This window comes from Capsicum annuum, chromosome 4 (assembly GCF_002878395.1).
Source record: "Capsicum annuum cultivar UCD-10X-F1 chromosome 4, UCD10Xv1.1, whole genome shotgun sequence".
NCBI classification, from domain to species: Eukaryota; Viridiplantae; Streptophyta; class Magnoliopsida; order Solanales; family Solanaceae; genus Capsicum; species Capsicum annuum.
Genome location: NC_061114.1, coordinates 15,188,798 through 15,250,268, shown reverse-complemented (window position 1 = coordinate 15,250,268; position 61,471 = coordinate 15,188,798). Strand labels below are relative to the sequence as shown.

Genomic DNA, 61,471 nt, shown 5'->3' with positions numbered 1-61,471 from the left:
TGATTTTTGCATGTTATAGTAGTTATATGATTAGGATCGTAGGGATTCAATGAAATTGAATGGAATTCCTAATATTTTAAATTTGACTGTTATTTAAGTTATTTACTAATGCTCGAGCACTCTGAACCTCTCAAATGGATCGTTCTAGGCACGCACTTATCGGTGTGAATCAAGGATATTTAGATGAGATGCGAAAGTTGAGAATTTATATGATAAGCTAGTGGTAATTATTTTTGTGTTTCTCACATGTCGTGGTATTTACATGACTAGGATCGTAGGAATTAAATGAAATGAAATAAAATTTCGAATATTTTAAATTCGAACGTTATTTGAGTTATCTACAGTTCGAGCACTCTCAACCTCTCAAAATCGTTCTAGACACTTACTTATCCGATGTGAATGAGACAAGTTCAAAAGTTAATTCTCAAATGATCAAACAAGTTTTTAAACCGATTGATGTTGACGAACTCAATGATTTGAGTGTAGTCCTTTTCATGGTTCCCATATATCTGATTAAATAGTCTTTACTTTTGATATATTTTCAGAAAAAAAACATAAATATGTATTTTAACTTATTATATTTACACAAAGTCTCACCCTTACAAAGTAATTAAAAAAATTTCAACTAATTATGATCTTCTTTGGATGTATCATAATTATATATCTTGACAAACCAAAAATAAAAAAAAAATGTATTGTTGTTATACGTATCATGTACATCAACAGATCCAGAATCGAAAAAAATATATCGAAAGCTAATTATGTATTTTTATAAAGAAAAAATCTATCTTCGTTAAAGATATCGGGAGCTATATGTATCTCGATAAATCATAAATTCAAACTCCAAAATATCAAAATTTAGTTTGTTTGCCCTATATTTTCACCAATACCATAACATGGGCTAATGTTATTGACAACCCAACAAATTACCCTACATCCATAACCATAAATAGGTCAACGTGTGCATAGAGAGTGACAAATCCCAACAAAGAACAACACTACACATTTAATGATAGCTATAATTAAGTTTGTTTCATTTGTTCATTCAATACAATTCATAATTCTGATTCAGAAGCAGAGTTAAAATTTGAGGTTATAGATTTTAGATCTTAAAATAGATTTCTGATAAAAAATTTATGTAATATTAAATAATTTTTTTAATAAAATATTAAATTTAATCAAAATTACTGAATTCTATCATATTCATGATCGCTGGCTAACTCTGCTCTAATCGAATTGTCAATTGAATGTAGTTATATATTTTGGGAGGGAGCTCTTTCCCTTTAATAACTTTCATGAGATACAAACTCAGTTAATCAAAATTTTTATTTTGTAATTAGGAAATCATAGTTAGGCAAATATAAAATTTTCATTAACGATTTCGAGAATAATATAATTTGACACTAATAATTATTTTCGATACATCCTCAACATAATAAATATTTTTATCTCAAGGAATTTAGAATTGTTTGCTTTGGTCAATCCAGAACACTCCACTACTACAACTTGCTCGAGCATATGATTAGATAGATAATATCAAATGATTAATTAATATTTTCACTAATCATCCATCTTGTGAGAGCTTCATTGTCCGATTAATTTAAATTTTTAAAGGATAAATTAACTAATAAAGGGATAAAAATAATTCTTGATGGAAAAAGTTATTTTCAGAACTCATTCGAATAATTCTATTAAAGGTAAAATATTGCGTTTTTATTTTTATTTTTTTATTATTGTCATGCCCGGACTAGCTTGCATGATTCTAGATTAATTTCCTGAAATACCTGTCATTTCCAATCATCAGATAAGTTTGTCCACTACGACTAAAATAGACGGAAAAAAAATCACGTAAGGGTCGTTTAATTGGAACACAAGTTTATCACGAGATTAGTTATCCCACTCTTAAAGTGGAAATAAAATAATACTATAATCCCGAGATAATTAATCTCGAAATGATTTATCCATGCATTTTATCTCATGACCAAGCATGGGATAAATTTATCCCAAAATTAATCCTGAAATTAGTTATATCTTATCCCTCCCGTCAAACGTCCATAATATTTTGGGTGAAAATCATTTTCCCCCCTTAACTTTACTTTAAAAATCAAACTCCCCCCTCAACTTTAAACAATAAGCATTCTCCCCCCTTTTTCCTATTTGGCTTTTTTAAATACCTATTTTACCCTTACATTATTAATCTTTATTTTTCTTTACCTCTTTAAAATTATTATTTTTTATTTTTAATGTATATAGTAAATTTTTGTAAATAAAAAGAAATTTTTCTAGACGAAAAAAATGAGAAACATATATTAAATATATAAGTTAGTGACGTTCTAAATGAAATAAATGGCCATGATATGAAAATTTATTTATTAATAATAACTAAAACTGTATATTATACACACCTTTTTTAGGAACCAAATGTCAATAAATGTCAATTCTATCAATTTGCCACCAAGATATGTTTTCTTTTCCATTCTTAGCAGCTAATTTGTCTAAAGTATTTATTGTTACTACACAAAATTATGGATAAAATAAGCTCATAATTGGCTGTAATTGACCAATTGGCCCCACCAAAACTCTTTGAGACCCCACATAAATTCTTTTCATGAAGAAATAGTTATATTTGAAACTTATTTGACCACAAAAATTATTCACTTTTTTTAAAAAATAAACTTTTTAAAACTTTATTTCAATATCAAATTACACAATCAGAAATATAAAAATGACAAAAAGTTATTTATGATAATTTGATTGTGTCCTCCACTGGACTTTAATAATGAGCAATGGCTAACAAATATAATATTATTCCAATCGAATAAATAAATGATCACATGAAATGGAAGTTTTTTGTTAAATACTTTTTTAGGGTTTTTTATTCAGCAGTCAAAATATATTATCCTCGATTAATTTAAAGTTACTTTGTATAATGTTCATTTAAAGGGGAAGCGCTCCCAATTAATTCGGACTTACACTGCATAAAGTTCATTTAAGGGGGAAATATTTTCTGACTAATTCAAATTTACACCTCATAAAATTCATTTAAAAAAAAATTAGCGCTCCTAACAAAAAAAATTTCGTATTTAAGATTCAAATTTAAAATCTCCAATTAATGATAAAAATATTTGTAAATACCTACTGTCTCTTTAAAGCAATGGTTGCCAAGATTCTCTTTAATTCAGTTGACACTTTCATGTGAAGAAATAATTATTGCATGCAATCGTGAAATGTCACAAGTTCAACTAGTTTGAATTAAAGTCAGAATAGAATAATATTCATTTTAATTTGTGTAGTTACATTGTTTTTTGATTTGTTAGAAAAAGACTTTAACTTCTGGTTTTATATTTAATGAGAAATTTCTGTATCACATAACATAAATATTGCTATATATTTATTATCCTAATTTTAAGTCTTATTTATTCTTAAACAATATATGTTTTTATCCCCCCAAAAAGATAAATTTAAATTTGTTAATGCGATCTTAAGAACAAGAGAGAGTGATTTGATCAGACATAGCAAGAATAACCTATAATATTATAAAATAAAATAAAAATGATGCAAGCCGTAAATAATACTACGATTGATGGAGCCAAAGTGGTCAGGGTATAGCTCCAATAACTGATTACTATGCATTAAAATCCTAATTAATGTCTAATTAAATATCATAAAAAGACAAATAAGTAACATTCAACGTCTAGAGTGAGTTAGCTAACTTTCCTCAGGCTAAGTTCTTGTCGTGGTGTATGAAACCTGGGGCGGCTTTATCTTATAAAAAAAAATTGGCGGTTAGTTTAGGCCCAAAATTTGAGGGACCTTATTTTTTATAATAATATAAATAATTTTTTCTAAAAGAATTAAATATTATTTATAAAAAAATAATTTTTTATATAAAAAAGAAAGAATTATTAGAAGAAGTTCGTATATCTAGAATATTACTATGTCTCAAGAAAGATTAAATATATTAATTATAATATTATATTATTACTTATAAGAAAATAACTAGAAAAAATTGATTATATAATTTTAAAAATAAAACTTATTAAAAAAAAATTATTTTTTCTTAAAATTTTAAGATCTTCATTTAATTTTTATCTTAAATTACGAATATGCTTGAGCAGACCTGTAAAAGTTATGATTTGCCATTTAATATTGTCTAGCTGACGATATGTGTCATGATTATTATTTGTCCACGTATTAAAGCTATTTTTTATCCTATACATATATGTTGAAATGATTTTTGAAAAAAAAAAAGATTTGGAAGATAAGTTTCAAGCTTAAAAAGGTGATTTTGACTGATTTTTCGTATTTCACATTCATTACAAATGCAAACACCACTTTAAATTTCAAATATCCTGTTTCTTCTTTTTTTTTTTTTTAAATAAAGAAAAGAGATAATGATCAAAACATATTTGAACTATTAATTTCTTATGAATTCACACTTCAATTTTTATTTGTTACTTTTTCGTATCTGAATTATTGATAATTATTTTTTATGCATGAACTATAACCATTTATATTTTCTTTTCTTTTTTTTAGTTTAAACTATTCGGTGTCCGATATCTGCTTTTTAGGAGTTCGACTATATTCTAATTCGCTCCGCATCGAGCTCCATTTGGGGGGAGAGCTCCCAACAGAGTGTTTGTCTATATCCAGGATCGAACCCTCGACCTTTGAGTAAGTTGGACCAGCCCCTTTTCACTGCGCCATCACTGTTGTTGGTCCATTTATATTTTCTAACACACCTCGTGGTTATCTAGACTTATTATTTGTTCTTTTTTCTCAAATGAGCTATCATCACCTATATTTTGAAACGCACCTCAAAGATGTCTAAATCAACTATTTGTGTTTCTTTTTTCCCTTGTGAATTAGTATCAATTATGTATGAAAACACACCTCGAAAATCTCTAAGCCAATTTTTTTTTTTTTTTTGGTCAATTGTATCACTAGCCTCCTAAACTGGCACCTGAACTATTATCATCTATGTATAAAAATATATTTTGAAGTTATCTAGGTCAACTATATGTTGTTTAGTTTCACACCTTAACTATCATCATTTATGTATGAAAATGCATTTTAAAGTTGTCTAGATCAGCTTATCCGTGATTTCCTTTTTCTATTGAACTATCACCATTTACTCAACTATATATATTTTAATGCCTAAATAAAGACAATTAAGATGTGAAACTACTTGAAAAATGATTGTTGAGATAAATTATTATCACCTATGCACAAGAATACACCTCGAACATGTCTAGGTCAAATTATCCTTTTTTTTTTCTTTTTTTTTTCTCCATCTGAACTATTATCATCTATATGTATGAAGACTCACCTCGAAGCTGGCTTAGCCAGCTATTCGTTATTTCTTTTCCCATCTAAACTATTGCCATCTTTATATGAAAAGGCACCTTGAATCTGTGTAGGCCAATTATATATATTATTCTTTTTTCCTACTAAATTATCATCATCTACTTAACTATGCATGTATTAATACATAGTCGCTAATAGTTCAGGCTAAGAAAAGAAACCAACTAACAATTGACATGTGAAACTCGCAAAAAAATAATCGAATGTATTTTAAACCGTTATCTCATACGAAAATGATATTTCTACCCTCCACAAAAATAAACATAAACACAATCATGTACATTGATAATCCAGGTAAAGAAAACAAAACAACTAGCAACTGACATGTAAAACTCACAAAAAAATAATCATTCAGGTGTATTTTAAATCGTTATTCAAAATGAAATAGCTATCCTCATCAAACACAATCATGTACACTGATAGTTCAGATAAAGAAACTAACAATTAATATGTAAAATTTACAATAAAATAAAATAAAATAACCGTTCATATGTATTTTAAACCATTATCTCATATAAAAATGATATTTCTACCCTGCACAAACACAAACACAATCATATACGTTGATAGTTTAGGTAAAGAAAAAAACAACTAACAACTAACAACTGACATATAAAACTCGTAAAAAATAACCCCCACAAACACGAACATAAACATATTCAGATAAAGAAAAGAAAACAACTAACAATTGACACGTGGAACTCGAAAAAATATAACCGTTCAAATATATCAAAATGACATTCCTACCCTCCACAAACACAAGCACTATCATGTATTGCGAGAAAAGTGTTGTGGTCTCACAAGCAAATACAAAAACACTTCTCTTCTTCATCCCTTTGTCTCACACACAAACATACATAGTTTTTTTTTTTCAGGCAACAACCTATTCAACAGCAGTATTTTCAGGCAACAAAAAAGGTAGACCGTTTATAGTTTTTCCCTTTCTCTCTCTTTACCTCTAATTTTTTCCACCATTTTCTCTCTCTAGATCTAAATTTACACATACCCATTTTCCCTTTTTCCCTAAAAATCCCATTCTTGATTTCACATTTTTTTTTTTTCAATATAGTAATAAAGTTACAAACTTTTTGGATTTTCTTGATTTTTTTTGCAGATGGGGTATTGAAAGGAAGCATTACATTGTTTGTTTTATTGATCAGGTCTTCTAAAGAAGATCTGATAAGAAGTGGGTCATTGTTAGTTTACCGTTTTATCCCCCTACAACAACAAGAAGAAGAGGAGAATTATGAGTGCTTCCAGGTTTATTAAGTGTGTTACAGTGGGTGATGGTGCTGTTGGCAAGACTTGTTTATTGATTTCTTACACAAGCAATACTTTCCCTACGGTTTGTTTCATTAACCCCTACCCCTTTTGTTTGTTTGTTTCATGTTTTTTGGTTTGGTTATTATTTGTTTAAGGGTGTGTTTGGTATGATAGAAAATAAAAATGTTGAAGAAAAACATGTCATTATTTGTTGATAGAGTGTCATTATTTGTTGGTAGAGTGTTGTGCATTATTGTGAATCAAGACTCTATTTTTGTATCTTGTAATACGTGGCGGAAGTAGGATTTTCATGAAGGGGGTTCGACATCTACGGTATATACGTAAAAATAAAAAGTTGACAATTTTCGGGCAAAAGGGGGTTCGGGTGAACACTTTCCCTATGGTTTGCTCATTAACCCCTTTTGATTGTTTGTTTCATGTTGTTTCAATTTATTTGAGGGTGTGTTTGGTAATGAGGGAAAATAAAATGTTGAGGAAAAGAAGTGATTTTGTCGATAAGATGTTGTGCATTATTGTCAATCAAGACTCTATTTGTGTATCTTGTAATCCGTGGTGGAAGTTGAAAGGGGTTTGACATTTATTGTATATACGTAAAAATAAAAAGTTGACAATTTTCAGGCGAAGGGGTTCAGGTGAACGCTTTCCCTATAGTTTGTTCATTAATCACTTTTGTTTGTTTCATGTTGTTTGGTTTGGTTATTGTTTTTTTAAGGGTGTGTTTGGTATGATAGAAAACAAACTGTTGAAGAAAAAGATGTCATTATTTGTTGGTAGAGTGTTGTGCATTATTGTCAATCAAGACTCTATTTGCGTATCTTGTAATCGGTGGCGGAAGTAGGATTTTCATGAAGGGGGTTCGACATCCACTGTATATACGTAAAAGTAAGAAGTTGACAATTTTCAGGCGAAGGGGTTCAGGTGAACACTTTCCATATGGTTTGTTCATTAACCACATTTGTTTGTTTCATGTTGTTTTAGTTTTGGTTTTGAGGGTGTGTTTGATAGTGAGGTGGATATGTTTGGTGCGATTGAAAATGTTGAGGAAAAAGATGCCATTTTTTTGTTAATAAAATGTTGTACATTATTGTCAATCAAGTCTCTATTTGTATGCCTCGTAATTGGTGGCAGAAGTAGGATTTTCACAAGGGGGTTCAACATCTACTGAATATAGGGAGCTTGATAACATGACATTTTGTTGATAAAATCTTTTACATTATTGTCAATCAAGACTCTATTTTTGTACCATGTTATCAAGTCAGGGGGTTCGAGATCTACTATATATCTTATATACGAAAAAAATTAAAAAATTGATGATTTTTTAGGTGAAGGGGACTCAGAGGAACCCCTTCTGCCACCCTAGCTCTGCCCCTGCTGAGGGTGTGTTTGGTAATGAGGGGAAATGATTTTTTCATGATTTGCTGAAAATGTTGAGGAAAAAGAATGTCATTTTGTTGATAAAATGTTGTGCAGTATTGTCAATCGAGACTCTTTTTGTGTACCTTGTAATCAGTCCAAGGGGGGTTTCGACATCTACTGTACATACATAAAAATTTAATATTGACGATTTTCAGGAGAAGTGGATTCGGATGAACCCCATTCCGCCCCCCTAGCTTCGTCCCTGTTGAGGGGTGTTTTCCCTTTGAGGGTGTGGTTTGGTAATGAGGGGAAATGTTTTTTTTTTTATTTCTCTTGTTTTTTTAGCTTGTTTTGCTGGATTTTTTCTGAGGGAAAAGATGTCATTTTGTAGTTCCCAGTTTAAAAAAATAAGATGTCATTTTGTTGATAAAATCTTGTAAATTATTGTCAATCAAGACTCTATTTGTGTACCTTGTAATCGGTGGCGGAAGTAGGATTTTCACCAAGGGGGGTTCAGCATTTATTGTATATACATAAACGTTAAAAATTGGCAATTTTCAGTTTGTTTATTTTGTGTAGAAATGTTTTTTTTTTTATCACTCCTGTTTGTTTAGCTTGATTTGCTGAGAATGCTGAGGTAAAAGAAGTCATTTTGTTGATAAAATCTTGTACATTATTGTGAATCAAGACTCTATTTGTGTACCTTTTAATTTCCGTATGTCTCCTGCTTTTACATCAAACTATTATCCAAGGTAAAATATTTTTCAGAAACACATTTTCCTTAAACTATTTTTTTCTTTTTAGGGTGTGTTTGCCGTTCGGTATGAAGGAAGATGTTTTCCATGGAAAATATTTTGTAGGAAAAATAGTGGATATCTTACTTTTTTGGTGTGTTTTCGGAACGTAAGCTAGAAAATATTATCCCTAGGACATTTATATGTAATCTAGACAAATACTTTGAGAGGTAGGGGTAGGGGTAGGGGTAGGGGGTGTTGGTGATGGAATGGGAGCTACAGGGTGTTGGGGGTAGGGGTGGTAGGTGGGGAGAACACAATTAATGTGGAAAAGCCACTTTCCTCATTTTTAAGCAACTTGTTTTCCTAGAGAAACAGTTTTTAAAAATTTTGACCCAACCAAATATGGGAAAATTGGAAAACATTTTCTTTCCTCCACACCGAACACACCCTAAAAGGCAGCTTATTTTATCTTCCTTTCTTTTTCTCTGTTTTCCTTTTGTCAGCCGTAAATCGTAATACTGTGGCTGCAATAATGTGTAATTACCTGTCAGTGTGGAGGATTTGAGAGTGGGACAGGGAAGGACCTTGTGTAATTGTTTTCTCCCTCTTGTGTCTTTTCCCTGCTAATTCTTTTTGCTATATAAATTTGATTCTTTCAGGACTTGCTCATGAATATATATATATCGATAACAATCACGTTAAAAAGTGCATTTCTTCTTAGCCCGTCTAAAAGAAGTTACTGGCGTCTCAGATTTTTTGCTTAGGCATGTCAACAGGTTCCTGTTGTCTGTTTTGATTTGTTTGTTTATTGAAGGTCTATCTGTATTAATATCTTGTTGTAGGCTTGTGTTGATCATTTGGACAATTTTCTTTGTTTACGTTATATTTTTTTATACGTTTTGTTGATCCTTTCGGAAAATTTTGTGGCTCACATGATTTGTTTGTGTTTCCTTTCTCGAAACCTGGTTGATGATTGCCCTTTACCCTTCTCCACTTAAAAGCCAGACTTGTTTGCTTCATATCTGTCGGGGCTAATGTGACCCACCCTGCTTCAATGTTTTGGATAAAATTGCTTGGTGACAACTTTACATATCTGTCGCTTTAATATCTTGTTGCGCGCTAAACTGTACCTTTTTTTGATATTTTTACAAAACTATTTCTTGGTGTACATGTTTATTTTCTTTATGCTACATTTATAAGCATATCGATGTTTGTCTTTAATAGATTCATCACGTGTTCCTCTTTAATCAAGTAGTTATATATAGTCTTAAAGGTAAGGAAGAGAAGACATCGAATTTACTTTGATATGAACTTGGTGACATTTACATCTCCGACTGTTTGGTGTTTGCTCTTCGCTGCACTTACATCTTTGATGGTATTTTAGGAAAAAAGTTAATTCACTTCACATGCACGGAATCTTTTTCTTTTCTTAATTCTGGCTCGAATTACAATGCTTCAAAGGATTCGGTTCATCTTTCCCAAATTTGTGAACAATTTCTACTTATCAAAAAGAATTTAAATTCACTTGCTTCTACCTCATTCATGTAATTGTTTGACAGGACTATGTGCCCACCGTGTTCGACAATTTCAGCGCAAATGTGGTTGTCAATGGAGCCACTGTCAACCTAGGGTTGTGGGATACTGCTGGTAATTATTTATTTGCTCAACATTTAATGTTTGAAACTTCCGATAACCGTTACATGTAATGTATTCCAATGCATATATATCTATAATTATGCCAACTATACGCTGTCCAAATAGTTATGAGTCTAACTTGATTAAATGTATAACAGGACAGGAGGACTACAATAGGTTAAGACCCCTGAGTTACCGTGGGGCCGATGTTTTCATTTTGGCATTCTCTCTCATTAGTAAAGCCAGCTATGAGAATGTCTCCAAGAAGGTGGGTGTTTCATTATGTGTTTCTCTTCATTTACGTACGCAGACCTTTACCCCTTCCTTTGCGGGCAGCCCAGTGCACTGAAGCTCCCGCTATGTGCAGGTTCCAGGGAAGGGACCAGTAGGGTAAGAGAGGTATCATTGTACTGCAGTAGTATTACTAATAAACTTGTCTTACAAAATGAAAAAAAGAAAAAGCACTGCATTTTAGTCATTAACATGGAGCCATTACATTTAGATAGTGCCATTACAAGTCACAAACATCAAAATAAATAGCATGTACGCTGCCAATAAAGATGTCAATAGCAGATAAGAGAACCAATAATACTAGAGCTCTATTATTTACTAATAGAGTGACAACAGAAATAGTCAATATAGCCAAAGTAAAAGAAACAATAATAGTAGTAAAAATTGATGAATACGATAACAATAGATAGTAATGATAATATGTTAAGAAGTGTTTCTCTTCATTCACTATTCTTTCTATCCGTTGTCGGTACATGAAAAATTTACTATGTTATTTGATTGTTTTCAGTGGATTCCTGAGTTGAAGCACTATGCTCCTGGTGTCCCAATAGTTCTTGTTGGAACAAAACTTGGTGAGGCTTTCATTTAAGCACGATCTAATCTGCAGTTTGTTTCATAGATCTGCATGAGGTGACAATCAATAGTGTCTGCAATCTTGATATTTATTTAGTACTTGTAAATTCTCAATGCCCCAAAGAAGATACGCAAGTGTTAAATGAAGTTGCTCGGACTCTTCGTTTTCAGTGTCACATCCACGTTGACACGACATGGGTGTGGCCGTGTGGGACCCTTACTGGACTTGGTCAACGGATTTTGGGTACTTTGACCAAAATCAATGGGGAAATTCAGGACAGATACAATTATCTCTGTTCAAAACAAAAGCTATGATGAAGTTGAAGAAAAGGTGTACATTGTATCTCTGTCATTTCCTTTCCTTATATCACTATCTGGGATTCTTCTCCTCTTGATCAATATCTTTTCCTCGTTATACCTTGTAAGTTTTCCACATAGTGTCTCATAAGTTAGACATTTAATTCTATGTTTAGATAATTGAAATATTTTTAGCCGAATATCGACACCCATATCCATACCTTGATCTTTACTCCCGAATCTTAAAGTTTAAGTCGTGAAGGATCCAACCTCTAGATCCGCACCTGTATTGGACCACCCGCACCCGAGTCCGAGCAACTTAGGTGCTAAATGACATTGGTACTATAAGGCTACCGTAGCACAAACATAACTTGATCGTGCTTAGGTTGTTACTGGTAGAAGCGTGTAAAGATTTCTTCTGTACTTGAAGTAGAAGGAACTCTTTTCCTTTTAAGATAACAGATTTTACGAAACTGCTGAAGAGGTAATAGAATGGTATGGTCGGTCATCTGGGCATTGAAGTTGTGGAATGGTTGATGGCTGGTAGATGTGTGTTTCTTCCCACGTTTGTTTCTTTTTTCGTTAATGTCACTTTGATAGAGTTGAAACAGTGGATTTTAAAAGCTTGTTTATCAAGCTGTGTTGAGTAACTATTTTGTTACTCATTATAACATGTGGAAATGTGACTTGCTCAAAAAACAAAAGAAACATGTGGAATTATGTTATAGTACAGTTTCTCCGTACGTTCTATATCTCATCTTTTGTTATTAGCATCAATCAGTGGTAATCTACATTGTTTCATTGGACACTGGATCTTGGGAGTGTTTATTCATCTGTTTTATATGTCTATAGTTGTTGTTTTCCTATTATCAAAGGCCTAATTAGCCGACTTTACCTCCTGTATTGTACTCAGATCTTCGGGATGACAAGCAATTCTTCGTAGACCATCCTGGTGCTGTGCCAATTACTACTGCTCAGGTAAGGATAACCAGCACCCTTCCTCTTTTTGATTGTATCCCACAGAATTCATTTGATATGTCGTATTTAACACTTAAGGGCGAGGAGCTAAGGAAAACAATCGGTGCACCATCTTACGTTGAATGTAGTTCAAAAACACAGCAGGTATGTTTTCCCTACTGCATCCATTTCTTGCATCGGATAGCTTTATCGTGTACTTTTATCGAAGCATTTGGTTGAATGTGTCCGTGTTGCAGAATGTGAAAGCAGTCTTTGATGCTGCCATTAAGGTCGTCCTCCAGCCTCCCAAGACGAAGAAAAAGAAGGGGAAATCTCAAAAGGCCTGCTCGATATTGTGATCAACTGTAGTAGGACCAACCAACGATATGGCTCGTCACAATTCCCGTTGTAACATCCCCCCGTTAATATCCCTTTGTCTTCTTTCGTCTCGGAGGAAAGTAGGAGGTCTTCGTCTGTCTTATTCGGAACTACTAACGATCTCTCGAAAGTGTCAGGTGGCTTGGTTTTTATGTATAATTGTTGTCATTCACCTTGTAGGCCACTCTAGTGTGCCCTTTGTTTTGATTTGGTTTTATGTATTAACAACTGAATGATCCCAGTTAGGAAAAACAAATTCTTTTTGGAATGTTGGGCTTCTTTATGTTTTCTTGTTTTGCATCTCATTTCATGCCATGGAAACAACCGTTTCTCGTAGAAATGCAGGGTAAGGCTACGTATAATACACTATGGTCCGCCCTTTTTCGGATCCCGTGCATAGCGGAAGCCTTAATGCACCAGGCTGCCCTTTAATTACTTTGAAATGTTCTTCTAAAGGAATTTGTTAGCTCAACTTCTAAAGTGCAGAAGTTCCTTTTTATTTTTTGTTAAAAGTTTTTTATTCTTCAATGTTATTACTATTCTGCTTGTTATACTGTTATTTAACCTGAGTTGAAGGTCTATTGGAAATAGCTTCTCTACTTCATTTGAGTGTCATCGTTGTGGGAATATACTAGGTATGTGTCATCGTTGTATTACACTATTATTTCCTTTACTTCGATATGGTCATCATAATTTTTTACTCTTTTCTTTCAAACCATGTTTTGAGAAAGTCGAAGATTCATTGAAAACAATCTCTTTGCCTCGCAAATAGGGGTGGGCGTTCGGTATTCGATTCGGTATTTTCAAAGTTCGGGTTCGGTAATTAGGTTGTCGGTATTTGAATGTAGATACCACATACCATACTTATAAACATCGGTTCAGTAATTCGGTAATCGATAAATTAAACTTCGATTCGGTTCGATTTTTGGTAATATCATATTAAAATTGGAGATGTGCAAATGTATGTTTAAACATCAAAGATTATATTTAATAAAAACCCTATTTAGCATTCCTTTTGTTGCTTTTTACGAATATATTACAAAGGTCAAGAGATTCTTTGGGATGACTAATACTATTGTCTATTGGGTTGGTTAGACGTATCGTATTATATATATATATATATATATATATAAAAAAAAAATTGAAAATCCAATACCGAAGTATTGAAATCTTACTCTCAAATACCATACCAAATATCGAATTACTGAATACCGAATATCAAATTTTTTGGTTTGGTTCGGTAATTTGGTTTTTGATATTTTATGCTCAGCCCTACTCACAAACATATGGGTAAGATTTCAACCTTTTCAGATTCCACTTGTGGAACTATATTGGTTATGTTGTTGCGGAGAGGGACGAAGGGATAAAGAATTGGACACCCCTTTTTATGACGGTGAAGGGTCAAGTTGCGCACATTCGACTATTTTATTGAGTACATGTATGTTTTATCAATACAGATAATGAGTAATTCTAAACATTTATAAACTTCAAATTTTAGTTTCGGCCCCAACGGGAGCTTTTGTCCTTTCTAACTTGGCCTGTTTATGACGCAATTGTTCAATCTCTTCTTTTCTTTTTGAGATAATACATTAAAACCCCTCTGAACTTATCCCGACAATTTAGTTTAGCACTTAAACTTTACGAATAATTATTTACCCCCTTAACATCTTTATAGTGAATTAATTTTCCCCCTTAATATATAATACCACTCTCACGAGGGAGAGGGAGAGGGAGAGTGCATCACACTCGCTGACACATCAGCGCCAGATCACCGTCATGTCATAGCCACGTAAATAAAATATTTTTTAAATATTTTTATATATATATATATATATATACATATATATTTTAAAATATATAAAATATTTTAAATTAAAAAAATACTCCACCCCCCATTTTTCATCTTCTTCATAACCCCTCCCACCCCCCACCCTTTCCCCCTCCTGCACACACGCCCCCATCCACCCCTACACTCCCACACCTAAACATACCCCCATCCACCTCCGTCCACCCCCACACAACCACACCTGCTAGGTTTTTTAGCGAAAATTCCGGCGAATTTTTGCTGAAAAACTCAATCCACTTGAAAATTTTAATTACCACCATAAAAAAATATCATAAAATAGTGATAAAAAACTCAATCCACATGAAAAATTCGATCAAATCAACACCAAATTCTCTAAAATCAACAACCAAACATTCAAACCATGTAGATTTTTTAATTTTCAAATTCAATTTCATTTCTTTTTTATTGATCCAAAAGGTCGAAGGAGGATAAATTAAAGGTGAGGGTGACAAATTTCACAATTGGAGGAGAAGTGGGGTGGGGGTGTTGGCTAAGGAGAAGTTGGGGGGGGGGGGGGGGGGGGGGGGGGGGGAGAAGGGGGGGGTTTTTTATATATATATATATATATATATATATATATATATATTAGTTTTAAAAAAAAATACTGTTCAGGCATTTTTTAAAGAAAATGTCACGTCAGCATAAGGCGGGAAATAAATTCACTATAAAGATGTTAAGGGGGTAAATTAATAGAAGATTAGTTTAAGTGCTAAAGTAAGTTGGGGAGATAGGTTTAGGGGGGTTGGTGTATTCTCTTTCTTTTTCTTTATTTTAAAGAAAAAAAAAGAAATATTCTCTTTCTTTTTCTTTAGTTTAAAGAAAAAAAAAGAAATATTCTCTTTGTGAAATTGAAAGTAAATACTCTTTTCGATCGATTTTACTTGACATATTTATTAAGAAAAATAATTTAATAACACGACCATTTTATTACAGTACCTCATTAAATGATGTTTACATTATGTTTTGAAATTAATTTGAAAAAAAAAAATTAATTCTAATGGCAAAATAAGAAAAAAAAATTGTCTTTTCTTGATACGTTAAAAATGACAAGAAAAGTAAAAATTTAATTAGAAAATTAGTGACAAGTAAAACCGAACGGAGAGAATAGATATAATATGCCCATTCAATAGAGGTGATCCTCCTTGGTCAATTAGAAAATTAGAGACAAGAAAAGTTATCTATTTTTTTTTTTCAAAAAATAAATAAAAATTCTGCAGTTGTCTCTGATTTTTAAAATTTGAAATTTAAAATATTAAAAAAAGAATGTTATTGTTAAAAACATGGTACAAAGTGGCAAACTTGATTACCACTCATTGGTTACTAATATATTAGATTCTCCCTTTGTTAAGGATCATTGTATTCCTAACGTTACGTATTAGTTGATCCCTACAGAGATATAAAAAAAAAAAATTAAAAAAAAAAGAAATGAGAAAAATGAAAAAAAAAAAAAAAGGCTAGAAATATAAGAAAGAGAAAGAGAGAAAAATAAAAGGAGCCACTAAAATATTTATTTTTTTGCTATTTCATTTAATTTTTTTAGATTATTGCTATTTAGCTAATTATGGACTTCAGCTTAATTTTTACATCTCAAATTCGTAGTCTTTAATTTTGTCCTTCAACACCTTAAGCAATAAAAATACGAACAAAAGTACCTCTAATATTATAAAAATTCGCAAGGCAAATGAAAAAAAAAACATAGCTAAACATGGTTTATGCCCTATAAGTTATAGGTATAAGTTTAGTTTTAGAACATTATACCTTGTCGTTTTATTGGAAAATAGTTATCCCGGAATAATTAATCTCAGGATTACCGGAATCACTTATCGCATCATCCATATGTAATAACTTCTCCCATCACTATGGTGTAAATAGTGGGATAAGTTATCTCGGTATTAACTAATACCTCCAACCAAACATGAAATAAAATAATCTTTCATTTTATTCCGAAACTATTTATCCCTTATATCTCAGACCAAACGACGTTGTTTGATTGGGAAAGAGTAATTTCAAGATAATTAATTCCGAGATTAGTTATCCCACTATATATATGAGAACTTATCTCATCACTATAATGTAAATGATGGATAAATAATCAAAGTATTAACTAATACCTCACACCAATTGAACTTATGGCTTGTAAAGTTCGAAAACTAAATTTATAAGTTCAGTTTTAGAACATTATGTCTAAGAAGTTCATACAGTTTTAGAATATTATGTCTTAAAATATTTATACGTCAAATTAATGTCTTAAATATAGGGTGTGTTAGAAAATGTTTTCCTGGAAAATAAGTTGATTTCTTACTTGTTTTCTTATATTTGGTTGGTGGATGAAAATATTTTTCAAAAAATATTTTCTAGTATTTGATTGGTGAATGAAAAAATATTTTTTAAAAAATACATTTTAGTGTTTAGTTAAAGCGTAAAAATACATTTTAAAATCCTTTTTTAAAAAATAAATTAAAAAATTAAAATTTTTTTGGGGAAGGGGGTTGGTAGGTGGGTGGGTGGGGGTGTCAAAATAGATATTAGGGGTGGAGTAAGAAAAAGTTTTGAATTTTTTTTTTTGTTAAAATTTTTTTAAAAAAAAATTGGCCGAGGGAAGAGGGGGGTTAGTAGGAACTGGGGGGAGGGGGAGGGGAAAGAAAATTTTTTTGAAAATTTTAAAAATAAATTTGAATTTTTTTTGAGGTTGTTGGGAGGGGGGAGGGATGGGAGAGGGGGCTGGAAAGGGGGGGAGGGTAGGGGTATGGGGTAAGAGAAAAGTTTGATTTTTTTAATAAAATGTACATATTGTTTTTGGAAAGGGGGGCTGATAAGGGTAGGGGTAGGGGGGATGGGCTAAAAAAAATTTTTGAAATACTTCTTAAAATAATTAAATTTTAAGAGTGGAGTGGAATGGGGTGGGGGTAGGGGTAGGGGTGGGGTAGAGATAGGGGTGGGGTAGGAGGTGGGGCGGGGTGGAGGTAGGGGATAGACTAAGAAAATTTTTTGAAATACTTTTTAAAATAATTGAATTTTGAGTAGATGATTTTGAGAATTGTATGAACATTTCAACTTTAAAGTGAGATTGAAAGAGAATTTTGAAAAATATTTTCGTGTAACGTAATTTTCCTTAGATTTAAAAAAAATAAGTTAATTTAAAAAATATTTTTTAAAATATAAGAAAACTGAAAAATATTTTCCTACGCACCAAACACATCCATAACTTATGCTTTGAGGCATAAGTTCAGTAATATGAACTTGTACCTTGAGAGTCGGTGCATAAGTTTAGCAGTATGAAATTGTGCGTTATAGAGGATCACCTGTGTCAGAGCGATTTTTAAACGAAAATACGAAGGGTCGTTTTGCAGAGTATAAGCATAATCCTGAATATAATATAGTATATTAGTAATACTTATATTAGTAATGTTTATATCAGTTATGCAATTAATATTTTTTACACACTATTTCATTTTCTACACTTTGTTTTCAAGAGAAGAAGGAAGTTTACAGCCATAACTGTTGTTGTAGGATAACTTAAGGAGAAGCAAGGAAGAAAGGAAAAGATCTATAAGAATTTAAGAGGTAATTTATTAAGTTAATACATGTGTTGGAATCCTTGCATTACTAATAAATAGAAAATAGATGTATTAATAATATACATTTTAATACACAATAAAGTGTATAATTAATGCTTGCTTTAGTTATATATGTGCTAAAAAAATGTACCAAATAAGGTACTAATAATATACTTCCTCCGTCTTAAATTATCCATCCCAAATTGAGATGTCACATTGATTAAGAAAAATAATTAATAACATGGTTAGTTTAACATATATCTCTATTAAATGATGTTTACATTTTAATTTGAAGAAAAAGTAATTAATACAAAGGGTAAAATATGAAGAAAAAAAAAAAATTATCTATTAATGAAAAAAGGTAAGTAAAGTGAAAAATCAAATTAAAAAATTTAAAAAGAATAATTTGAGACGAAGAAAGTACTAAACTAGTGCATACATTATTCTTCTTAATACACTCTATCAAACGAACTCTTTGTAAATTTGTTTTGTGACTTAAATAGCACTAGATCATTCTCCAAAAAAGGTTTGCCTGTTGAAATTAAGTCATAATTAAAGATATTTTGGATAATAAATTTTCATTAAATGAGACATAGGAATAAAAATTAAAGATCACCTCAAATTAAAGACAGTTCATGCAAAAACTTGACATCCTTACGAATGTACTAGACTCATAGGCTTATTTTTCAGACAATCACAAAAGTATCGTAAGTAAATATAGAATATACAGAATTTTACTTTAATTTTTTTTTTTTTTTAAGAGAAATAGATCTTAAATAAAAATATATACCGTCTTTTTTGAAGTTTAGATCTCCAATCTTATCAAGTCGGGCCTGGAATCTCCTTAACAATTTTCTTCTATGTTTGTTACTAAGAACTATACAAATTATACAAACAAAGAACTCCGAACTAATTCTCTGTCCCAAATCTCACATCTAAAATAGCGTTACATGAGTTCAACTTTCGGGCATGCAACCCAATAAAAAGAAATATAATCTAAAGGGATAAAGCTGAAATTAAAGCCTCCAACAACAATGCGGAGACTCACCTCAACAATAGAATCCTTACGAACGAACGGATCGTCACCCACTAGTTTCAGAAACAAGCTTCGATATGATTTGCAACACTTCAACTCTATGCCCTTGAACATAGAGCTCACATAAGCTATTCGGACAGAACATTAGACCACTTTGTGAGCTGCAATATCCTTATATCCCACCTTGTAGGACAGATATGCTAAAGGATACCGAACATAGAAACACTTCAAATGGTAGATCAAGCAGCCAAAGTATCAGCTGCAGACGTAATGTCTCAGATAGACCTGATCTCAACCATTAAAGGTTGTCAATGTCATTTCCAGCAAGCTAGATAAATAATGTTCCCAGCCAGTGTCATCTTTCTATAGCAGTACACTTATCTTCTTTTCTTTTTCTTCTTTCTTAAAGCATTTAGCTTTTCCTTCATGATTGTCAATCTTTCACATAGTGCTTGGGTATTTGAATGAAGTTCATCCGCCAGTCCCCTCTCTTGCAGACCATTTAGAAGACTTTCACCCTTTGCAAGATGATCATTCCCAGCTGAACAAAATGCATTGAGAAGAACGGTGAAGGTTGTAATAGTGGGACACATACCCCTCTCTTTCAGCTCCTCATACAGCTGATATGCATCATCAATATCACCACCAGCACAAAAGCCAGTTATGAGGACATTGTAAGCAATAACATCTGGCTTTGCACCATGAAGCTCCATTGTAGTTTTCAATTTTAAGGCCTCACACAAGTTACCACTTTTGCAAAGTCCATGCATAACAGTTGTGAATGTGGCAACAGTTGGAAGTAGATGCATCCGTAGCATACATTCAAGTACCAGCATTGCTTCCTCCATCTTCCCACGACGCACGAGCCCTCTTATAATTGCACCCTCAGCTATAGTACGGGAGGAGCTAATACCTATCAGCTCCATTTCATCTTTTAGTTTGAATGCTCCTTTTACATCTCCAACTTTACACATACTAGTTATTAAATTGCAGTATTGTCTGTCGATTGGAGCAAAACCCTCTTCAATCATTATATGCAAGAGACGATGTGAATTTTGGAAGTCCAATGTTCTTTTTAGTCCCTTAAATATCGAATTGTAAGTGTCTCCATCAGGAGAAACACCTAAGGTAGTCATTAAAGTAAGAAGACCAAGGGCCTTCTTCATCTCACCCCTTTCACAATATTTACGGATTATCATGTTGAATGTGAATTTATCTGCCACTATCCCCCCCAAGATCATCTTTATCATAAATTTAACCCCAATGTCCAGCAGCTTCGACTCACAGAGTCCAAGAATCACATAATGGCTTGTTACTTTATCTGGCGTGAAACCTTTTTCTCTAAGTGATTGATATAACTTAGAGCACTCAGATATGTTTTTCTGTCTCGAGTAGCCTCGTAATAGAATATTATATGTAGTCAAGGAAGGCTCTCTCATTGTAGAAAAGAAACTACTCACCTTATCCATTTGCCCATGTTTTGAGTAACCATCCATCACCACATTCAGTGCCACGGTATCTGGACTAAGACCTTTCCTTATCATCTCATCAAAGAAGTAACCGGCAATCTTAGGCAAGCCACTCTTGAAAAGTCCATCAACAATACATGTATACATGACCCGGTTTGAAGAGGGGTCTCCTCTACTCAATGCTCTTTCCAACAGAAGAATTGCAGCCACCAACTTATTGTTACCACACAAGCCAGCTAGGAGACTGGTGTAGGTATGACTATCAGGGAGCACATTATTCTGAAACATCTCGTCGATAAGGATTAATGCCATGTGGAAGTGGCCTAACTTGCAGATCTCAGCCAGCAATGAGTTGTAGACAACAACAACATCTGTCGCACAGCAAATACCACGGAGCCTATTAAATAATCCAAGTGCCTCTGTAAGGTTTCCTCCTCTGCATATTCCCTTTAGTAAGCTTGCATAGGTGTAAACGCTAGGCTGTCTACCTAAGTTAGCCATTTTGTCAAACCAGGATAATGCTTTTAACCCTTCACCTACATTTCCATAGCAATCAATAACAGAATGAAAAGCAACAGAATCGGGAACAAGACCAATCTTATGCATGTGACGCATGAAATCCTCTGCCTCTCTTACTCTTCCACCTGTACAAAGAGAAGATATCAGCGAGTTGCATATGAAAACGTCAGGACTATGGCCTGTTTTGTGCATCATTGCATAGACTCTCATTGCTTTTAGGACATCTTGTTGCTTGCAAAAGTTGTAGATCAAAGTAGAGTATACTACATCATTTGGGAAAACTCCAAACCTGTACATCCTACATAATATTTCCATCGCAGTTATTAGCATTCCAGCTTTACAAAATCCATTTAGAAGAACCGAGTATGCAACAACATCAAGACATATACCCTTCTCAAACATATCCTCAAGTAATGGAACAACTTCTCCTAGCGACTCCGTTGTTCTGCATATTCCTTCTAATAACATTGTATACGGAATCTGATTGATAGATAATCCTCTCGATTTCATCTTCTTGAGGATATCTCTTGCAGAACCCATTATGCCATGCTTGCAGAAACCATTCAAGAGAGCCCCATAACTTACCTCACTGGGCTGTAGACCTCTTGTTTCCATTTCAGTCAGCATTTCTTGAGCCTCTTTAAGATTGCCTGCTCGACATTGCCCATCAATCAAAGCATTGAAAGTGATACAATTCGGTGAAAGATTGAGCTTCAACATCTCATTCAAAATCTTCATTGCAGTGTCAATCTTCCCCTCTTTCACAAACCCGTTAATAAGAGTATTATAGGTAATATGATTCGGAACAATCGATCTCTTCCTCATCTTCCTCAATACTACATAGCCCTTAGCACTCCTATTCTTCCTGCATAAGTCATCTATAAACATGTTGTATGTACAAACATCAGCTTCAACACCCTTTGCATTCATGCAATCAATCAGTTCTAAAGCTGTTTTATACCTTCCCTTTTTGCAATACCAATTAAGCAAAGTATTATACGTAACCACATCAGGTTTATAACCACTCTCTACCATCTTTGCAAGCAAACAATTTGCTCTCTCGACCTTCCCTTCGGCACACACAACTCGTAAAAGTATATTGAATGTACCAACATTGGGGCAAATGCGTTTAGCAAGCATTTCTTTGAAGAATAACCACACGGTAGTCTCAGCATTTTGCTGCTGCCTCCTCCCCATTGCAGCTAGAAGCATATTACAAGTGTAAACCGACGGTTTAAATCCTCGACAACTCATCAAATGGAATATCTCAAGAGCATCCTCAAGTGTTCCTTTTCTCACATAAACCCTAATAAAGATATCAAAAACACAAGGGTTTGAACTGCAAAGGCGATACGTATCCATAAGAGCATCGAAAAGAAAATTTGGGCCAACACCCATGTTGTCAGACAAATGTCCCAAAATTGACTTAACGTCGTCATACATTCTAGCTCTGACGAGTATATGAGTCGTGATACCATACATAAGAATAATATGAGTAAACTCCAAACCAGGTTGCTTAATAAACCAATTCAAGAATTTCAAAGCTAATTTTCCATGAACAGGCCTTAATGAAGCCATTTTATAACCCATATGATTGAGTGAGCCCCAACGGTCCAGGGTCAGAACTGTGTAGATGCTCTTCTCCACTTGTTCACTTGCTCGTGTGACGACTTTATAGGGGTGCTTAGAGAAACCCATTTGAGAAAAAGCTCTGGCTCTGGTACTCATCTGTCGACGCATCGCTGTTGATGGTTAATTTTTGGTACAGCACACTGTTGGTGGTGTGGTTGATACTCCATAGTTTTCTTTAGTGGTTTCATTATTGATGTTCTTGTTTCTCACATTTCTTATAAGAATTCCAACTTGAAAAAGAAAGAATTAATAATCTTTATTTCTTTGATATCAATTATAATCTTTACTAGTTTTATAAGTAATTTAATATTTTATAATAACATAATTAAATATATAAAATAATTATAATCATAAATTATTAATATTTTTATGAGTTTGTGAACATATATTTTATAGCTATAAAGATAAATGTATTTCTTTCTGATATTTATCAAGTTTTAATTTTATTCATAATTTTACGTGATAAGAATTTAAGCTAATTGATATGGAAATATAAGCTTAGTGTTAAATTAAATTGAGGGATAAAACTAAATCCATCAAAATGAACCTCGAGAATCTATTGATTCTTTATTTTTAGTTTATGCTTAAGACTATCAATTCTCAATTAATCAAAAAAGATATTTTAAAACTTTTCTGATTTTAATTAATACCGCTAACTTCATTTTTAACTTTATCAATAATCTCAACTCTCAGGAAGTGAAATATTTTGTTGATAATTTCAAAACGAGATAAAATTGTCCATAAATTTTATTTATTCAATTCATAAAAGTAACGAGGAAATATTGGGAATCATACTCAATTCATCAAAAACAAATATAACCTTCTACAATTAGTTAAAAGACTTATCGATTAGTTAAACAGTGAGGGAATCAAAATACTTCAGTTGATTGTCAGCCTGAACTCTCAAGGTTTGATTCTCCACTTTATAATTTTCTATTTCCTATTTCTCTGATACTTAGGGTTATTATTTCTAATCTCTTATCTCTATTATGTTATACATCCTGTTTCATGTCTCATTATGACCTTGGTATATTATTCTTTATCTTGAGCCGAGGTCTATCGAAAATAGCCTCTCTATTTCTTCGAAGATAGTGGTATGGACTGCGTATATTTTACCCTCCCTAGACCTTACTTTGTGAGAATATACTGGGTCTGTTGTTGTTGTTATAGTTAAACAATTAAAATTCAATAAAACACACAAAAATGAAATCTCATATCATGACATACCAAATAAAATGTCCCATTTGACAAACAAAGAAATAAAATAGTTTTATTTTATTGGCTACATGCTATAATTTTAGTGAATTAACAAATTAATTGAACTTACTAAAGTAGCCTTGTGAAGACTACCAAAATTTATTATTCTCTCTTATATATAATACTCCCTCCGTCCCAAATTGAGATGACACATTGATTAAAAAAAAATAATTAATAACATGGCTAGTTTACTATAGTATCCCTATTAAATGATATTTATATTTTAATTTGAAGAAAAAATAATTAATGCAAAGAGTAAACATGAATTTTTTTTCGTCTTTTCTTGATTAATGAAAAAAGACAAGTAAAATGAGAAATTAAATTAGAAAATTTGAGATGGATAATTTGAGATGGAGGGAGTACTAGATACTTTTAAGACACATAAACAAGCCCAATATAACTGATTACAAACTTTAGATTTATTTTGTATATACAAAAAAGCATAATTTAAAACTATTGACCAATATTCTACTGGTACCAACTAACATTTTAGCATAAATAAAATATTATATGTAAAGTTACCTAACTCACAAATATTTTCAAGTATTGTTGGTATCTATTATGAAAACATTAATTTCTTAATGTTCTAAAAGCACTAAGGATCTAAAATATAATTTGTTTCTCAATATCGCATAATGACATAAATTTATTGCGATTTAAAATATAATTTTATTTGTTAGATTGAATTGAATTATATGTGACATATGCTATATTCAAGAAAGTTAAAAATCATATCATACATTTAATGAATTTTCTACGGTGTTCCTAACTCCTTTATTTCTTTGGAGGATCTATTAAGAACATGGTTCTTGTACTTTTTTTTTTCTTTATTATTCTTTAGACATAAATTGTTACTTGTACAATATTATTAATTATTAAAATAATGTTAAGTTTTAATTGATACAACAACATATCCAATATATAATTTCACAAAATTGGTTTGAGGATGGTAAAATGTACATCCTATCTCAGAGATAGAAAGACTTTTTCTAACAAAATTTAAGTACTAAAGAAAATAGGGAAAATAATTTACTATGATTAATTAAATTTTGATTTGATCAATTTAAAAATATAGAAATATTTTTTTCTTGATTTTTCACTCAATGTCTGATATTTTCATTGAAGACCCGACTAATTCGAACTAAGCACTGCAAGGTTGACGCTCCCAACAAAATTTTCTTCATTCCTAAGGCTCAAATTTGAGACAATTGATTAAGGGTGGGGCAATCCCAACACTACACCACTATCCAAGTTGATATCTAAAGATATTCTATTATCAATATACATTAATTGGACTCAAGAATACTTTTTTTTAATCAAATTTGATTCGACAATCCAAAATTAAATCAAACTTACATTAATTCAACTATTAAAATTGTTTTCTAATGTTTAAAATAAAATAAAATTCATACTTGATTCTATATTTAGATGAAGATCTACGGTTTTTAAATTTAGGAAATACTCGTAGGATCCGTTTGATCGTTGTATTTCGAAAATGAGTATTTTTGAAGTTGAAAACTATAAAAATTAATTTTTTTTTAGAGTTTTATGAAAATTTAAAAATTTTAATTTTTTAAAAAATAAATTAAAATATACAAAAATGAATTTAAAAATAGTGAACACCTCTTGGGGTGTTTTTCAAAAACCCCAAAACAATGAAAAAATATTTTTGAAATATTTATGGCCAAATAAATATTTTGAAATAAAATAAAAATGTATTCTGAAATACTGTGAATAATATTTATGGCCAAATGCCTGCTTAGTTTACTTTAAATTTCCGTCATTCTCTCCGATTCTTTTATTTATCTTGATATTTTTATGCTCTGTTAAATATTAAAAATATTAATTCAATAAATTATTTTTATATATTATTTTTATTTCAATTTAACATATACTATTTGCTTTTATCACACTAATTACATTCAATTTTTATTATATTACAACAACAACAAACTCAGTATATTCCCACTTAGTGGGGTCTGAAGAGGGTAGAATGTACGCAGTCCATACCACTACCTCTAAAGAAGTAGAGAGGCTAATTTTTATTATATTAGAGGAAAACAAAATTAGAAAATTATTAATTCAATTTCTAAAATAATAGATAGTTCATATTCACATTAGTTATGTTATGAATTAAAGTGAAGCAACTGCAAAAGTAATTAGTTAAATCTCATATTAATTTAAAAGAAGAAAAAAAATGCATGGTATTGAATATTAAATTATATTGTCATTAAATTATAATTTAGAAATAACAATTAATGATAAAAATCATTTATCTATATAGGCAATTAAAAATAAGAGATAAGTAAAACTTAAATGTACATATATACTTACTACATGTAATATTTAAATAATATCACAAAAGATAGCATTAGATTTTGTAATAAGTTCATAAAATTATTCTACTTATAATGTTAATAAATTAAAAAAAAAAATCTATAAATACCTAGAATAAAAAAATACAAATATTACATATAATATAAAAAGATATTACAAAGATGGAGAATTGAAAATATCAAAGGTAAAATTGATATTGCTTAAAATAAAGAGGAATAATATGTCCAAAGCAGGAATTTGTTCAAATGAAAAATCAAAAATATTTATATTCTTGGAATAGTAGGGTTCAATTAGGGAAAAACTAATGTTTTGATATTTCAAAGGACAAATAAGGAAGTTAACTAATAGAGAACATTATAGAACATAATAACCTAAGTAAAAATATAGCGTGTTATAATATATGCATTAAGATGTATAGCGGTATATAAATAGCATGTTTGTAAGGTATTTTTATTTTATATCAAGAAGCTTAAAAAAAAAAGAGTAAAAAAAAAGATATTTTCAAGTTAAAGACCTTTTGCCCTTGATAATGAGTATAATTACAAGTTTGTCCTTGATCGTCCTCAACTCTCCTTTCTATATAGTAGAAACTAGGTAATGAAGGACCCGTTTACGGACCCAATATTACAATTTTAAATACATTTATAGCTATTTAATTAGTTTTTGTTTTTCTTTAAAAGATCACTAATATTTTTGAGTAAAACACAATGGGTAATGTAAGCAGAAATCACACTATATAATAAAACATAACTTTTTATTTTTACAAAATTAAAAAATATCTTATAACTTAGCTAAGGTTTCATAATTAACATTAAAATTATCATATACTCTAATGCTTATTTTAACATCAAGTCAAACACATTCTCTTCGATTAAACAACTAATTGTAATGTTTTTATTTTTTTATTTTTTAAAAATTATACAAGAGAGTAGATTAAAATTATAAATATCTATTTATTAACATTTTATTTTACAGAGAATCATACGAAGCAATAAATGATACTAATTCATACATAAATTGATTTTAAATATATTTAGATTCGTTTTATGGGTGTTTAACAAATGAAAATAAGGACATACTGGATGAACGTTTTAATGAATCATAATTTTAAGGGATTACCTTCATGTCATGTCTTATATGCATTGAAAATAGGAGACCAATTTAATATAGTAAGTAAGAAATTTCTATTTAAGTAATTTATCTACACGAAGAGAAAATTTACTACCTCAAATAGAGAGAATCAAAAGAATTAACAAAAATTAGCATGATATATATTGTAATAATTTAACATGAGATAGTTAATATTACATTTTAAATAAGTTATTTAAAATAATTTTAATAGGTACTGAGTAAATAATCATGTTTTCATAAATCATATGTAGTGCAAATATTTATAATGAATGATATGTATCATGTGAAGTTTTAAAATTATGGAGGAATTACTATTGTGTTTGATAGGCAAACACTTATTCAGTATTTATGAGTATTTTTTTTTTATTATCTTACTATAATAAAGTAATAGTTACTTTATGAAATTAAATGTGTGGTTAAAATTAATTTTATATTTTTATTTTTTATGGAACATATATGAGTATTTGCACATCCTCCTATATACTACGACTCCCTTTATTTCAATTTATAACATTTTGATTAGATATCAAATTTAAGATATATGGTAAAACTTCGCAATGTTTCAAATTATCTTTAAAATAAATAAATCTTAAATAGAAGAGTATACCTTTGAGGACTTTTTGACAAATAAATGAAATTCAATATGACTAAAATATTAACAATGTTATAAAATACTAATCAAATAAAAGATGTCAATTCTTTTTTAAAACTGATTAAAAAGAAAAATATATTATTTGAATTGAGACATAAGATGTATAATTGATAACGAAAAAATTATTATCATGTAATATATATTTCACTTTTTTCAAATTTGTTCAGATTGTAAATACATTCAAGTATATCCAAATAGATGTACCGTAATATTCTAGAATTGAATTTGTAAGTCAACTTGAATTTTAATCATCTAAATTATATTATCTAAATTGATTTGAATCAGTTCAAAAAATTAAGTTGATCTAATTTGTGTACAAACTTGATCTCAAATCATACGAATATTTTATACGCTTTTGTTTAGAATTAAATTTCATATTTTTTTTATGAGAGTTTTTAAGTATACGATAACATAGTTGTTTTTTTCTTCTTCTAGATATTCCCGTTCTAATAAAATAAGAGCGAAAATTTCACATCCTAAAAACAATCGAAATTTAGATAATATCTCATTAAAATAGATTAATTATTAATATACAAAACAATTTTTTTTCAAAAATTATGCTTGAAAAAATGTGGGATCCACCCTAAATTGCACATCATTAGGGCATACTTGATATTTTGGAAAAAATATTTGGTTATTTTATTATTTTAAAATTTATGACCAACTTTTAAGCCTATATAATAGAATCAAATATTATAGAGTATTTATGAAATGATAATTTTACCCTTAATCGTCCTCGTCCTCTGACTCACTCTTCTATGTAGTAGATTTTTATGATATCAATTATTATTTCAATATAGTCATAATATCAACTACTTTTATTTTTTAAAAATAACTGAGAAAGAATTTGTAACTTGATAAAATTTAGTGGGCGAAGTTTTTCCATGTCAATATCAATAAACCAATTTCACCTGTTTGTCTTGATAGCAGTGTTCAGCGAATTTTCGTGCCTTATTTTAAGAGGAATATTAATCAGATAAAAAGCTTGAATTAGATCAAGTGTCTTACTTATAGACAGTTATAAAAATGTTTCTTATGTTGCTATCAAAAAAAAAAAAGAATGTTTCTTATGTTGATTATTTCTTACTTTTATAAAATATTATTATACACTTTTCATTCTTCCAAAGCCTTGAAGATAATTCTTAAATTCTTAACTATATTTTTATAGCTTTTATTCTGTCAAAAATATTTTAGTTAAATTCAGAATTTATGGGAAAAATAGCTTCTTTTCATAGATGCTTTAGGATTAGAATTCAAGCTTCTTTGCGCTTATTGCAATGTTATGCAATCAAAAGAGAGTACGTTTTATATATATCTTATTTTTGAAAAAAAAAATATACATATATATTTTAACTCATTATATTTATGCAAATTTCCACTCTTACAAAATGATTATCAAAGTGATTATCAAAAATTTAACTAATAATGTGTCCTTGTTGGATGTATCAAGAGCAAATTATGAATTTCGAAAGACTCAAAATTGAAAAAATATTATCATGAAATAATTATGTATCTTTACAAAGGAAAAAATGTATCTTCATTAGATATATTATGTATCTCGACAGGCTCAAAATAAAAAAAAATGTTCAGAAGCTAATTATGTATCTTTATAAAAAAAAAATTATATCTTCGTTGGATGTTTTATCACAAATTATAATTGTGACTGTTTTATCTAATTTTAATACTTGCATTTCAGGCCTTTGAATTCCTAGTTTTGTTTGTTTAGGCATTATCAGTGAGGTCCCTAGTTTAATTGTCAGTTAGTCCTCTAGTTAGTTACTAAAAGGACACATGTCAGCATTCTGTATTTCTGTTAACTGAGTTGGACTTATGCTTATAAACGTTGTATTGCTACTTTTGAAAATTAATGAAAAATAATTACTGAAATTATCTTTCTCTCTCTCTATTGAGAAAAATGAGTCACCAAGTTTTCAATTAAGAATAGGGGATAAGTGGGTTCCACATATTTGTTTAAAAATAAACTAATTTTTTTTTTTTTTGAATACTGAATTAGTTGTTGGACAATTATACTAGTTAATACGTGTAATCTCTATGGAATACCCAAAAGTATATTCTCTGACAGAGATAAGATCTTCTTAAGCAACTTCTGGAATGAGCTTTTTAAACACCTCCAAGTGCAATTGTCCTACAGTTCTGCCTATCATCCACAGACTGATAGGCAAACTGAAAGATTAAATAGGTGTGTTGAGAACTACTTGAATAAATGGTTTTATCTCTTGTTGAATTCTGGTATAACAACATATATCATTCAAGGTACTCTATGGAAATGAACCTCCACAACTCACCTTTGAGTTAATTGCACAGTCAAAGGTACAAGTTGTTGAATAGACAAGTTATAGCTAAAGTGTTGAAAGAGAATTCGGAAAAAGTTCAGAATAGGATGAAAGTTAATACTGATTAGGGGTGGAGGTTTGGTATTCGGTTCGCTATTTTTAAAGTTTGGGTTCTGTAATTCGGTAATCGGTATTTGAATATAGATACCACATATCATACTTATAAACATCGATTTGGTAATCGATAAATTAAACTTTGATTCGGTACAGTATTTGGTAATACCATATTAAAATTGGAGATGTGCAAATGTATATTTAAACTTCAAACATACTTTTAATAGAATTTTAGTATTCTTTTTGTTGTTTTTAACGAATATATTACCAAGCTCCAATATATTATTTGGGATGACTAATACTACTGTCTATTAGGTTGATTAGACACACACATATATATATATATATATATAAAATTCGATATTTGGTAAATACCGAATAACAAACGGTATTAATATTTTGTATCAAATCTAACTCTGAATATCGAAATATTGAAATTTTACTCCCAAATACCGAATTATCAAATACCAATTATCAATTTTCTTTTTATATTAAGCTTGATAAATTGATTTTTGATATTTTATGCCCAACCCTAATACTGATAGAAAAAGAACTGAGAGAATTCAAGGAAGAAGTGAAGAAGAGAAATCATGCAGTCACTCAAGTGCTAGTACAATAGGTCAACTTATTGCCAGAAGAAGCAACTTGGGAAGACTATCAGTTCATTAAGTCTCAGTTTCCCAGCTTTGTTGATGCTTGAAGATATTTGGGAGCTCCATCTCGTTACAGATGTATCGTATCGGAAGCTAATTATGTAACTTGATAGATCCAAAATTGAAATTTTCAGTAATTATATCAAATATCCGATTTTCTTTAATTAAGCCCCAAACTATCGAAATTTATGTTGTTTACCCTTAATTTTTTTTCTCAATTATCAATATGAGATTTCATTTGCAAGTCCAACGAAAAATACATATATTGATTATTAATACATGGATAAAGTAAAAGCAAAAATTGCACTTACAATAGGTAATGATCCCCGAATAACATTTAGCATATAATTAATCACTCATACATATATAACGGATTCGACTTTGCACTAAATTTATTATATTGTTAAAATTATGAGTTCATAATAAATTTTTATTGAGCTTATAGTAAATTTATACTTGTTTGATCCCTTTCTATATCCCGCTCATAACAAAAACTTTAATGTACTGACTGTTTTTTTTCATATCTATATTACGTATAATAAATTATGGTTCATTTAATAGTTGTTCAATTGAATCTATAGTGAAAGAACTGCATTTACCTCTGAAATCATAACAATTACTTTATTATTATTTTCCGTAAAATAATACTTACTTATCGTTCAATTCATAAATAACTCTTGTCTGAAGTCTAAACTATTCACAAACCAAGATATTAGTATCCAACTAATAAATTAGTGTCATAAGAATATCATTCTAATAAGATAGAAATACCATGAACATATACAATAAGAATATTCTTTTAAAATGAAAGCACTAGAAATTGCTGCATAGTTAATTTTATTCTTTTCAAAATTAGAAAAACATTAGTACTTTGGGAAGTTCAGAAATTCTTATGAGCTGGAGGGTGGGTTTGGTGCTGAGGAATTTTAATTTTGTTATGTTGAGTTGGTTAAAAATTTTAATTTTTTTAATTAAAAAAAAAAACAAAATTTTTAAGATAAGAAGAATGACTTCTCTATTAAAAGTAAGCAAAATAAGCTTCGCAAGTGACATTCCACATTAATCGTGTTCATCCACCTACATCCTACATCTTTACCCCATCCCCAAGCCTCCATCTCCACCATTCCACGCCCCACCTCCACTCAGTGACGAAATCAAAATTTTTGTTGAGAGGAGTCAGGAGTAAATATACGAACTAGTCGAAGGGGGTTCAATATCTATTATATTATATATATATACAAAAATACCTTTAACCATACAAAAATAGTATAATTTTTCGTCGAAGGGGGTTCAACATCTACTATATATACACAAAAAATATTTTTAACCATGCAAAAATAGTATAAAAATAGTATAATTTTTCATCAAAGGGGGTTCAACATCTATTATATATACACGAAAAATATTTTTAATCAAGCAAAACGAGTATAAAAATAGTATGTTCCGCCGAATGGATTCAGATGAACCCTATGGATGAAAGGTGGCTCCGTCCTGCCTCACTCTCACCTCTTATAATACTTGTCAAAATTATATACAAATACATTTAGAATAATATTTTTACTTACATACAAAACACAAAAAATATATAAGAAACTCACATATTTTTCTGGAAAAAAAAAATTCAAGAAAATATTTACTTTCATACCGAACACACCCATAGAATATTATAATTTTTTTCTTTTTCTTTTTGTTTCTCACAAGTTTGAAAAATCATCAATCGTCCATTTTCAAAGTATATGTGTTTTTTTAAAATTATGCATTGCTTTTTGACACAGAATCAATACCAATGAGTGCCCACTGAATAATAATAATTAATAATAAAGAAATGATTCTCTTTTTCTACTTATTTTCTTGCATATATATATTTGCATCCTTTCTTGAAATCTTTCATCAACTTTATTTTTTCTCTATATATATAACTTCTACATTATTCTCAATTGTCATAGGAAAAAAAAAGTTTTTTAAATTTCAATCCAATAAGTAGTATTAATGGCATCAAGGAGAATTCACAAGGAACTAAGGGAGTTGCAAAGAGATCCTCCTACTTCATGTAGTGCAGGTAACAATAATGTTTTTTTTTTTTTGGAAAAGACAAAAAAATCTTTCAATTTAATTCTTCATTTACATTTTCTACGTTATGAGTTTCAAGAAACTTAATTTATTTTATTTTAAAGTGGCTGAAATTTCAAGAATTGTTTGATATATTTAAAAGGGTAAAAGTGAAAAGTAACATACAATTTATATCTTAGTTTCTTAAGGGTTGGATTGAGTTGATTTGTATTTTTGAAAAGATTAGAAAGTTTTAAAAATATTAATCAAGTCTACAATTAACTTAATCAAGTTTTCTAATGATGTTTGACCTTATCTGTTGGTCAATGTCACCAATCCTTCATTCAAGATTTAAAAGACACTTTTCCTTCAATTTTCTCTAGTTTCTTTTCCTTAATAGTTGTGCATTGACCCAAAATTCATTTATTTTGAACTAGAGGGAGTAATTAACAAAAGAAAAGTCAATGAAGAAAAAAAAAGAATATAAAATTAATTTTTTTTGACGTGGCGCAATGGTGTGCTGACATGAAGGTGAGTTTAGAACACCACTTATTGTGAGAGTGGAGTTTTACGTCTCGAGGTGGTACTAAATTCATTTTTAAATTGTATAGGTATATATTAGGTCAGTTCAATAGTTTAGGTGTGTTTTCGACTTTTTAATTATAGTTTAATGTGGTTTTGATGTCTTTTCTCATATTTATATATATGTGTGTGTGCGCGTGTTTTATTGTCTGTCGTCTCTAGAGGAATCAGAGGTTATGATGAAATGATAAATATTTTTTCATCTTTGATTGTCTCGTGTTCAAACCTGAAACAGATACCTGAATTGAGTGGGAAAAAAATAGAACGAATATTGAGAAAAATTTTATGATGTTTCTGTAAAATAAATGACTATTTCACAATAAATTTCAAATACTGACTGAGAAATTGATATAAATAGTTGTCAATCAAAATAATAATCAATATATATATATATATTTGCATATCAATATAAAACAAACTTTGATACAAAACTATATAAATTTTTATATATTTAAAAAGCGAATATAATTATTTTTGTCGATCGACCAAATATATAATTTCCCGTAATTCTTTTTTCGAACATAAACATACACCTTAACTTATCATATTTATACAAATCTCCACCCTTATAAAGTAATTACAAAATCCCAATTAATTGTGTAACTTTAGTATTGAAAGCTAATTATATTACACAGAAAGAAATATATCTCCATTAGATGTATCGAGAGTTAATTATATATCTCTACAGACATAAAATTAAAATTTTTAATAATTATATAAAATACTAAAAATTTTTATAATTAAACTTCAAACTGTCGAAATTTATGTTGTTTGCCTTTCTTTCAGGTCCTGTGGCTCAGGATATGTTTCATTGGCAAGCAACTATTATTGGGCCAAATGATAGCCCTTATGCAGGTGGTGTTTTTCAAGTGGCCATTCATTTTCCTCCTGATTATCCTTTCAAGCCTCCTAAGGTATATGATTATACACTTATTATACATTTGTTATCTAATCTAAAATCAGTGTAATTATTCTAATTTTTTTCTTTTAACAGATTTTAGCTAGTATATATGTTGTAAAATACTGATTATACAGTAATTATATGCTTGATTATATATTTGTTATATACTAAGTTTGCACTGGTAAGGGACTAGGCCGTAGGTTGGTGATTTTTTATTTTTTTTATTGGCAGACTAAAAATGTTAAGATCTCTTTTTAAAATCAAAACAATTGCTAATTTGATACGAAATTTATTCAGACTCCATATTTACGTCAAATAATTGAATACATGCCATATAATTTCATGTTATTATCGAATGTGAATTAAGTGTGTATCTATTCCATTCCCACCTATAAAAATGAAAACTAGTAGTGAAGATATCATGAGAGGAATGGTACGGTAAATGTTTACCAAGCCGAATATTTATATCAAATTAATGTAATTTATTGTGGTTAAATAATTTAATGAAGTGAATATATATATATATATATATAAATCAACCATGGTAAAGTAATATTATTAAATTTTGAGAAAAGACATAAAGTCACTTCTCAACTTGTCAGACTTTTTCAAAAAGACACCTAAACTATATAGGCTATCTATTACCCCCACAAAATCAGTTCTAACGATAACAAATGCACACTTCTTACTTCAGCTATATTCTTCACTTCTTCGGCATAGTTATATGTTTTGATTTTTTATCGCATTTTAGAAGTAGAAAGTGACGTTAATTTTTTAACATAATGAATTTTAGTTAAAAATTTGTTTCGTTTATATTTCAAGTTTTCTTTTATTTTTCTCCAATTTTGGTGCTCATATATACACCTTGTTTTCAATTTTGATTGTGTTTAAGTTAGGCATTTGCATTATTTTTTTGTTTTTCGTTTGTTGTTTTGTTTGAAGTAGATATTGAGATCAAGTTGTAGCTGGAAATTGATGGATTCTTTCTTCTTGTTTGGAGAAGGTGAGTTGCTATCAATGGAGGTTTTGAGACTATCAATGGAAGTTTTGAGGCTGTAGAGAGAAGAAGAAATTTTTTTATTGATAATGCCACATGACAACTTTATATTGATTTGGGGGTATAATTTAATGTCACGCGGTAGTTTTATATTGATTTGGGGGTAGAATTTAACCATCCACGCACCCCTTACCTGTTGACACTACACTTGCTCTGAAAAATATACCAAAGTGGTGTATTTATTGTAGTTGAAATTAATTTTGTGCGGTAATAGGTCGCCCGTATAGTTTAAATGTCTTTTTGAAAAAATCGAACAAGTTGAGGGGTGTCTTTATATCTTTTCTCTTAATTATTTATACACGTAGCACGTGTTCATTGATTTGACGTAAACATCCGATTTGAAGTTTATACCACTATAACTAATTTATACAGTATTGATTTACATTTTATCATTCATATTGGCAGGTGGCTTTCAAGACCAAAGTGTTCCATCCAAATATAAACAATAATGGAAATATTTGTTTGGACATTCTTAAGGATCAATGGAGTCCTGCCCTCACCATATCTAAGGTACTTAGTGTAAATAAGGGTTTGGGAAACATGAATTATTCAATATGATATGCTATATAACTAGTTTATTTTACAATGTTTATTTTTGGGTGTGTGGGTGGGGTGGGGGGCTTGGGCAGGGTGTGGGGGGCCTGAGCTCAGATGTGGTCTCGGGTCCAGACAGGAGGTGGGGGTCTTGGGCTCAGACGTGGTTCCTGGTTCAGGCGGGGAGGGACGAGGGGCGGAGTCCTGCGCTTAGGCAGGGGGTGGGGGGCCTAGGCTAAGCGTGGTCCCGGGTCTAGGCAGGGGGTGGGGATCTTGGACCAGGTGTGATCCCGGGTCTAGGCGGGGTGGGACGAGGGGCGGAGTCTTGCGTTCGGGCGTGGTCTCGAATCCAGGAGGGGGTGGAAGAGAAGGGGGATATATCGGCTAAGAGAACTGAATCAAAAATTCTCTCTCTTATGTAGTCATTGTACGAAATGACTTGCACATTGCAGTATGAAATTCGTGTACCAATTTAATTGACGAGTCAAGAGGACTGAACTAAAAATTCTCTTTCTTAATCATCAATGTAGTCATTGCCAATAATTCAGAATTTTTATCATCAATTTAATTTTCTCGTTCATATTTTTTTTCTTTTTTCTTATAATAATAATAGAAGATATGTTCACTTGTATGACTTAGATTTCTCGAAAAAAAGATTTTAACTTTATTTTGTTATGCAGGTTTTGCTATCCATATGTTCATTGCTAACAGATCCAAATCCAGATGATCCATTGGTACCAGAAATTGCACATATGTACAAGACTGATAGGAACAAATATGAATCGGTGGCTCGTAATTGGAACCATAAGTATGCTATGAACTGACTTGCTGTATCCCTGTAAAATTAGTCAAAGTGCGGAAAAACTGATCCAAATATCACGATTACAATCAGTTATAACCATGATTTCTTCCTGCCCAAACATATATTAAGTGCCGAAAACTGAGATATCTAACTATCCAAATTTGGGTTTAATAAATGCTTTTTTTTCCTCTTCTTACTAAACAATATGAAATGTTATGCATGACAATCCTTTTTTTTTTTCCATCGAATGTTCGGCATTCATTGTGGGGCCACGACTAAATTCAGCCCCACGACTAATTCAAATTCGCGCCATCAAAAGTTACCTTGATTAAAACACTTTTTGAATGCTTCGAGTTTCTGTTGTTTGGCCATAAAGTAATATTTCAGTAGATGAATGAACACTGAAATTCAGGTTTATCAAATATTGAACTTTAGTATTGTGAATACTAGTGGAAGTACAGAAAAACTCATCCAAGAAGTGAAATAATAATTCTAAAAAGAGGGGTGTACTCAGATCTTATTCCTATTTGTGAGGTAGAGAGGTGCGTTCAACATTTGTTGTTCGTCTTTGAAAGCACCTTCTTATCTATTTATCTACCTTGTCTCAGAAAGAGTTGACTAAATCAAACCATCCGAGAAGCAAATAGACTAGTTCACCAACAAGATATCCTGTATAATTCCACAAGGCGGATCAGGAGAAGGTAGAGCGTACACAAACCTTACCCCTACCTTGTGAGAGGTAGAGGTTCCACAAGTCGGGTCAGGAGAAGGTAGAGTGTACACAGACCTTACCCCTACCTTGTGAGAGGTAGAGGTTGTACAACTACATAATCTAAGGAGGGCAGGGCCTTCGCAAACCTTATTCCTACCTCAGTTGACTAAATCGAACCATCCGAGAAGCAAATAGACTAGTTCACCAACAAGATATCCAGTATAATTCCACAAGTCGGTTCACGAGAAGGTTCAGTGTACACAGACCTCACCCCTGCCTTGTGAGAGGTAGAGGTTGTACAACTACATACCTATCATAATCCCACAAGTCGGATCTAAGGAGGGCAAGGCATTCGCAAACCTTATTCCTACCCCCAGTTGATTAAATCAAACCATCCGAGAAGCAAATAGACTAGTTCACCAACAAGATATCCAGTCACGAGAAGGTAGAGTGTACACAGACCTTGCCCCTACCTTGTGAGAGGTAGAGGTTGTACAACTACATACCGATCATAATCCCACAAGTTGTATCTAAGGAGGGTAGGGTGTTTGCAAACCTTACCCCTACCTTGGGAGGTAGAGAGTCCCTCAACTCAAGGATGTTTCCGAGAGGTCAAAAGGTTCTTATGTTGGAAAAAGGGAAATCAAATGTTACAACCATCAATCATGTTGGAAAACAACATTGAGCTAAGGAATGTGATTATGCACATTCAAAACAAACTTATCCAGCAAATTATTCATAATCACAAGTTTGATCTGCATCATATAGCCTCAAATTTACAGACAGATTTTTACGAGAGAAAATTGTTACAACAATCAAAATCTAAACTGTAATCCATCACAGAGTGGTTAGAATATACAAGATATTTGCAGCTTCTTCCGCCAGCCTGCTGAAAAATGCAGAACGTCGACTAACAGGCAAATAATAAAACTAAAAATAACCTGTATTGGGAAAAAAAATCATCTGCTTATGTAAGATCAAGAATGCCAACTCCTTGCAAGAAAATGTCTTTTTTTTCGTCAAGACTTGATGGATTCGTACTTCTCACCAACTGCACCACCTTTATCCTTCTGGAACTGGATATAGCGCAATGTGCTTGCGAGTAAAGCTTCTGCAGCAGGATCGGCTGTTTTATTTTCACTTTGCATTTCAGTTGTTATTAGCTCAATTAGGCTCTGGATAGATGCAACGGTGATCTGTGTGACCCCCTTCTCATAGAAATACAAGTACCTGACATCATACAAATGATGAAATGTATCTATTGTCAGTGATCTGCAAAATAGAGACCGAATCCAAGAAAGGGAAATAAACAGGGATGTATAGTGTTGTTTTACTTGTTTAGAATTTCTATAAAGAGCAAAACCGATCCACTGCTGCCTCGGGTTGCATTCGACATTTGTTGAGCAGCATTTGCAATCCTTAAGGCCCGTTTTAAGCAAAGCAAAACCCTGCATCAATGAAAAAGAAACCACCACATAAGAATAATAGGAATGTCGCAGAAAAAATTTGACATCAAGGAGCAGAACTCAAGGGGCAGAACTCAGAGTGGCTCAGAGAAGACCCGCAAACACAAACTACGATTCGTGCAGGTATAAAGCAGGCTAATAAATGCTCATATAAGAGTGGCACACTAAGTAGCAGGGTGTTCAAAAGTAAACTTCATCCCTCATATGCATGGCATAATTTCTTACCTCTCTCCATCCTTGATGCTGTCCTGGTCATCAACCCAGAAAAGATGTGCACAAGAGTAGACAGCTTTGCACTGATCAGGCTTCTTCAGGAGTTTAGCCGAGTACTAAAGGATATTACCAAAAGATGGGGGAAACGGTTACAATCAGAGAATGATGAAGCTGAAATCAGGAACAAGAAAATAAGAGATGGTAAAATAGTTACCCCTGTAGCCTTGTGCGTTAACGTGTCCCTGTTCTCAACACCAAAGATGTGCATTCTCTGTAGAGTCCCTATTATTAATTGTATTGCAGTCACCTGTGCTTTGGAGTCCTATCAATACGTTCAACTAGGATTAGACAAATCAAGCAATAAAAGAAATGTGCAATCAATGCAGATTTACTGAAATTCCAGGAAGTCAAGAATATAGAGACTGTAATAAAGTATAGATAGAACAAGTAACTACTACCGAAATTTCTTCTTCGTATAGTATATACGCTTGGGTGAAGAATTCGTAGGCAACAGGCTCTAGGTCAGAGTCATTGGCAGCCTGAGCAACATAACCACAGGTCAGTAAACCCATATTTTTTTAATAAGGTCCACAATCTTACACGTCTTAAGGATAAATTCACGTACCTCAGCACACTCCAGGTACAACCTTAGAGCTAGTTCAGGTACTGGAACACTTGAGAGAGCCTCAATTATCTGAAACAAGGTGTATGCCATTCATAAGCAATTAAAACTTCCTCAGTACAACCTCAGGTACCACAGGATAATTGCAACAAAGGAAGAGAAGCAAGAGATAAAAGGGATACAAGAAAAGCAAAGCTAATCTTTTTTTTTTCTTTTCACCAAAAATTCATTAGGTGGCCGTCTTATCTTAAGAGCTTGAAATGCAATGCATCACATACAAACCCATTCAGATATATTACCTGATTTAAAATCTGAAAAATTTTCTTAGGTATAGTAGACGCCTCTTCCTCTGGAGCATTTTCATCTTGGTTTTGCAGTCGCCTTACCAACTAAAAAAGAAGGAAAATTACAACATCAGTAGGTAAAGAAAACAGTAGTTGTCTACAACAAAGGAAAACGCTCCTTTTTCTCTCATTTACTCCTTTAAATTGCATCGGAAAAGGATCATCTTAAAATGCTTATACAATAACTCGTCACTTGATTCATTTCTTTCGAAGAACACACAGCATGAGGCATTTAACACACCACCCATCTTATAGTCATTGAATTGTAAATCCAAACCTTAAGAGAATTAAAAATGAGGGCAGGGACTGTAAAGGGAAGCCTCTTTGGTCCTCCTGTCACAATATGCTTATTCACAGTGCAAATTATCTGCAAATCAACGAATTGGTAAACCATATCAAATCTGAAAGCAAGATACCAAAATTTATAGCCAGAGATATAATATTATAGCCACGTAGATGCATAACATTAGACTGACGCATTTACTTCGCATAAAGCAAACATATAAAAGAAAAATAAGAACATCACACTCCACTACTTGCCAGATGGATTGAAGATGCCCGAAGCTTGGAGATGGAGTACGATGATTCCTCTGTACAAGAACAAGGGTGACATTCCGAATTCCAACAACTACACGGGTATCAAGTTGTTAAGTCACACTATGAAGGTTTGGGAAAGGGTGGTTGAGGAGGATCGTGACTATTGCAGAGAAACAATTCGGATTCATGCCGGACGCTCGATTACAGAGGCTATTCATCACGTTATGAGACTGGTGGAACAATATAGGGAGAGGAAGGACTTACACATGGTGTTCATCAATCTAAAAAAGGCATACGACAGAGTCCCCAGGGAAGTTTTGTGGAGGTGCTTGGAGGCTAGAGGTGTTCTGTGGCATACGCTAGGCCGATTAAGGATATGCAAAACGGAGCTAAGACTCGTGTAAGAACTGTGGGAGGAGACACGAAGCATTTTCTCGATGGGGTTGCACTAGGGAATGATCCTTAGCTCGTTTTTGTTTGCCTTGGTGATGCATGTATTGACGCGAAAATACAAGGTGAGTTGTTTTGGTGTATATTATTTGTGCATTACGAAACTTTGATTGACGAGACCCGGGGAGGAGTTAAAGTTAAACTAGAGATTTGGAGGCAGGCCGGAGAGTCTAAAGGGTTTAGGTTGAACAGAACCAAAACGGAATATATGTAGTGTAACAGTTCAGTGAGGTGACGCATGAGGCTGACGTGGTAGTTAAGCTTGATACTCGGGCAATTTGAAAGAGAGATAGTATCAAGTATCTTGGATTTAAATTATTGGGAAATGGTGGGATTGACAAGGATACCACCCAACGTATTAGTGCAGGTGGATGAAATAGAGGCTCTCATTCGGAATCTCGTGTGATAAAAAGGTGCCTCCTAAACTTAAAGGCAAGTTTTACAGCGTGGCGGTTAGACCACCTATGTTGTATGAAGCGGAGTGTTAGTCATTCAAGAACTCGCACATCCAAAAGATGAAGGTGGCAAAGACGAGGATGATGCTATGGATGTGTGGGTTGACTAGGAGGGATAATATTAGAAATGAAGTTATCCGAGACAAAGTGGGATTGACTACGAATGAAGACAAGATGCAATCCCGAGGTTGAGATGATTCGGGCAAGTGATGAAAAGGTGCACGGATGCCCCAGTGCAAAGGTGTGAGAGGTTGGCTATGGATGGATTCAGGCAAAGTAGAAGTAGAGCGAAGAAATATTGGAGGGAGATGCTTAGACATGACGTGGAGCAGTTACACCTTACCGAAGGCATAACCCTAGATAGAAAGGTGTGGAGAACGCGAATTAGATTAAAAGGTTAGTAGATGTGCCCACATGCTATTAGGTAGGAGCACTTTGTTTTATTATTCGAGCTAGTAGTCGTACCGGTACGCTTGTAGTGCCTTGTTCTTGAAACTTTTGATGTTGTCCGCTGTTTCGGGTAGATTGATGGTGGTATTATTTGGTGACAGTCTTGTTTCTGTTACTGTCTATTGTTTTGTTACTACCCTTTGTTTCTCGTTCTTATATCATGCCTTTTCACTATAATGTTTTTTCTTGAGCCGGGGATCTATGGGAAACAACCTCTGTACCTCACCTCTAAGGTAGTGGTACGAACTGTGTACATTCTACCCTCCCAAACCCCACTTTGTAGAAATATACTAGGTATGATGTCATTATTGCAATTTATCATGAAATTTTGTTTCAACATTTGAATTTAATGTAAAAAGGTGGTGCTTATTTGATCTTAATTGTCTTAGAATTTTTATTCCTTAGTGGCAAGTCAATCATGCCATAACCATCTCTACAGCTACTGCTTCATAAATTAAATGAGATCTTCATATTTCTCTTATTAACTAAAAAGAGCAAGGACAAAACATAGATTTTCAAGAGACCGTCTCCCCACCCAATTGCTCCCAAGTTTCCCACTTAAAAGCAGTTTGTGCAAGTGCCAAGTGTGTTGCATCAAAGACAAATAATAAACACCTTCAGTACGGACGCTTTATACTGTCTCCACTTATAAAAGGTCACAAGCCAACACAATAGACATTGCGATGCAAAGAGCTTTACATGGAGAAATTAAAGAAACATATACCCCACACGAAAATCTGAGAAAAACCCACATGAATATTCAACCATAATAGGCATTCAAGAATAGGTATGGAATTTTACCGAATTTGAAAGAAATTGTACTGAAACAATCTATATATTATACTCTTGACGCATCTACTGTGCAAAGAGTCCTGGATATATAACTCTTTCAAATAAAATCTATTCATTTTGTGACCTTACATAGAAATCGTTGGTAATACGCAGCATATAGCTAGTTCAATGGAACCAATTGAACTTTGTATTCAGTTACAGCTAGAGCAAAATCGTGGATATCTTATGAAAACGTCACATAACTTCAAGATGGATGTTATCCTATAGATTTTGTATGAATGCATAACAACAACAACAGACACAGTGTATTGTATTCCTACAAAGTGGGGTCTAGGGAGGGTAAAGTGTACGCAGTCCATACCACTACCTCATACCACTACTTCAAATGATGTTGTATGAATGCTTGTCTTTTAAAACAAAATGGTACTGTATGTTCAAATGCGAACCATAATATTTGTGAGAAATATAAGAGAAGAATATTATTAAATTGTTGTAACTACATTATTACAAAGACGCCCTATTAGTAGACACTACATTCCAATCCTTTTCCAAATAGGACATTACATTACAATCTTTTATCAAGTAAGATTTTATATGTTATTCTTATTCCTACTCATATTCTAACACTCTCCTCAAGCTGGTGCATAGAAGGCATATGTACCAAATTGTTATGGATGTAATTAATACGAGGATCAGTGAGGGACTTGGTGAAGATATCTGCAAGAGAACTGCCCTGGACTGCTCTGGACGTCTGGGAGACCTTAGTTGAAAAAGAACAAACTAAAAAAGTGGTTGAAAAGTAGTAAACGTCATTGGAAAATCGATTCATCGTAGGAAAATTGTTGAAAACTGGAATAAAATAAATGGGTCATCTCGAAATCAAGAGATAAGTATATCTTGAACAAGTCACCAAAAAACTGGTCGAAACATCTCACGCGCTGGATTATTAGATTTGATGGCTGAAAATTCAGAATAATGGAACAACCCGACTGAGAAAGAGAAATTATATGGGTAGGGTCGAAATGATGGCACAATCCTACTGAAAAAGAGAAACTATATGGGTAGGATCTGATGACGGCATCGATCCTATTGAAAAAGAAAAATTATATGGGTAGGGTCGAAATTATGGCAAGACCCTGCGAAAATCAGATTTGAAGAGTCGCTAAAAAGACGCACAAAACTACGGAAATCAAATCTGAGGAGTCATTGGAAAGACACACAGTGCTATGTAACTCAGATATGAGAAAGTAGTTTGAAAAGATGTACCGGTACACTACACAAATTAAAATTGAGAAGTAGTCCGGAGATATTCACGGAGCTACGCAAATCAGATATGAGAAATTAGTCACCGGAAAGATGCATGATGCTATGCAAATCAGATATAGGAAAATAGTCACCGAACGGATACACGGTGACCCAACTTTTGCTAACATAATCATTGGCCAGACAGGCCGCATATATGAATTATAGCCACCCGCCGACAGCGGAAGTTCTTTGATTTTTATCAAGATCATAGAAGCTCTAATACCAGGTGAGAAATATAAGAGAAGAATACTATTGAATTGTTGCAACTACATAATTACATTGAGACCCAATTTATAGACACTACATTCCAATCTTTTTCCAAATACGACACTACATTATAATCCTTTTTCAAGTAGAATTCTATATGCTATTCATATTCCTACTCATATTCTAATAATATTCATTCTTACGGGAATAGGAATGACAAATAAGAGATACCTTTTCTCGAAATATGGAAAAATGAAAATTGAAACAGAGTTAAACATCCATAATAAAGGCGTCTATTGTAGGTTCTTAATTCAACACACTTCCATTGTTCCTGCTGCCATAAACTCCTTCCTTTGGAGGTTCCGTTTACTTTATCTGTTGGAATCTTAGTTCTTCTCCCACTATCTTCATGGTTACGTTAATTTCTCTACCCCTTTGTGCAGTTCTAGTTCAAGATCTGAACATGCATATTGTAAATCTAGCTTATCTTGCTATGCTCTTTTGGTAGAAGAGTTGTCATTTCAATCTGCTATAAATAAGAAATTACTTCTAAGGGTTTCCGAACTACCACATCACTTGTTGTGACGATATCTTGGTATCAAGCAACTCTGACTTAGTTGCAGGATGGTTTAGAGTTGAATATCTGAATGGTGGAAGCACAAATGTTATATGTCATGCTGTTATATCAGATATGGTCTCTCTAATCTTGTACTCAAGTACCTAACTACATTTTGGCGTTCTTATGAATAGAATTCAGATGGGAACTTATTCCTCTCGTACTTCAAAAGAGAAAACGATCAATAAAAGAAAACCAAAAAAATGCAAAAGCAGTCTCTTTTTGGTTAATATTTCATCATTATGTGTTCTGTTACTCTCTCATCACATCAAATATGAGAAGGCTTCAATAGAACATACAAAAACCATCACTTGCAACTTGGCTCACGAGTGCTTATTTAGCTAATCTGATGCTGACAATTCCCTCCCTCCCTCCCCTGACTTTGTGTGTGCGCGCACGTATGTATGTGTGACGCATGCACGTGCCAGTGAGTGAGCGAGTGTGTGTGAGAGAGTGCTTATACTTTGTGAGTTTGTGTGATGTCCCTAGAAGGCATCAGCCATTGTCCCGAAAAGGATCTAATTTTTTGTCGGTAATTGATTCCATAGCATGGAAACTGGAAAGATGTATGCTGGTATGAGACCTACTTTAACACCATTTTGTCCCAAATGAAATTAAAAGAAGGTTTGTCAATCAATGTTATGCCAATCAAACCATGACATTCAACTTCTGAACAGAGTAGTAATTAACAATACAAGAAAAACTATTTTAGGCATCTTTGCAGTGCTAATCAACAACTATGCCTCAGTCCCAAACAAGTTGGGTTGTCTATATGAATCAGCACTGATCATGTTTCACCATTTAAATTCATTTAAGGCCAACAATATAAACACAGACACACCCCACCACCAACCAAAAAAAAAAAGAGCACTACAGAATTTCCATTTTTTTTAATTTTTGTTGAAGGAAAAATCTCCATATTTCTTTTAGCATAAAAATCTGACCTAGGGCTACAAGATTCCTAAAAATCTCCATATTTTTTATAGCATAAAAATTTGACATAGGGCTACAAGATTCCCTGGAAAGCATTACACCTGAAATAAATGTATAACATGATTCTAAACTAGTTGGTATCACTTATATTTTTTGATATCAAGTTTTTTTTCCATCTAGTATAAATTGGTATCACTTGTGAAGTTATGTAGATCTATTTCTTCCATTATGCCCATCTTTCACCAAGTTTGCATGGATTCAAGAAATTTTAAGTTTTTAGAGACAACTTCTTTCGATGTGATTGGAATTTTTAAGTTTTTAGAGACAACTTCTTTCAATGTGATTTTATGTCTACCTCGTCGTCTTTGAACACCTCCAATCACCATGATCTCACACCAACAAACTGGTGCATCCAGAAGTCGATGGAATGTATGACCAAACCTTCTCAAGCAACCTTCTATCATGAGGTATTTGCACTTTCTGTCGAATATCGCCATCTTTTATCCTGTCTAATATTTCTTGACCACACATTCATCTTTGCATCTGCATCTCCGTGACACTTATCTTGTGGACGTGTTGGCCTTTAATGGACAAATATGCACTCACATATAACATTGATGCTCACCCCCCCATATACCATTGATGGTCTTATATCTATTTAACATATTTATCAGAACCACAAAAAAAAAAAAAACCTAGGCATCTTCATGGTACTAATCAAAACAAAAATTATTCTAGGTATCTGTTGATTTGTCTCATTAATCAGATAATGGTTGTTAAGGTAACTGACCAAAGGAAAAATGAAATTGAGTACACGCTTCACAAAAATGTCGCAAAATTGACTTATAGTTAATAAACTTGACCAACTAAACCCCAAAATATAAATTATACATGATATATCACAATTTTCCAGCAATAAGAAGTAGATACGCAATCATTCAAAGGAATATGCAGAGAATCTAGAATCCCAAAATATAAATTATACATGATACATCACAATTTTCCAGCAATAAGAAGTAGATACGCAATCATTCAAAGGAATATGCAGAGAATCTAAAAAGAGGTATCACTCGTTACCTTCAGCATCTCTTCAGGGTCATCATTGTGAAGCATTTGAATAAGCCGTGAAACAGAATTCTGCTCCTCCTTGAAATCTTCTTCGTCAAGCTGAAATGGAGGACAAAGAAAGTTAGATCTAATGATTTGAGCAAACAAAGTTTCAAAAACAACAGCTGCTAATAACACAGTGGAAAGAAGGTCGAAAGATATGAGGAAACTAATCGGAGAAGCAGAGAAGTCTCTTATCACCTCATCAGGAAGATTCTCATCCAAATCTCTGAGAAGTCCTTTCATTAATTCAAAAAGAGCATCTACCTGTCAGACCAATAATTTCAAGCAATAAAGACGCTATTTAATTACAAACAAAATATTTGAGAACAAAAATCAAAAGGTACCTAACCTTTTCAGCTGTTGAGATGCAAGTTTTACTTTTCAGAATAGTCTGAATTAAAACATTAGCCATCTCTTTGCTAGTTGCACCATCAAGGTGCTCCATAACATGAGGAAAATTTGAAAGCTTTAATGCGGTATCAATATCCTTATATTTCTCCAGTGGAGCACTTAGAAGGGCCACAATCTGTTTTGTTGCTTTACTGTCTTTGAGCTTTCCTTTACCAGAAAGTTTCTTAACGCATGCACCCTGAAGCAACAAATAGAGTGATCAATAGCACATTATAGGTATCAATACGAACAAGGCAGGCCAGAAAGTTATTTAAATTCATGTAGCTTTTAACCTTTGAATCAACCTTATATTGTTTTTGCTTTTTCTTCCTCTTTTTTCTTCTTTCCGCAGTTAAACTGTACTAAATGTAGATAAAAGAAATGGGAAAAAATAAGAGTACCTACCAAAATCTGATCCACATAATCAAGGCGATCCGGGTGGACATAAAGAGTAAAAGTTAAAAGGGATGAATATAAAGTCACAACTCCAGCTATAGGCATGTCTTCTTGGGCTTCTATCACCTGTATCAAGATAGAGAAAAAGATGTATGAATTCCTCGAGTCAGAAAAAAGGAAATAAGTTGTAAGAATGTCATGGAATCCTCTTCATACTAGTGAAAAGAGCATAAGTTTGGCTGTGTGTAGGAAGTGGTAAAATAATAATCATCTATGGCTCTGTACATGCATATATCACAATAGCACCACTCTAAGTTTGTGAGAACGGCACGGTCTCCTAGACTTAACTTTCCACTGACATCCACAGATCTTTGGTCAATTTCTACTTTTTCGTCTTATTATTTTTGAATTAGTCAAAGAATTGGTTAGAGTTTTGAAAGTATTTTTTCTTAATCTCCACATGCTGGAGGTAGATAATCCAGACCTTTGACACTAGGCGAGTTTTCTTTTAGCACATTGCACACCTTCATAAGCAAAAGTTGCATTTTACTCCAGGGTAGCACTCATTTACCTTCCCGATAGCACTATTTAGTTTTGCAAAAGCTTCCACTTGGAAAAATTCAGGTAGCACCTGCAGTTAGAAATGATTTAGCAACTATATATACAAAATTGATTCCAAAAAAACTATCATGTGTAACTTACATCAGTACTTAAAGCAGCATAGTTCGAGAGCCTTTCCATTAGCCGAGCAAGCACCATTTTGATATCAACGGACGGCTGAAGAAGTAAATGACATGGAAAACAGAGCTCAGAAGTTTAAATTCTAATAGAAGTTAAGCATTAATTTGTGGTCATCTAGGACGGTGGTAGAAGCGTTTCAAACAACTAGCACAAATTCACATCACCATAGAATTTATCGACAATGACAATTTATCTGAGATCTTAACCGACTTCAGTATACCTTTTTAAAACGAACTTCAGTATACGTAATAGGGTGGCTTGTCAGCCTAACATCCAACGCCATAAACAAACTAGATTCTTTATAAATCAAACCAAATCTTTTGTTGGAGACACAACATAATATATTACACTGTTGCAGATAGTAAACCAATCTCAAACTCCTGGCATCCTACCAGGCATGACATTTTTCCTTCTATGCTTAACTGTTCTATAATTACGAACCAACAATATAACACACCTGAAGCTGGGGACAAGCACCCAATAACGTTTCAAGAGTCTGTAGGTGGTATTCATCAGGAAAGACTTGAATTATGCAATCCATCAAATAGCCCTGAGCAATCTCATCTTTACAGTTGACAACCTAAACACAATCATGAGGTACACATTTTGAGACCAAAAGAAATGGTTCGCATTTTGGCTTTACACAAACTGCATAAGTTATCAGATGGACACTGACAATCACCTGCTCTAAAATTCTTGGAAGCACCGTCTCTTTGTACATCTCAAGGTCGATACCCTCAATTTGACTGAGAACATGCAGGTTCTTCCCGACCTACCAAAAGTAAATGCAAAAAGGAAAAGCTCCGCATGAGTGTACACTTCCATCGCTTATTTGGTTGCTAGTAAACATGATGAAGTAAGCTCATACAAGATCACGAAGCTCGCTCCTTTCTTTTTCACGTTTCTCCTTTTCCCGAGCAGGTCCCTGCAGATGAGAAAGCCCGATGCTAGCCTCAACTCATGATCAGCAAAGAGTATGAATCATTCACAAGCATTAAAACACCTGCATGACCACAAATTATGCCCTCATGATTGACATTTACCTTCATGACATGCAAGCATTGTGGCACTATGCATGTCAAGGCATGAGAGCATGTTATAGCATCCACAGATGTTTCAACCAACCTGATGTTGCATTCTAACCCAGAGTTTGTTCATTTCCGTGAAATTTTGGAGAACAAACTCTACAGCATCCACAACGGTGTCAGCATCACTGTGGAAGGGAAAAAGATATTAGTGCATCCAACAATAATGTTCATATTACAGGTGAAATTACATATAAAAGAAGCTTCAATGAAGGTATGGTAGTCTCTTTTTCTTTCTCAGTGTTAGGATCATATGATGTTTACATAGTCGAGGAAACCCTCAATTAATCAATTTGACAGTGAGACAACCATAAAATAGATTACATGAACAACATAATCTACTAGTCCAGCATTTTATTCAAAAATTCAAAATAGCACACGGATACACTGCTGGTCCTGCCAATCAGTTTGAATCATGTCAGTGTTTCGTGAATACAGGTTGACACTTCACCGTAGTATTTTTCTCTTAAGCACTTATATCTAGCAGGTAGAACATTGTTAAGGGAACCCATCAAACTTGGAGACACACACAATTCTTGTAACTAATTTGATGGTAAAACACCATGGAGCTGAGAGACACCCTTACCCTTCATACTCAGAACCTATATCAGGTAATTTATCCTTGCTGACTTGGGAAAGGTAACTCCTCAGAAAGAGTCCACGTAAAGGATGCTGTATACCACGGCACATTTCAACCAGATCTTTAAGGATATCCTTGGCAGGAGCCTCCTTGGATTTGATGTACACAGATCCCACTGTGCAAAGTAGATACCTGGTGAAGAGAAGCAGGGGTAGGGACTTTAGATTCCTGATGAGCAAATAATAGAGAACCAATCTTAAAACAAGCTTGAAAGCAGCCAGATAATAAATGGAGCATCTCTTTGACATAGGCCAAACAACTAAAGAACAGAGGAACCAACAACATTAAGCACGATTGTTACCACTCCACCATCCATGTTTCTATCCTGATCTTGAATAAAAGTAGCAACTAATATAGTAGTGGAATCTTGGTACCGATATTTAATACCTCAGCATCCTTGACTACCTACCATGTCTTAAGCTATCCTACTAACTTCCTGAACTCCTCTCCAACTACCCATCCTAAACAAGTCTCAGCAAAATTTCCAAAGAAAAGTTGAGAGCAGATGTCTGTAAATAGTGTAGTGAAGAACAGTAAGATTAGCACGGAAAGAGAAACTTAAAAGCAATGCTAAATGCAACTGGTCCTAAACTCCTAATATATTTCTCCATGAGAAGGAAAAGGTCAACACTAGACATCTTTATAACACTGGGTCTTTCTACCTAAATTTGTGGATTCTACATCAAAGATAGGTATAAGCTAAATATATTCTCACTAAACTCGTTTTCCGATTTTCTCTGCTGTTTTGCTGATGCTTTCTCTGGGATAGATTTCCTAATATCCTCACCCAGGAGGCAGAAAGTATCATATTTTCTATGTGTGGCCATTATTGATAGTTTTCCTATATTTCATTTGAGTTTTTAATCCCATTACTTTCCTACAAAAGAAAATTGTTCCTGATAATTTAAGTCCAAAATACTCTCTGGAAACATATGAAATAGATAGAGACTGCAAATCTTTCAGTCAATTCACAAACATGAAATTACTTGCTCGAGAACTTCAAGAAAAGCTATCAAAAAATGGAGTAAAGAGGAAGATGCAGTTGGATCGTCATTACAACTTACAGTCTAGGCAAAATGTTACCAGCATGCTGCACGAGTTCATACAGCTCAACAATTGAGCAACCCCGTGTAGTCTCCTCCTTGAAGAAAATTTCTAACTTTCTCAATTCATCAAATGCTCGCATATCTAATAAAGCAATGCACATTTAAAATATTAGAGAGGAATTAAAATTTACAAAAAAAGATTAATAATAAAGAAGACAAGACTCTTCTACTGAGGTTAAGGAGCTTCAAATCAAATGCTGATACTCAAATTTTTCAGCATATCAGTGATGTGCATTTAAAATTTTAAGTTAAAAAGAAAAAAAAAAGGTTTGCCCATGCTGGCAACATGTTGCCAACATGCTGCACGAGTTAATAGAACTCAACGCTATGTCTACTCCTTGAAGAAAATTTCTAGCTTTCTCAATTCATCAAATGCACACATATCTAACAAAGCAATGTGCATTTAAAAGTTAAAACAAAATTAAAATTTACAAAAATATAAAATAAAGTAAAATATTAAAGACAACACTCTCCTACTGAGGTTAAGGAGCTTCAGATCAAATGCTTAAACTCAAAATTTTCAGCATATCAGCAAAGTGCATTTACAAGTTTAAGTTTAAAAACACACACACACAGTTCTAATAAACATAAACCTTGAAGGGGTGGACAGCGGATTTTGATTTTTCATAAAGAGGTGTTCACTACTATCCCTAAACTTCTTTTTTTTCTCATCTACATCTTCTATACACAATTGTTTACACCTAAAAAGTAAAGATACAATACAATTCCATTTAATTTTGTGTATGGAATTGGACCTATCTTCAAAGCATCTCCCATTTCTTTCCCTCCATACTGACCATCTATCCCTAATCTTCCTCTTAATTGCTGGGGAAGGAACCCCTAAGTCGAATTGGCAGTACCTTAGGAAAACCTCTGTATGCGGATGAATGCACTACTATGATGCAAAGGATTACCTACGCTTGAATGTTAATTCAGATAGACACGACTCAACCTATGCCCAAACAAGTAGGGGTCTGCATCGGTCGGTTCGGTTTATCGGTTTTCGGTTTTTAAATATGTTAAACCAATAACCAAACCAATAAGATATTTTTAATCGGTTTTGGTTTATCGGTTTTTAGTCCTTAACGGTTCGGATTTCGGTTTAATCGATAAGAAAATACTCATAAAATAGAAATAGTAGTAACTACCATGAAAAAAAAACGAATCTTAGTTGCCACCAAAAATCCTACATGATGTGTTTTAATTTACAAGAACCTTCAAGTTTGAACTTAACGTTGTTAGAAGAAATTAAGAGTTTGTATAATTGAAATAATAGGTTTGTTAATTTATAGAAATTAAAGAGAAATTAAAAGAAATATATAATAAGTCATATATATAAATAATTGAAATAATAGGTTTGTTAATTTATAGAAATTAAAGAGAAATTAAGAGAAATATATAATAAGTCATATATATATATTCTCATTGGGTTATCGGTTTACCCAATAACCCAATAAAAAAAAATCGAACCGAACCAATAACCCAATAAATTTTTTTATAAAACCATTAAAAAACCATTAACCCAATAACAATAAACCAATAAAATTTTTATCGATTCAGTTTATCGATCGGTTCGGTTCTTGCACACCCCTACAAACAAGTGAAAGTATGGGATCCTAATGGCCAGTTTTCAAATAAAGGGTGGAGTATGATTGGTTCCCTCTGTATTGCAACAACTGCCTGATAGTGGGACATTTCTATGGACAGAAGAAGCAGGGAACTGAGCCTAAGAAATCAACCCAAGTAGTGAAAGAATGGCATAAGAAAGCAGAGGTAGAATGCCCAAAAGAGGCAACTAAAGTGGAGAAACTAATTAAGGATAATCCTTTGGTACCTACACCCGAGGATTTCCCAACCTTGATGTCAACACTACATACGGGAGAGGGTACTTGGAATGAGGTGAGGAATAAGTCAGTTGGAAAGGCACAGCCTGGATTGACTATTAATCATGTGTCTATTATTACTACTAATTGGTTCACGGCATTATCAGGAACTATGACACCATATATGCAGAGAGGAGCTGAGGATGAAGAGGGTAAACCAGTTATGGGGACAAATTTGGTGGGCAAACTCCAATTAATCTGTCTTAATGAAGATAGTCTATTGGAATATTACAGGCCTCAACAAAATCCATAAGCAAAAGGAGTTAAAGAAGTTTGTTTTAAACAATAAAGTTACTCTGATAGCAGCACTGAGACACAAAGTGACAGCATAACATATCAATAGCAACAATAACATACCCAGTGTATTCCCCACATTATGCAGAAAGTAGCAAGCACTTGGCACTGGTGTGATAACTATAATACAGGAAGAAGAGGAGAATTCTTAATTTTATGTGATCCTGCTTGCCTTAACTTTCATTTATTACATACTCATGAGCAATCAATTCATCATAGGATTCAGATCCTCAGCCTCAGCATGGAGTTTGGATTCACAACGTGTATGATATGCATACTATTCAGGATAGGAGCATTATGGTCTGAAATAGACAGCTCGCCTACCAACATTCAGGAACCTTGGGTAGTGATGGGGGATTTGAACACTATATTGGAGATGGAGGATAGGGTGAGGGATAGCCTTGTTCAAGATGCAGAAATCAGGGACTTCAAAAATTTTATGCAGGATTGTGCTATGACAGAGCTGAAGTCTATAGGAAGGACAGTCACTTGGAGAAATGGACATGTCCATTGTAAGCTGGATAGAACAGTGGTGAACACTGCTGAATGGATGGAACAACGACCTCTTGTAAAGGCAGTGGTAAAGAATCCAGGGTGTTCAGACTTCAGACCATGCCACTATATACATTACTATTGAAGCGCTTAGACAAGCAGGGGGAAGATGTTTTAAATTCTTTAGGGTTCGTTTGGTAGGGTGTATAAGAATAGAGCAAAATATGATGTATTAGTAATGCTTGCATTAGTTATGCTGAGATTCTTTCTTATGCAGTGTTTGGTGTGTTAAAAATAAATTGCATTGCATATTTCTAAAAAAGAATATTTACAAAAATACCCTCCACAAATATAATGGAAATGATGTGGAAACAGGTTTTGAGGGCTATTGTGGTTTTACCCATTCTAATGCATGCATTAAAGTCCCTTGCATTGCTAATACCATGGTTTCCCATGCATAGCATAATACCAAGTAGAATGTATACCTAATGCTTGCATTAGTTATATATAAGTTGAAAAAGTGTACCAAACAAGGTATTAGTAATACATAGAGCTAATGCATGCATTATTTTTTCTAATGCATCCTACCAAACGACCCCTTAATGCACTGGCTAATCACACCAGTTTTTATGTATTAGAAGAAGAAGTTTGGTCTAATACTAAGTCCAATCATCCTATGAGAAATGTTTTGAAGAAGCTAAAGCTGGTAAAGCATGCACTGAAGAAGCTGAATACTCATGAATGAATATTCATGAATACACTGGTATTGATAGGAAACTCGGGAACTTGAGAGATGACTTGAATAACCTCCAAATTCAAATGAGAGAGATATCCCATCTATCAAAACTATTTAATGAGGAAGAGAGATATAAAAATGGAGCTTAATTAAAGAGAGTATCTCTACGCAGAAATCAAGAATGCAGTGGCTGAGACTAGGATATGCGAACACTAGATATTTATCAAAACACACAATAACTATCACCAACTACTTATCAAAACACCACTTTTTTTTAATAACTGTAGTGTCCAAGCCAGCTTGCACGCACCTCGACTAATTCCACGGAATACCTGTCACCTCCCACCAGCAACAGGTGTCCACCAAGGCTAAAACAAAAGGGAAGAAATAACCTAGTGTTTCTCTCTGTTGGGAATTGGGAATTGAACCTGAGACTTCGTAGCGCTCAACCCAACTTCATTGAACCTAGGGATGGCAATGGGGCGGAGCGGGTTTTAGGCTATGTGGGGCGATGCGGGTTTTAGGCTATGTGGGTACGGTGCAGGTGTGGGGCCGGTTTAAGTAATTTTTTTATTAAATGGTGCGGGGCGGGGCGGGGCGGGTTGCGGGTATATGCGGGTTTAAACTTTTAAAAAGGTAAAAATTAATATTATTCTCGTAAATCTACCAAAAATTATATGTATTCTTTACTTAAAATTTTATGATACTTAAAACAGCTTGTATAACACTACAAAAAAATTAAAAATTAATATTATTCTCGTAAATCTACCAAAAATTATATGTATTCTTCACTTAAAATTTTATGATACTTAAAACAGCATGTGTAACACTACAAATAAACAATTTTATAACTTTTTTAATTTCTTTTTTCATCTTAATGAAAATTTGATATTTGATCATTACTTGTACATGTGATATTTTTCTAATAATTTCTTAGTGAAAAGTGATATAATAAATTGGTTGTTACTGTTTTCTAGTATTGAAAATATTATGGTTTTTAGTGGAATTACAAATTTTCCTAAAAAGAAAAAAGCAAAAATGTGGGGCGGTGTGGTGCGGGTATGCGCGGGTATGAGTGTGGGTTGGGTTTATGCGGGTTTAAAGGTAATGCGGGGTGGGGCAGTTTTAAAGTTTGCGGATTTAGAAAAAACCTACACCGCACCATTGCCACCCCTAATTAAACCACTAGTCCACACCATTGGGTTATCAAAACCTTAGTTGCTCGGACTCACCAAAAATGATGCCGCAACCGTGTCGGATCCTTAAAAATGTACTATTTTTGGAGGATCCGACACGCACCAGACGACATATTCGAAGTGTCCACGAGCAAAATAAATTAAAACACCACATTAACTATCAGTTGATTGGTTTTCCTAACGGAAATATCACCGTGCTTCAGGTAGGAAATCCTTCACCATGTAGAAAAAAGAAACAATTGATAGTTGAATGTTCTTTTTAATCAAGGTAACACTATAGTTGAAATGTGTTTTAATAAATAGTTGGTGATAATTCAGCTAGGAAACTCGCACACCTAATAGTTCAAGTATAAAACATGATAAACCACGAAACTTAGTTATGTTTTTAACCCTTCATTGATAAATAGTTGGTGATAATTCAGCTAAGAAACTCGCACACCTAATAGTTCAGGTATAAAACCCGATAAACCACGACACTTTAGCTATGTTTTTAACCCTTCATTGATAAATAGTTGGTGATTATGAAGCTAGGAAACTCGAACACCTAATAGTTCAGGTATAAAACTCAATAAGCCATGACACTTTATATTTAACCCTTCATTGAGCAATAATTAACATCACATCAACAGAAAAAACACATACATAGCTTGTAACGTTATGTGGTGAAAGCCTTGAAGTTCAAAGCTCCAAAAGCATTTGAGCTGAATAATATGATCCCAAACGGAGCTTCGCATAGTTGAAATGGTGTTTTAATAAATAGTTAGTGATAGTCCAGCTAGGAAACTCGCACACCCAATAGTTCAGGTACGAAAATAAGCCACGACACTTCAGCTATGGTTTTAACCCTTCATTGAGCAATAATTAACATTAGATCAATCAAAAAATAAATACATACATAGCTCGTAATATTTATGTGGCGAAAGCCTTGAAGTTCGAAGCTCCGAGAGCATTTGAGCTGAATACTTCAACGCATCTTTCAAATTATTCGAATCCTACAATAAATACACACAAAACAAAAAATCAAAAATTAGTTCATCAAATCAAAAAAACAAAAAATATACATTAAAAAATTGGGATTTTTGAGAAAGTACAAGAGCGCGATGCATGTAAAAAGCGTTTTGTTGAATTCCGGAGATTCCGGCAGATAGAAATTTCTCTTCATCTTCTACTCCGTTTGGTATCATAGTGATTTTTCCGATCGATCGGTGAATTTGTACTCCGGCGACGGTGAATTTCGCTAGTTGATGGAGATTTTTGGGTTTCTGTGTTGGTTTTTTTTTTGGTATTTTGACTTCAGTTTTGTGATATAGGGTCGGGTCGGGTCGGGGTTGTTTTTTTGGGGTATTTTAACTCTAATTTTGTGACTTTGAGTCGGGTATAAGAGTGTACAAAGATCAAATCGATCAATACATCGCATTAATAAAAATATTATTGATTTATTATTATTGGATTAACAATTTTTAATGATTTAAAAAAAATTATTGAATTATTGGTTCGATTTCAATTTTTTCTTATTATATATTTCTCTTAATTTCTTGTTAATTCTATAAACTAACAAACCTATTCAATTTCCTAAATCAACATTCACTTCAACCTTGAAGATTCTAGTTAATTAAAATACATCATGAAGGATTTGGCTGCAACTAAAATTCCATCTACTTTCATGTTAGTTGCTACTATTTTTATTTTATGAGTATTTTCTTATCGGTTAAATCGAAAATCGAACTGTTGAGGATTAAAAATCGATAAAAAATATATCATAAATTTGGTAATTGGTTTAGCATATTTGAAAATCAAAAATCGATAAACCGAACAGATAATACATGAAATCAAACCGAACCGATCGATTAGAAACCCTAGTCGGGGTCGATTTTTTTGATATTTTGGCTTCAGTTTTGTGACATTGAGTCAAGTTGGGTCAGGTCAGATTTGATTTTTTGGTGTGTTGACTTTAGTTTTATGACATTGAGTCGGATCAGATCAGATCAGATCGATGCAAAACTTGAATTTGTTCTTACTTTGATATTTTTTCGTTTTCGATATTTGTATCCAAATATTAAGATATTGTATTACGATTTGATTATTAAATGTCAAAATTATTTATTTTCTCTACATTTGAATATATAAAACTTGATTTTATTTAAAATTATTAGAGTAATAAATGTAAAATCTAAATAAAATATTCTTAAGAATAAAGTTTTGCAAATTCTATATAGAGTAATATATATATATTGGTGAAATATAAGAAAGTAATATTGCTAACTTCTAACTGATAGTCTCACTTTTATAGAGTGCTTAGGTTTATATTGGCATTCAATTTCAATTATATGTTACCTCCTTAAAATTGATGTTCCTATCTCATGAAAGACAAATTTAGTATATTTGCCTAACTTATGGTAATTCACTGCAAAACTTTTACCCATATTGAGAAAATGTTTTCCATTTTTTCTGCACAACAAAAATATATACCGCCTTAAGTTCTACAATCCAAATGAATTAATAAATGAATAATTATTAATTCAAATACGATAATTTTAGTGAATCGAGCTGCCCTTTTTATTATTATTAATTATAATATATCACAAGACTCAATATACAAAGATCTTTAAAATCTTAGTTGAAACTCAATTGTTAAAAGAACGATTAATATACCACACACCGCAACTAGGGTGTGGATTGCGGTCGACCGAATCAAGTAGCTTCAACTCAAATACTGTATTTATCTTTAAGAAATTATTGAAAGTATATAATGTTAATTTACGATCCAGTGACTTGAAAAAGTAAAATTCAAAATTCATAAACTTTTTATCCCGTCTCTCAAACTTCAAATACAAAAGCATCGTACCAATTGTTTCCCCCCTGAAAGTAAAAAAAATTATCTCATAAGTTGTTGAAACAAAACACATAAAACTCTTCAACACTAATTAAACAGCATAATTATATGATAAGCAAGAATTTAGAAGCTAAATTTAAAAACCCTGTTATAAAAGGATTTGAAAAACCCTCTCATATGGAAAAATTGGAGAAATTGCTTAATAGAAAGTTTTCAAAATTAAATATCAATCCTATGAATTTTCCAACAAAATTTCAAATATTCAGCAACTTGAAAATGCTTTTGTTGATAAAGACGATTCAACTCCGGTTAAAAACACCACTAATTACTCCGATTCAACTCCGGTTATAAACTCCGGTTATAAACACCATTCGAAATTTGCTGATCTACCTCGCATGTCTGCTACGTCTTACCCACATCCTACTCCTCAAGATGTTTTGATAGAGGAAAGAGAGTGGAATCTGACTAATGCGTTATATTGCGGAGATTCAATTTATGAATGGAATGTGGACGGATTGAGTGAAAAACAACTATCTATCCAAGTCCATCGTATGCTTATGTACTCCACTATTGCAAAGGCTACCGCATCTGCTGAAAATAAAGAAAAACGCACTGATTCTGCTATCTGTGAAATGATTGTAACTGATTTTATTGGCCAACTTCGTGGCTGGTGGGACAATTACTTGACTGAGGAAAAAACACTAAAAATCTTTGAAACTAAGGCTTCCACTTTCGGTAAAGATAATTTAGGAAGAGAGTTACCCGCAGGAAGAGAAAATGTTGTCTATACCCTTATGCTCGCTATTATGGAACATTTTGGAGGTAGGTTTACCAACCAATATGAAAATACTCGCACTCTTCTTAATGATCTTAGATGTAGAAATCTAGGAGAATTTAGGTAGTATAAAGACACCTTTTTAAGTAAGTCATGGATTTACAATATTGGAAGGCTAAGTTCATAGACGGACTCCCTCCTTTATTTGGTGAAAAGGTTAGAAAAAAACTTAGGGGATCTAATGTTGATAAACCCTGGAATGATTATACTTATGGACTGCTTATAGCATCCACTACTGATGAAGGTTTAGCCTTATGCAATGAATTGAAATTGAATAGACAAATTAAGATGGATAAGCTTAGGGAAAGATCTCAATTAGGAGATTTTTGTGAACAACTTGGTATGAATCAACAGGCTTCTACTTCCCAAGGAAAAGGTCGAAAACACTCCAAGTCTGAAAAACCTTATAGAAAAAAGAGATTTCGACATAGATCCAAAGAAGAGCGTGAGACTAGAAAAGCCTATCGTAATTCTACCAGATTTACGGAAAATAGATCTAAGAGAGACTTAGCAAAAATCAGGTGTTATAATTGTAAGCAATTTGGACATATTGCTCCTAATTTAAGGGTGTTAAGTGGGTCGGACCGGGTCAACCCGAAACCGGCCCGTTAAAGTTATCAGGGTTGTGGGTCGGCCCGGTTCGGGTTGGGGTTAAGTGGGTCGGGCTGGTTCCCGATTCAATAGTAAAATATTTAAAAACAACCCTAACCCGACCCACTTAACCCAACCCGGTCTAACCTACCTAAACCCGATTAAAAATTAAAAAAATAGTTTTTTTCCAATATATACTATATATACCCACCTATATACATTTTAAATACGTTAAACAATATATATACACTACATATATAGTATATACTACATTAGAATTTTAAAAATATATACGCACATACACAATTAAACATATATATACACCATTCAATATATATGTACTACTTTAAATAAAACATATACTACAATGTATATATAGTTATATACTAATTTATAAAACATATACACATGTATACGTTAAATATATACGTCTATAGAAGATATATACACATATATACGCACCATTCAATATATATGTACTACTTTAAATAAAACATATACTACAATACATATATATATTATAAAATACATATAGTTATATACTAATTTATAAAACATATACACATGTATACGTTAAATATATATGTCTATAGAAGATATATACACATATATACGCACCATTCAATATATATGTACTACTTTAAATAAAACATATACTACAATATTTATATATATATATATATTCTACAATATATATATATAGTTATATACTAATTTATAAAATATATACATGTGTATATATTTTAT

At 32.6% G+C, this 61,471-nt stretch overlaps 4 protein-coding genes across 4 annotated transcripts; 2 read left to right on the top strand and 2 right to left on the bottom strand.

The window, feature by feature from the left end:
* The first annotated feature begins 6,120 nt into the window (after positions 1–6,120).
* On the top strand, positions 6,121–13,140 carry LOC107868196 (rac-like GTP-binding protein RHO1). The gene is made up of 8 exons (XM_047410773.1): positions 6,121–6,282; positions 6,479–6,709; positions 10,301–10,388; positions 10,535–10,644; positions 11,176–11,239; positions 12,451–12,515; positions 12,594–12,659; positions 12,752–13,140. The coding sequence occupies exons 2-8, from the start codon at positions 6,611–6,613 to the stop codon at positions 12,851–12,853; spliced, it is 594 nt and encodes a 197-aa protein (XP_047266729.1). The 5' UTR covers positions 6,121–6,282; positions 6,479–6,610; the 3' UTR covers positions 12,854–13,140.
* Positions 13,141–19,050: 5,910 nt separating this feature from the next.
* On the bottom strand, positions 19,051–23,155 carry LOC107868197 (pentatricopeptide repeat-containing protein At5g55840). Its single transcript, XM_016714816.2, has one exon. It carries the CDS (start codon positions 23,037–23,039, stop codon positions 19,689–19,691), a length of 3,351 nt encoding a protein of 1,116 aa, XP_016570302.2. The 5' UTR covers positions 23,040–23,155; the 3' UTR covers positions 19,051–19,688.
* A 10,098-nt stretch (positions 23,156–33,253) lies between these two features.
* Positions 33,254–37,495, top strand: LOC107868198 (ubiquitin-conjugating enzyme E2 10). The gene is made up of 4 exons (XM_016714818.2): positions 33,254–33,428; positions 34,787–34,914; positions 36,364–36,468; positions 37,173–37,495. Exons 1-4 carry the CDS (start codon positions 33,359–33,361, stop codon positions 37,314–37,316), a joined length of 447 nt encoding a protein of 148 aa, XP_016570304.1. The 5' UTR covers positions 33,254–33,358; the 3' UTR covers positions 37,317–37,495.
* Positions 37,496–38,687: 1,192 nt separating this feature from the next.
* LOC107868199 (vacuolar protein sorting-associated protein 35A) lies at positions 38,688–57,813 on the bottom strand. Its single transcript, XM_016714819.2, has 22 exons — positions 57,557–57,813; positions 57,361–57,457; positions 51,823–51,946; positions 50,705–50,890; positions 50,159–50,246; positions 49,902–49,958; positions 49,716–49,805; positions 49,491–49,613; positions 48,995–49,069; positions 48,864–48,923; positions 48,302–48,418; positions 47,856–48,095; positions 47,705–47,770; positions 47,474–47,563; positions 40,929–41,018; positions 40,607–40,696; positions 40,311–40,379; positions 40,144–40,224; positions 39,900–40,007; positions 39,698–39,801; positions 39,341–39,454; positions 38,688–39,236 (listed from the first exon to the last, which is right to left on the bottom strand). Exons 1-22 carry the CDS (start codon positions 57,647–57,649, stop codon positions 39,026–39,028), a joined length of 2,373 nt encoding a protein of 790 aa, XP_016570305.1. The 5' UTR covers positions 57,650–57,813; the 3' UTR covers positions 38,688–39,025.
* Positions 57,814–61,471: the final 3,658 nt, after the last annotated feature.

Coding starts and splice junctions, on each gene's coding strand:
- LOC107868196 (XM_047410773.1), top strand. CDS start 6,611: ATGAGTGCTTCCAGGTTTATTAAGTGTGTTACAGTGGGTGATGGTGCT. Junction 6,710..10,300: donor CAAGCAATACTTTCCCTACG/GTTTGTTTCATT, acceptor ATTGTTTGACAG/GACTATGTGCCCACCGTGTT. Junction 12,516..12,593: donor TGCCAATTACTACTGCTCAG/GTAAGGATAACC, acceptor TTAACACTTAAG/GGCGAGGAGCTAAGGAAAAC.
- LOC107868197 (XM_016714816.2), bottom strand. CDS start 23,039: ATGCGTCGACAGATGAGTACCAGAGCCAGAGCTTTTTCTCAAATGGGT.
- LOC107868198 (XM_016714818.2), top strand. CDS start 33,359: ATGGCATCAAGGAGAATTCACAAGGAACTAAGGGAGTTGCAAAGAGAT. Junction 34,915..36,363: donor ATCCTTTCAAGCCTCCTAAG/GTATATGATTAT, acceptor TCATATTGGCAG/GTGGCTTTCAAGACCAAAGT. Junction 36,469..37,172: donor CTGCCCTCACCATATCTAAG/GTACTTAGTGTA, acceptor TTTGTTATGCAG/GTTTTGCTATCCATATGTTC.
- LOC107868199 (XM_016714819.2), bottom strand. CDS start 57,649: ATGATACCAAACGGAGTAGAAGATGAAGAGAAATTTCTATCTGCCGGA. Junction 50,247..50,704: donor ATAGGTTCTGAGTATGAAGG/GTAAGGGTGTCT, acceptor TCCCTTCCACAG/TGATGCTGACACCGTTGTGG. Junction 49,806..49,901: donor GGAGCGAGCTTCGTGATCTT/GTATGAGCTTAC, acceptor TACTTTTGGTAG/GTCGGGAAGAACCTGCATGT.